The following is a 69,843-nucleotide window of genomic DNA, read 5'->3' as shown; positions in this document are numbered from 1 at the left end:
AGACTTGTTGTTTTATCCTCTGCGTGCATCCTGACTCAGGCGCGCTCTGACGACACTCCTCTGAGCCCGGGAGCCCGGCCAGCATGCTGTCGCTGTCCAAGCCAATGGTGAAAGATGAGAAATACAAGAAAAGGAGCTGATGAGGCAATACTCTCTAATGAGCTGCAACGCAGAATCTTTTCTATGGATTTCTCAGCAATCATCAGCGAGTTGGAGACAGCCTGAGTGTTGATGACGGTGTGAAATGTTTCAGCAAATACTGACTGGGTTGTATAAATTGTCACTATCGGGTAGTTTGTGAGAGGAATAGCCTGCTGTTTAGAGATTCTAAGGACTGTGACTAATCTGTTGTTAATCCTCTTCTCAGAGCAAGAGGATATGTCTATTGCTCCTTAGCAGTTATCAGTGTGTCTGATAAAACTATTCTATTTGTCTGATGTTTAAGAAGATACAACTTCCCTCTCATAACACTTGGGGATTAATGTCTTAACCTCAATATTAACCGGGGGGGTGACGCAGAGCTGAACTGCATCAGGCTGGAGGCATGGTGCTGATAGAAAGCTCTGGGACGGCCACAGGCAGCAGGTTGGTTCTGCTCAGGTCAAATGAGACAGATTGAAAAAAAATCAAGATCAGCACTGTATTTATATATGGATGTGGTGGAGGGTCTGCGTCATATTCTTAGTCTTGAAACTTGAAGCTTTAGTGTGTAACTTTTTGATATTATTGAACGTCCGTTACATTCAAGCCATTGTCAAATGAGTTGCTACAAAGCTAATTAAGACTATCTGCTCCACACAACTCTCTCTTATTGTGGAGGACTACAGATGGAAAGTAGCATAATGCTAAATCTGGTGCAGCCATCTTTTTAATGTAACTGCACATTGTCCTGCTAACTAAACTAAACTAAACTAAACTAAACTAAAACTCTGTATTTCTCAGTATGGCTGTGTTCAGGAAATTGTGGCATCCGGTGACTTTCCCGCGCAGAAGCTCGAGTGACGATAATTACCTTTTCTGAAGAGTCCATCATGTTTTTTTTAATCCTCCGCGTCGTCTTTGGCTACTGGCAACTGCGTGGAGGAGGGGTGGGGGTGGGGGTGGGGGCGCGTGCACGATCACAGAAGGCTGTTCCTTGTGGACGCCCTGCCGACAGTGTTGTTGTCATTACTTTGAATTCCTCTTGGGGGCAACAGAAACTACACACTATAGCTTTAATATGAGGCCAAAAATACACATGGAAGGAAACAGCAATTTGACAGTCTCTTGCTTCAGTTATTATTTCTAGTGGAAACAGGATGCTGGGGGATAAACAAAGGCATATTTTCCTTTTAAGTAGTACATTTTAAGTAGTTTTGGTGCCTTAGCCTAGCCAAACTGTGACCGTTTCACAACGTTATTGACGTTTTAAAAACTACCAATGTTACATTCTCTGGTTAGAGAGTAGGACTAAACGACCAATATTGTCTTATGGTTTGGAGGACTATGCTATGCTAAGCAAACCTCGTGCAGCTCTGTACCTAACCCACAGACGTGTGCGGTGGCGATCTTTGCTTATAACTCTTGCTAAGAAAAAGCATATTTTTTTCAAAATGTTAAACTTTTGCTTTAGGTGCGTGAATATGTTGAGAATTAGTTCACAAGGTGACTGAAAAGATAACGTAATGCTTCCTTTTTTTGTGACTTATCCCATATATCCCATAATGAGGACTAGAGATACAGACATACAAACACACCTTGTAATTCATTAGTGAAGCTGGATGCACATTTTATGCAGAGCAGATAGAGGAACAAATGGTTCATGTAGTCATTATTGTCATTATTATTCCACATGCTGGCCGTCTGTAATTACCCACTCCACTTCCCGGTACACCACATTCTCTCTCTCTGAATTCTTTCCATTGCTGGCCTGAAGATAATGTAATCACAAAATGAACCAAACTGCAGGGCTTTTGAATCTCAGACAGAGAGAAGAAGAAAGGCTTTGAAGTCGTATGGTTTAATATTGATGAGGTGAGATATTTTAGATGATTGGCACCAGAGATTTCACTTCTTTCTTTTATTTTGCATCAGCAAGGTTAAATGCCTCAACCTTCACACATAGCTTACATTTTCAAGTTGCTTTATCAGTGAATACAGTACAGAGAGCAGGGCAGAACTCTCTAAAGACATTACATATATTATCCTTTGACTGAGTAAAAAAATGTCTCCAAATAGCTGTGTGGAACAAAGACGTGTCACTAACAATCTCTTCAGGGATGCTGTTTTCTGTTATGGAAAAAGACAAATCTCAGTGTTTTAATCATGGATGTGTGATTGCTATTCAAACTCAGCCTAAGCACTACACTTTATCAAACATTTCAGTTCTGTTGACATGCAAAAGCTACTACATAAGAGGTTTAAGTAAACTTGCTGACTCAAAGCAACGTGAATATAAACCTGGAGTCCACTGTTCACAACATTGTTATAAAATCCTCGACAAGTTTCTTCACCATGGCGCTGCAGTAAAAAGCTCTATGCATTGTACTTCTTAAGCAAGTCACTTTGCCAGTGCCTCTTGCGATCCGGAAACTCTCTGGGCAAGCGAATCTTCTTAAAGTCGTCAATGCATTTCTTCAGATCCTCCTCCAGCATCTTCTTCTCCTCCTCTTCCTCGTCCAACCCCAGCGGGGGCCCACCGTTCTCCCTAACAGTGGGCCGTGGCAGCGTCTTTAGGTTGAGGGCGGGCGGACGCTGGGGGCTCTTAACCCGAGGCGGTGTTGAGGGAGGAGGAGAAGGACTGAAGGTAGAAAAAGGTTTGGATGGTGGCAGAGGTGGTGGCAGGACTGGAGGTGACAGATTTGGGAGGTCAGGGCTGTCTGCAGCAAGGGGAGGTGGAGGAGGAAGAGGAGGTGTTAAAGGAAAAAGACAGTCAAGGGTCAGCGGGTTTTGTATGCCCAGTGTTGTGCTGCTGCTAGTTTCTGGAAGGCTTTCAGTTGGGCCAGTGCTGCTGGGCTCAGGGTAAGAGGTCACCACTTCAGTGAGTGCTGGGGGGTCAGAGGTCATTGCCTTGGAACCACCTGCAGCAAGGAGAAAGAATTACAGATTTAAGTTTTTTTTAAATTTGCAGTTTTTGCAAAGTTACAATTACTTAGGAATAGTTTGTCATTTTGAGACACCTATTCTTTTTCTTGATGCAATTTGAACAAGGGGGGTAAGCTTCGCTTCAGAACTCGAACCTCCTATGGCGCCATTTTGATGCTACAAAGCGATCACCTCCCGTTAGCATTCCACTGACTGCCATTCATTTTGACGTCACTTTGACAGCGAATAACTTTACATCTGAAGCGTTTAAAGACTCTATTTGTCCATTGTTTATTTCTAAAGAAACACGACAATGTATAAAAGGCTCCATTACCTTGTACCTCACGTTATTGCTCCGTAACAGACGTTTTTGTAAAAATAGGCTAACGATTGTGTCATAACCAAGCGACTTACTGTCGCATAGTAGAGGAATTACCGTATAATACAGGAGAAGCTCGCAGGCAGTTTCGACTTAAATTAGCTGTTTAGGTTTAATTACTAATGTTAACTAGCATTTTAGTTAGCAATAATTACCCTGTGCCCATGTTATCTCCTTACATATAACTACGCTCTCCGTCTCTGCAAGATTCGGAATGATTGAGATTTCTCTTGGCACAGCTACCAGAAGACTTTCAACTTTCAGACAGGTTGCTCACGTCACATTTACGTTGTCTTTCTCAGCTGGAGGCTGCGCAGTAACGTTCAGCGCTCACCGGAAAAGTGCTTCTAAATCCTTCACTGGTCTCCGTCCAGAGCAACGGGATCTGTTGGTCCAGTTTATATACTGTCTATGGATTTGAATGGGAAGATCAATACCACTTTACACTTCAAATATTAAGCTAGAGCCAGCGTGCGATTAGCTTAGCTTAGCATAAAGATTGAAAGGAGAGAGAAACAGCAAGCATTGGCTCCGTCGAAAGAATGGAACAGAATGGAACAGCCAGTCACTTCCTGCAGAGTTGACATCACTGTGAGTTTGCCATGCAGCCAGTGGAGACACTGCACAGAGGTGCTGGGCACACGGTTAAACTGTTCCCAGCTAAGCTAACTGGATGCTAGTTATGCCTTCGTATTTACAGGGGTATCAATCTTCTCATCTAACCCTCGGCATGATAGCCAATAAGGATTTCCCCAAATGTTAAATCATTCCTTTAAAAAAAGATAAGTGAGACGATAAATAGAATATTCATACTCAGGTGTTTGGTGTGTTTGATGTAAGGTCTTAAAGCTATAGTGCGTAGTTTCTGCTGCCCCCCCTAACAGTGGTGCTTCACACAGAAATTTGGTTACATTTCACTTTTTTTGTTTGCCTTATCAAAGTGTGTCAGTAGTGTGTGGCTGGCACAGAAACAAGCACCTCAGCTTTGAGCTTTACAGTTTTTGTCTCCAAGAGTACAAAAGTAAACACATGCTGGCACAAGAGCGTGTAGGAGCATTATGTAAATAGAAATTAGCAGCGAAAGGAGCTCAGCAGGACCGGGAAGGCAATGAGAGATAAGGAGAGTGGAGGACAGTTTCATTTAATTTCAGAATTCCCTTTTACCTTTGCTTGTATGTACATTATTCTAGAAGGAATACTGTAACTGAACGGATGGCGTGAAACCTCCTAACTGAAGCGTGACTAGCCATTTTTCACGGTTTGTTGATTTTTTATCTCATCTCTGTGTGAGGATTGGTTGCTGTGGTGCGACTTCTTAGAATAGTTAAAGTGATACAAGCACATTCTGCACCTCTTAGTATTTGAAAACCCAACCATTTTCAATTGTCCCCTCTCTCTTTACAAACAGCCAATCTTTTCTCGTTCCTTTGATTTTTACCGTCTACATGATGGTACACAGCCTCAGATTGGCTGAGAAGAATCTTTTGTCTATTTTTGGCTGTCAGTTTCACACTAATCCTGGGTTTTTGAACACAGAGAACACACCACAATTCGAAATTGCTTCTTTTGTGTTGTAGGGTGGATTGGGAAAACAAAGTGTCAATCCAAAATGTCACTGTAACATATGATACATTTGAGTATTCTCAGGCTCTCTCATGTGATTTGTTATTTTGAAGAATTTTCACTTCCTCTGGTCTTCATTCCTGCTCTGTATACAATAAACAGCATTTTCCTCTGGAGGAAATAGCGCAAAGCTTTATGGCTGCAAATGCCGAACAGACGAAATCTGAAACCGTTTCTTGTTGTTGTGGTATTTGAATGTGGGCGCTAAACTTTCAGAAAACAATTGGAAAATGCTCTGTGGACGGAAAAAAACTTCAATACTTAAACATTTTTGAATCTATCCACATGAGTTTGGACATGGTCTCACACCAAGTTACTGTAATGACAGTCCTGCGTGCATACTGCTCATGCAGTGTCACATATGCTCACTCTCATTGTGAAGCAGCCACATGCTGCTATGAAGAGATAATCTCTCTCACAGCCTCTTACATGCATGCTTATGTAGAGATATACAGGTACAATATGTCACACACAACAGACACACACACACACACACACACACACACACACACACACACACATAAACACACACACACATGTACAGACATATGAAGACGCACAAGGCCCTGCACTCTTTCCTTCCACAGGGCTCATCGTCACAGTAACCCGCCTTATATAACAGGAAAAGCTGCTTGTGTCAAACGGAGGCGGCACAGAATATTCTCCCACTGCCTTGGCTTTCTGAATACCTGAATACAAGTGTGTGTGTGTGTGTGTGTGTGTGTGTGTGTGTGTGTGTGTGTGTGTGTGTGTGTGTGTGTGAGAGAACGTTTGACAGAAAGTGCACAAGCCTGTGTGTGAGAGGACGTGAGTGCTGTCTTGTGTGTTTGTGCATGCATGTGTAAACATGTGTGTGAGTACTGTATGTGTAGGTGTGGTTGTTTTGCATACATGTGTGTATGCAGGCAGATGTGTGTGTGTGTGTGTGTGTGTGTGTTATATTCTAGGCATGTAATGGCATTTGAAAGGACAGATAAAGATGGAGAGAAAGAAAGAAAGAAAGATGTAGAGGAAGGAGGGGTTGGTAGACACATATTCACCACTGTGTGTGTTTGTGTGTTCGGTGCATTCAATGTCTCTCATAATGAATACATGTGTTTGAAGGCCGCCTGGATGTGGGAGTATGGGGGCTTAGCAGTGTTGAAGGAATAATCCAATGGGGGATGGGCTCCATGCTTTCCTCCGCCACTAAGCCTTATGGAGGAGAACAGCGAAAGAGAGCACTCAACCCTTTTCCCCTGGCCACTTCTCCAGGGATATATGCAAAAGCCAAAGCACTTTCTCACACATCCTCTCCTCTATCTCACTGCCTCTCTCTCTCAGTCTATCCCATCTGTTCAGTGTGACACATCCCTTCGCAGCCATCATTACCGCTATTAGCAACTCTAATGTGTCACTGTTGCCAGGGTTTGGCACCTCTCTGTCACAAAATGTCTCCCCTACAGTGTGTAATGTTATTTTTTTCACCCCAACTGAATATTTATTTAATTGAATCTTAGCACATTATGTATTCTTACAACCTGACTAAATGATAGCATGAGAAGGTGCTGAATTAAACATTCCCTAAGAGTTATATCTTACTCACCATGCTATCACCACAACTAGACCCATGAAAGAGAGACAGCTAATGCCGAGCTAGGGTCGAACATAACACTGAGCGTTCAGGAGTTGTCAGTGACTCAGCAGTTGAAATAATGTGAAAAAAGTATTGTCTAGAGGAGACCAGTACTAACGTTAGCAAGTTAAGCAATAGCTGTCACTTTCCAAATGGAAGCTAGTTAGCGTGGCGACGGTGGCGTGTTAGCTACAATACAAACTTTAAGGAATAGTTTGACCTTTTTAGGAAATATGATTGATACCATGCTCAAGTCTGTACAGTGAATTAGAAGCTACCACCATCAGCCAGTTAGTTTAGCTTAGTATAAAAACTAAAAATAGAGGGAAACAGCTAGCCTGGCTCTGTTCAAAGGTAACATCTAAAACTCACAAATCATTTATTGTTTTTTTAATCCGTAGCTACAAAATACAAGGTCAAAAAAAGGTCAACCCTTTAAAGGGAGATATGTACTAAACTATTTCTTCAAGACCAATAAGTCTCTGCTGGTCGTCTGGCACCATCGTCCATAAGGCCAGAAACAACTAGCTAACTGTTTCTCCGTTTCCAGTCGTTGGGCTAATCTAAGTTAGTCAGCTGTTGGCTTCAGCTTCATATTTACCATACAGACATGAGAGAGGTATCAATCTTCTCATTTAACTCTCAGAAAGAAAGCAAATATGTTTATTTCCCAAAATATTGAAGTATTTCTTTTACAGCATGATGGGTCTTCTCAAATGGACCTCAGTGACAGATGTCTTAAATTGCTAAAGGTAATAACCAAAGCTATATGGGATTGCTATGCTTAAATGTCCCATAACATGGTGCTCTTTGGATGCTTTTATATAGACCTTAGTGGTCCCCTAATACTGTATCTGAAGTCTCTTCCCGAATTCAGCTTTGGTGCAGAATTACAGCCACTAGAGCCAGTCCCACAATGAGTTTTCCTTAGTATGTGCCATTTCTGTGTCTGTAGCTATTGAGGAGGAGAGTGGGAGGGGCAAGGTGGAGGGTGGGGGTGTGGCCTTGACCAACTGCCACTTTGCTCGTTTGAAAGCCATGATGTCTCTCTCTCATGGGTGGGCCAAATTCTCTGGGCGGGCAAAGCAGAGAAAGGGGAGGTAATCTTACTCTTTATGACCTCATAAGGAGCAAGATTCCAGATCGGCCCATCTGAGCTTTCATTTTCTCAAAGGCAGAGCCTTTATCAACCTCATAAAGTGAAATTTTCATGCCATGGGACCTTTAAACGCTGTTTCCACAAATATGTCCAAAAACAGTTTAATCCTCTTTTGGAAAACAGCTGCAGTATCATTGTAGTTTATGTGTTATTTTTGTTTGACTCAAATACCTAGCAATGTATGATTGACGTCTGCTGCTTCTGTTACCTTGAATATGATCAGGTCATTTAGACTGTTGGTAGGCTACTTTTTAAAATTCACTGTGGCCACTGACAGGAGGACAGCATCATCTCCATGGTAACGCCACAATGAAATGCAGGAGCCAGAGCTACACAAATGCATAGTAATGTCTCTCAGACTGAGAGAAGCCTTCTATCCAGAGTGTGAAGTTGTACATATGGCTCTCTCCTGCTGTTCTAAAGGGAGCTCACGCTACATAGTTTTGGCAATTATGGCATGTTTTAAATCTAATGATCTAGTATTCAGCTCAGATATCCAACATCTGCTTTGTGAAGTGATCATCAGTATGGCGCCTAATGACGGAGTGGGCCTCACCACCTACTGTTTTCTCATTCATTGTCTTTTCTCTCTGATTGCCATCAGAGCAAATACATACAGACGCGTAATCAGACATGATAACAATATATTCTGCATACTAACTTTACATGTGTTATGTGTTGCATAGTCGTCCATATCAAAATCACTGGAGTGTACTCACAAGTCTCTGAGTAATTACAAATCTGTCAATCTACATAATGTAGAGGAAATGCGTGATGTATATACAGCTGGAGAGCTGCTGCCAAGTAAGAAAAGCAGTGGAGTGGAGGGTAGAGGACAGAAAGGGGGGAAGAGAAGGAAGAAACCAAGTCATCAATAACTAACCAGCTGATAAGGTTTTTCAATTCTTTTGGGTGTAGAAAAGTCTATTATATGATTTTTATTTTTGCAGACTTGCAATCCAGTTTGATCCAAGTGTCCTGCTGATTTGCCTGCTCTTTAATTTCCCCTGCTTTAAAACACCCTGAGCTGCGGCCTGGCTACCAGAGCCCAAAACCAGCCTGCCTAAGCACCCTAAAGCCCATCCTGGCACCCCTCAGCCCCTGCAGCCCCCCCTGCCACCTGCTTCAGTCTCAGCCAGGGTCCATCCCTGTCTAGGACTGCAGCACCAAGGACAAACCTGCCTGTCCAGATTACTGATAATTAGAGGGGCAGATTAGAGCCCAAATCTCCAGATGGCCGAGGTGAACCCCGTCCTAACAACAACAGCGCTGACACACACATTTACAACTCACTGCTTAAAGCGAAATACATTCGATCAGCAGATACATAGTAACTGCTCACGACACGTACACATTGTTTTCACCACACTGATGTACTGTGTACCTGTTACAACATTATTATATGTTTAAATAAATACATGAAGTGGAATGCTTTGTTGTGTTGTTGACGCTAACCTTTTCAATCAATTATTTTGTATAACTCTTCATCATAAAAACATTACCCCCTCCCTGTCAGTGATTGATGGCATGCAATTAAAACATCAGATTAAAGTCATTTACCATCTTGAGACATTCATTAAAGAAACTTTAGCATCAGTTATAAACAGATTAGGAGACAATGGGTCCCTGGGCACAAATACCTAAAAGCACCAAGTTCTAGGGCTCAATTTAGTTATCCATAAAAACATACCGTGCACCCATCCTAGTGAACCAAAACAAAAACATAGGAAATATTTAAAACCATAAAAACAACATATTCCCTGATAAAAATTGTTTAAAAAGGGAGGGGGGGTTAAATAACAACCCTTCAAACAACAGCATAAAAACAAACCAGGATTAATAGTAAAAATCCTGAATTATAAGTAATTAATCATTTACAATCCCCCAGACAAATAACCCAAATTCATGATCACTATGTGAATTTATTGGTGAAGAAATTGTATGTTAGCTTGCTGCATTATTTAGGAATAAAGTAACATAACATAAAAAAAATAATATATTGCATCAGATTTATTGCCTTCCACCTCACTTTGCCCAATGGCATTTCTCTTTTTTTCTCTACCTCCTTTCCTTTCAGTCTGCTCCTGCCCCACTCCTCGTGCTCTTCTTCACATATTTACAATCTCTAGGTACTGTCTATGAGGAACTTTGCCACTTGACTTCGACTTTTTGTTGCTTTTCTTTTAAATCCTCCAACTTGCTTCTACACTCTGACTCACTCTCTTTAACTCATGCTCCCTCGTTCCCATCCTACTGTTACTTTGTATTTCCATCCCTCATGCTTTCCTCTGTCATGTCTGTCTGTTATTATTTGTGTCTTTGAGCTTTAAAAAGAAAAGAAAAGTTTGTGAAGTCAAAGAGAATAATAAAGAGACAACATATAGAGAGAGACAGAGTTACAGTTATAGAGATACAATAGGCCTACTGTACGTCACTAGTGACCTAAACCGCTAGATCGAGTCCCTTGTTAACTCCCCTCTCTGTCTCCCCCCTTGGGTATAGCTACCCCCTGACCTTGCACAATGGAGTTTGTGGGCCAATATGTTTTGTGATAGCTTCTCTCTGCAGAAGACGTGTGAAGAGGAGGAGGAGGAGGGACAGCAACGGAGCATGTGTACCCATGCTGGAGGATAGAGGAGTGCAGTGACGGTACACATCTGACTCCATGCCTGGTTCACTATAAATAACCCAACACAAAATGAGATAAAAAATGCCCCGAGCCAGCGCTACTGTACGCTGCGCATGTGGGCTTACATGGCAGCATGGGCAAACCGCGTTGTCGTTAAAGATAAACACAGCAGGTTTCGGGCTCATGTAATTTACATGTGCAATGAGCAAATTAATAAATAAAAAAAGCTCTTTGCTAACCTTTATATACACATACACAAGTCACATTTTGATGGAGAAAGCAGTGGAAGGCCTCAGGCTGCTCTCTCCAGGTCCCTATTACATGCTCCTATTGTACTCCCAGGTAATTAGCAGCAACGAGGCTTTGCTATACTAGCATGGACTTCTACTGTTTATTGCTGTCAAGAGAGTACGAGGGAGGCAAATGGCTTGTTTGCCTGCTAATGCCTTCTTAACTGATCACAAAGAAGAGTGAAAAGAAGGCAGCCAATTAGATCTAAAACTGTAGAGCTCCGAGTCATTAGCCTCACGCAGGAGGGTTGTTGCACATCTCACCTAGCAACTTCCCTCCCTCTGTGCATGTGTGTGTCTGTGTTTACAGAGGCCAACTGCCTGCTCAGCATTTTGTGAGCCAGGGAGTGCACCTAGTTCATTGCCTAGGCATGGCCCCCATACCAACCCAGCGCCAACCCACCCAACACAGATTCCCAAACACTCATCCAGCCTGTCCGCCAAACATCCACGTAAGCACAAACAACCGGACAAAAAGGAGCCAAAACATACTGGCATATACTGTAGATCTGAAAATAGACAAGGCATCGAGGCCGAGCCACAGATAGTTGCAGCTGAACACTCTGAATGAACGGAAACAGCAGCATGCAGACAACATCTGATAGTATACTCAGTCTGAGATTTTGAGAAAAGGCGGTACTGGTGCTCTGTGTTGTCACTCTAACTCATGCAGTATGTCTATTCATAAAAGAGGACGCAGTCTGGAAATCGGGGCTGGTTATAGTCAATTAAAGGCATAGCTCATGACTGACATAAATAGAAGGAAGAAAAATCATTGTTTTTCAGTTTGAAAATATCAATTTCCCCCCTTTCTTTTGATCAAATCATACTATGAATCAATATTAATCCCAACCATACTTTAATCCTGTGGATCTATACTGTATCTGTCAGTGTAACTGAATCTCTCTGTGAGTGTTGACGGAGCAGACAGGACACAGGGGAACACATTACAGTACGGCCCACTGAGGGCTTTGTTTGTCGGGATGGTCCAGCACCTCTCTGAATAACAGGACATTTCATGCTGCTCAGGAAGAGAGATAAGATGGGAACACCTAATCCAAGTTAAATACTCTCCCACTCTCATAGCTTCCACCAGGTTATCTGTCTCCCTGTCTCTGCTTCATTGCCCCATTTTCCGATCCTTTTATTCCTTTGACGTACATCCGTTCCTGTTCCTCTCTGCTCTCTTCCTTTCTTTTTCCAAATAGGGGAAGCGATGACCCAGCTGGCTACGAGACAAGGGGATCATTCTTAGGAAAGCAGATCGAGCCAAGGCATGTTGCCACGTAGAGCCGCCTACAGCGACAATAGCACCACGGGAACACGACATGGGTCAAATCATTGCCTCGAGGTAGAGAGAGCAGTCTTGTACTCTCAGGGAGCTCTGTTTTGTGCCTTGTACATTTATGACAAGAGTTTAATAATGAATTGCACAAGCTCACTGAGAAATTGTATTCAATTCAAACCTTGTGGTATGGGTAAACACAAATGTAAATAAATAGATTGTGTGCTGTGTGGTGAGCAAATGATGCAACCTGCTATTTGGATTTTTTCCAAAAGGCAGAGAAGCAGATTTTCATGGTAAAATATTTCTATTGGTGGCCGGGTTGGTTCAGTGGGTAGAGCAGGCGCACATATACCTAGAGGTTTATGCCTCAACGCAGAGGTCCAGGGCTCGGATCCGACCTGTGACGATTTCCTGCATGTCTTCCCCCTCTTTCTCACTTAGCTGTAAAAAAAACCTTTATTGTAACACCCTGGATAGAATAGGTATACCACTATGGTGACACAAATAAAACCTGCTCGTTTGGCACACGAGACAGGCGTGCTACACTTTCCAGCCACAAGTTACACAACAGAAAAAAAGAAGTAAAAGAAAAACCCAAGCAGCATTTCATCACAGCCTGTGGACCTCACTGTTGCTGCTGTTCAATGTCGGAGTGTCAACACATCTACTGTTGAATGTTGAGTCTCAAGGCGACTCGTGGAGGAATTTCACACATAAGGCGCATCTCTCCATGCTTGTGCTAATGACTGACCTTGGCGCTCCCGAGTTGCATGGGAGTGCTGGAGGACAGTGACTGAGGAATGCATGTGTAACTGTGTTTGTTATGGGCTAAAGAGACACTGCAGGCGCGGTATTGTTTCTGAGGATTCGTCATGCATTCCAGACAGCAAAAAAAATAAATAAATCATCTGTTCTACAAGATGGCAGCCACATAGATTTTTCAACAGTTTTTGTGAAGCTCATCAGGCATGCTTTTATCTAGAATGCAGAATGAGATCAGGTATGGAGGTCTCATACTACGGTAATTGTTATTATATTGTGATCATCTCTTGGTAAAAAAAAACAACATAAAACTGCCTCACCTACATAAACATAACCCTGGTTGTTGTTCAAGTGTAAATTATGACCACTTTTCTGTGTGTGGGTTTGCTCGATAAAAATGCAGTTTTTTTTGACAGCAGACAAAAACCATCTCTCATCTTGTGAAGCCTATACAGCTACAGTATTTCACAGCCTGGTATATTAGGCCTGATCTGCTTCCAGGTTTTTACTCTAAGTATTAATTAGGTAAGTTATTGTTAACAAAATAAGGGTTTTGTAAGCTGCTTTAAAAGAGGCTGTTATGCATGTCCTCATTTTTATCCTGGCTCCGTTTTCTGGTCAACTCAAAAACGGAGCTGAAAAGAAGAGAAAAAAATGTGGAAAAAAAGTGGAAAAGCAGATGGGAGGATGGGGGAGATAGTGCCTGAGGCTAGAGTTCTCAACATTTAATTTCATGTCCAAGGACATTCCCTTTTATGGGAAATGGTGAGATGAAAATTTGAAATGGTTTACTTGTGACTGAGTGGTATTGTCACTGAAAATGTAACTGCAGTAATATAAGGACATGCACCACTTTCCTCATGGTTTGTTCTGAATGTCATTCAATACGGAAAAAACATTTTGTCACGAATGGAAAATACAACCCGAATAGAAAGAAAACATCTTTTATTTGACAAATAAATTTCGCTTTTTGCTGAACACTTTAATTTCAGTGTTGTCTACACCTGCAGCAACACACCGCAGCAGGTCTAATATAATGACTCAGATGTCAACAGCACTTCATCACACTGAAACACAACACTGCAGTTTCTAGACATCTCAGAATACATTTATTGTCACTGTCAGACAGTCTGCCAAAACTACAACCTGACACCATCTAGCTCAGGAGGAATCCTGCACTACACTGCCTCGATGGCTGTTTCTCAACTAAAACATTATATTCAACCTCTTATTCATAATCTTGTCATAGCATCTACATTTGGGACATTTTCCTAACGCTGTCTGCATTTTTATGTCATCAGCTTAGTCTTAAGTGCCTTCCGTTTGTGTTTTAGTCTGAGGTACTGTATATGATGTGCAGATGTGTCCTGAGGCTGTATCTGGGAATGACTGTCTTTCTTAACTCACCTCTTTATAACTGAAGTTATACCCGCTGGCTATATAAACATGCCCTTGCTACAGTAGTGAGAAAACATTGGGCTGTGGCTGTCTTTACACGTAATCCTACCCTTTCTTGTCAGTATTCACTTTCAGTAAGTGAGAGCTATCATCAAATACGCAACAGCTTAAACTAATACCTAACTGAGTATTAAGAATAACATTACTGTTTACAGAACACTCAAAACGTGATCCGCTAAGGTGACTGCCATTTTCTTTTTTTGGGAAACAACATGTAATCATGTAAGCCTGTCCCAAGAAGCGCTTCACTTTAATCATGCTCTTAAATATGTAATTGTGCAAAGAAAGGTCGAAGAAGCACAAAAATAGAGCAGTGAGTAACACTTTCATCTTCTCTTCCCTCCCAGCGTGGGTGATTAAAACACTCAAAGCTCCATTGCACAATCAATACACACACCTCATCTGGCAACCTTTTTTTTTTCCTTTCTGTCTGTGAGATCTCTTGATATTTGGGCTTTCATCGTTGTTTATCAAAACCTGCTGCTTGTTCATTTGCCACACAATAAGCGTCACTTTGAAAAGAAAACTCTACACACCTTCTGCTCCCTTTCAAAATAAAAAGCTCAATGGTTCCCCCCCCAACTGTCCATGTGTCTGTATTATCACAAGTGTCATTCATTCATAACAACAACTGAACAGATAAACTAGTGTATGGCACGTTCCCAACCACATGGTACTCGACACATTGAAGAAAAAAAACTAAAAAGGAAATTAGATTTTTGTGTTGCATTTCTTTCTTGTGCTTGGTCTGCTCACGTCCCTCAAGGCTGATAAGATGTCCAATTATTTGGTAATTTAGTTCAGAGGAGCAGGAGAGAGTCTGATCTGCTTGAGTAAGCAGGCAAAGTCTAGCACTGTACATCACGGCCACTCTTCGAAGCCCTTTCCCCTATGCCCTTGTGACTGCTTTAATAGTCATATAGACACACCAGGGTGCTTATTTAACAAAATGAGCTCTTGGATACAATATTGTGCTTTACCAAGGCAGATGCAATACATAGAGTACAAAAGGGAAATAGCATATAGAAGGTATCAGTCTCTGCAGGACAGGCTGTGGGGTTGCTGTGGTTGAGGACCAAGGACTACAACTAGATGGAGTGGCGGTTTAAGCGAAGGCAAAAGCTGGACCTGAGGATGAGGGGAATGGATCTGGGGTTGAGAGAAGGTATGAAGAGTCGGAGCAGCAGCTGGGTAACTGTTCACAGGATAAAAGCTGGAGGCTGCTGAGAGAGATGGAGGGGCACAACATCTACGGTACATCTACTGGTGCAGGAGCCATCAGAGAGAGAGAAGGACAGGATGGCTGGAAGCTGGAGGGGGGGTCGGGGGGCACTTGGAGACAGGATGGGGGACCAGGGGAACAAAGCCGATAGTCTCACTCACGGTAGAACACATATTCAGTGTAGCTGGTCCAGATCTTGTCGTCCGTCTGCTCATGGGCAAAGGCGCAGGTTCCTGTGGAATTACAGGCCACCATGTGGAAGCCTGCATCGGCCAGCTTGTCAAAAGCCTGCTCCAGAAAGGTGAACTTAAGATAGTAGCGGGACGTGTAGCGCTCAGGGGGGCGGTCGGGGTCACGACTCTCGTTCAGCGTCTCCCCAAACACCTCTTTGGCCAGAGAGGTCTTCCCACACACCATGATCCGTGCCACCCGGCGGAATTTGGCATCGGTGTGGCTGTCACGGCCCAGGGTGTATGAGCCTCGGTAGCCAATGGTGATGAACCCAGACCGTTTGCCATCCATGGTCCCGGGCACCAGGCTGGCACAGGCAGCGGCGACAGCACCCAGGGAGCTGAGGTTAGGGGCCATGTCAATCCCAGGTGAGGAGTCCTCCGGGTCGCTCTGACATCCCTCGTCGCCAAGCGAGTTCTGCTTGCTGATTTTTGGCACCAGCAGTTTGACAAGCTCCGGCAGGTTGAAGAACTCAGCCTCTCTCTGCAGACGCCCGCGCTCAGGGAAGTGGTCTGGTAGAACCAGCTGCTGGTCTCGCATGTAGTCCAGGATGTAACGGAACAGGAAACCATCACGGTCCACAAAGAAGCGACCCTTGGTGTCCCTGGCCAGTCCTTTGGCTGACTTTCGACTGAACATCTCCCATAGCAGGGATTCTGGCACACTCGTGAGGGTAGAATATCGGGTTATGTACACCTGGCCGCCCACATTGAGCTCTACAATCTCTGGGAAGGGTACCTCCTCCCCAGACATGCCACTATCTGGTAAAGCCATGGCTTGCTCCTGCCTCACAGGTGCAACTGGGTGCAGCTTTAAAAACTCTCTCGGTTATAGTGGAAGTTCAAATGAGAGGAGTTGAAAACGGATTTTCAGTGAAACCTTTTGCAGTGGCTGGTGAGGCCTGTTGTCTGTCAAAGATTGCGGTGGATCGCCTGTGGTAACGGAGCGGCTGATCTGCAGCGCACAATTGGTATGCGCGCACTAAAAGCTGGTCGCCACTATCACATTAAAGCCAGCAGAAACAAACCAGTCTCGCAAAACACACCCTCTATTCTAACTACTGCGTTCTCCCATAATAACTAACACATAGCGCAGACTATTTCAGGCAGCGTTGAAAGAAGCCGTTGTGTCCGCGTCCTTTACGCGCAAATAGATGCGATATCGTGAGATTGAAATTCTGCTTTTGACACTAGTTCTCTGAGCTGGGAATGCACCATTTGCACAACTATCCATAACGACTTCTCTTGCTCTAATTCTGGTCGGTTGTCACGGCGCAAACAGGATTAGGTGGCCCAATTTTAATCAGGTAATCCATAGTTGGTGAGTTCTGTGGGTGTCCCGCAGACCAAAAGCCACAAGTAGAAGAGGATGGTGCCGAAGTAGTGAGTGCTGATGAAGCTGCATAAAATGATCTCCGGGGTTTCCATCACTTGCGGTTCAATTGTCCGCGAGGTGCTCAGCTGTTCGGTGCCTCTGCTCCTTTTTCGTGTCAGACGGTAACTCTGCCGCAACGAAACGGAGGATACAGCTTTATTTACCCGGTTAGCCACGCCCACCCGCGGTGACGCGCCTCTGCTGTGATCCAGGTCAAAATGTCCTGTCCTCCGAGAGCAGTGTAAATGGGCAGGTCCGTTACTATATCTGCTTAAAGGGTGTGTGGGTAATAAAGTCTGACAATTATCTTGAAAGTTGAGGCTAATTGAAATGTTGCCCCAAATAAATACGTGAGGCCACAGTATCCATTTAAAGGAGCCTCATTTTTGGATTTTCCCCTATAATGTATTTATTCATACATTCCATAAATAAGCCTATACCATGAATTGGAAGATACATTATAGGTAACCCAACATCCATTCATGCATGTTTTGTCAATGCTCTCACCTGTTTCCTGGACTTTATAAAGAGTGAAATATAAGAACAAAATAATTATACTGCCCAATTCTTATTTTGCTAGAGTCTCATTAAAACCCAGCCACTGACTTGGAAATGGGTATTTCATTTAATTTCGATGCATTTATTTGTGGCAACACACTCAGTAGGCCTAATTAGTGCAGTCAGTGGATGGTATAACAGCGACATCTAGTGAATACTCAAGAGCAAACGTTTTCTCTTTCAGAACATTCATAACTATTGATCTGATCAGATATCTGTGCAGAATGATGTATGTGCAGTTTGGCTAGAAGGCTGTTCGCAGTTTCTCTGCGCCCACGTTTAAATCAGAGTTTAAGACGTGTATTAAGCATGATTTGTGACATCACCATGGGTTTGGAAGCCAACCGTGGTCCAATATTCCACATGGACAAGTGGGATGTGGAAACGTAAAACCTCCAGTGCACAAACACTAAGAATGGATCTTCAGTGACGTAGAACTGTAATTTTTGAAATAAACTATTTGCCTATCAGAATTTTTGGATTTCTCAAGGAGGTAAAAGGAGCTAAGGTGTAACCCTAATTTTTTTCATCTGTTTATCACTACTTTTTATGGCACCATTGAGAACAACTTCAACAAGTACAGAATTGACCTTTAATTGGTGAAGCTGCAGAAATAAAGTTTTTACAAAACAATTCCAACTCAAGGTCCACTTACTAGGATTTTTATTGGATTTCCTCCGTATATCACACAGTCTTCACGAGTGGATCATTTTGACTCAGTTGTTATGGAGATGGACCTGTTGACATGCAAACTCAGTAGCTGGTACGATGCCATTCATGGCACTTTTCAGATTTAAACGTTAAGCATTAAACTTCATTCTTGACCGTTGAAATAGCAGTTGGACAAAACAATACAAACTCAAGGTTTTACTTACTGACTTTTGGAAATCATTTTTCAGATTGAGGTATACATCAGATGACACATCCTGACATCCTATAGTCAAAGTGTAAATGCACCAATCAGGAGCTGAGCACTCTTGTCATGTGTTAGTCCACCACACTGTCCCTTCTTGGACTGATCTGGAGGCCAGTTTTGCCCGTCTCCAAGCATTCTGGCACTGATTTCCCTGAAGGCCCCGCAGTCTCCAGCTGGCTTGCAACATTTACAGCCTTGTTGTCGACAATCTGGCTCGTGAACTACCGAAGGGTCTGGAGATATAATAGGCTACGGCAGTACTGTCTGCCACTGAGATGAGTTAATGACACAGTCCCCAGCTCCATTTGCTCGTCCCTTCACTGAAATATACAAGAGCAATATGTTGTGTAACACCAGAATCCCATGCAGTCCAAAACAAAACATCCCAAATAATAAGCTCTGATGCAAAACCATATCTAAATATTTGGGATTATTGTCAACTATTAACCTATGCCGCTGACTGAAAGTGATTAAGTTACTGAAATATGTGTACTGAATCTTTTCACTTGCTGACTCCCTGCACATCAGCATGTGACCATGGATGTTTTTACTGGCAGTTTCATCATTCTAATCACATCCAGACAATAGCTCATTGATCCTCAGAAAAATGGACAAAATGACTACATCAAATAAATGAGTCTGACCTTCTGCAATGGCTGGATTATCTCTGTATGTCTGTCAATTCTCATCACGGTGATGGCCTTCAGGGGCGGTTAGGTGTGTATGTGTATGTGTTTGATGCTCTGCGGATTCAAAATAGGCGAAGAAAAGCCTTGGGAGAGAGACAGTGGTTCAGCACGCTCAGAAAAGAAATGGGGAAAATGTATTTACTGCCACTGCAGTTGCTTAATCACATGTATTGAGATAAAAAACAACCCAACACACTCGTACCAAATTCTTGGATGATGCAGTGAGAAAGAAGAGTTACTTAGGGAGGGATTTTATGGTTATGTCTGCATGTTGATATCCGAGTTCTCAGCGGTTTCTGCTGACAACTGCACCAGTAAGTGATTTATGAGATATTCTGTGGGATCAACAAAAAAATGAACAGGCTGTTGCATCTATCAGGGGTTCGCAGTGCCCATGTGAACCCATCTGCACAGGCTCATTTCCCTCAGTATGAGGCATCATACATCTTTCAAGACGGGTGACATGGAAGCAAAACAAGACACGACTGCAACACATCTCAGCAACACATGCGGTTTTAGTGCGTTAAGAGTCAAATCCCCCGTGAGTCTCAGTGTAGAGGAAAAAAGATGCAGTAGTTAATTTAATAAGACCGAGTTGACGTGAGCAACACATTAAATTGGTACAAACCTTGTACGGTAATCAAATCACTTTACTACACTTTCTTTCAGACTTAGTCAATGCTCTCTTTCTACGGTTACACCCAAATCATTGAATCAATCGTTTGTTTCCTTTTTCTCTAAAGTCACTCCCAAACCAATCAGATCATCCCTATTAAATATACACAACTTTGACAAATGTGGTTCCACATTCATCACCATTTCTCTTACTGATCTTTCCCTTCTCGGAATACCAATTCTGGAGTTAGCTGTTTGAATGTGAAGTAGCCTTAATACGTTACTGAAACTGATCACATCACAAAACCACACATTCATTTAAATGGACAAACGTTGCGATCGCCATCACATCTTAGTCAGGGCTCAAAATATTGTCTCTGTTAATAAATGTGTGGTTCGGAGTCAGTATGCACGGGTTACTCTTTTCATCAATGCTGTTTTTTCAAAAATACGTATGTCACAGTAGGAAAAGCACAGGTATGAATAATCAAATTAATGATGGCTTAATTTTATTAAGCTGCTTCAGTTTCAGGGTCCTTTAGTGCATGCTGTCTTACTGGCCTGATTTACTGGGACACTTGAATAGATGGGGGCCATTGTTAATGTAACACCTGTGCTTTTCTTACTTTTACCTCCATCTAGCATCTAGGCACTTAACAATTAGTCGATTGCAGACACTTTTAAAACTGTCCTTCAACCAATCACATTTGTTACTAATTTAATTTGTAAAACTTGTATCCTAGACATCAACAATGATAAGTTACGACTGATGAGTTCATATGCAGAGTTAGTATGCTGACTTCCTAAATGCTGGAACTCACTTATGTGCCTGTTACTCAGCTGGAGAAACACTAATTCAGATACAGTGCAGGCTTGAGAAAGGTGCAACTTTGTCAGCTGGCTCTCTGTTCCTGCGGATCTAGAAGATTGTGGACCTTTTTCCTCCCAGACTGTCATTGCAATTGGAAAAAAAATACGAGTTAAAATCAAAGTGTAAAAACTTTGCAAGGCTTTAGTGTTTCAGGTCTGGAGCTTTAAGATGATTGTATCAATTTCAATTTCTATGCTGTCTACTGGATAGTATCAAGATTGGTCAGCACAGCTCACCCCTCATACACTACATTCTACATCTATGCACAGATGTGTCCAAGGATGATGAGCTGGTGATCAAGTGAAACTTGTGATTCCTTTTTACTAACCGAATGGCTTGTTGGCTGCTGTAACTGCAGTTATTGACTGGACTGTCCTTAAAAACAGATGAACTGAAATGCTAAAACTACGCAGACAGTTGAGAGATTTTACAAAATGAAACTGACTTGCTGAAGCAGGTTGTGGATAAAGCACATTTCAAATTCCCAAACAGGATGATTGAACATGATGGGCATTTTTTATATGCCCTAGACAATTTCACTGATCTACAGAGGTGGTAAGGCGCATGGAGCAAACAGTGATAAAACTGCTGACTGGGTCTTTAAGATGTCATGTAAAGAGGATTCCTGTTTGCAGAACAGAAAGGACAAAAAGCGTAAAAAGATAATTGTTTATTTTGGTTCTTCCCCACCAGTAGTTTATCCACAATCAGACTGAAAGAAAATATAGACTAAGGTACACGAAATGCGGGGATTTTTAATATATACCACAATTAATTTCATGGAGACAGCATATGTGCATACTTTAAAGACTAATGCCAATATGATGACCACTGACTTCACGGGAATAATCCATTTGGGATTGGGTTATTGGGATTATTTAGGACTGGAAGATGAGGGTCTGGGAAACTTGTTAGTGAGCACAAACAAAACACAAAACCAAATCACTTAGCCATAGAACAAAACAATAAATGGTTTCACCCACCACTTTCAATGACATTTCAGTTTTGATGCAGTAATGGATCGTGCTCATTTGCTAGAGATAACACTCAAAACTATTTTTACCTTTGCCAACTCACAATGTTCTGCAATTGTTTATCTAGGGTTTGTGTTATATATATATATATATATATATATATATATATATATATATATATATATATATATATATATATATATATACACACACATACATACATATATGTAATTAAAATACAAAAGTTAAGGTGCTTTCTACTGACTCAAACACACAATCTCTGAGAGAATGGTATTGATACAGCATGTTTGAGAGTTAAAAATCACTTATTTTCTGATTAGCTGTGTTCATCAGTGCTTAAAAAGTCCAACAGATGTAAGGCATGATTGCAATAATATGGTTAGCTGAGAGAGCACATCTGTGTCACAAGTAACATCACACATACGCAACTTGCAGTGGCAAGTGGCAGTCAGATCTTACCGATTTAGGGGTTGAACGTGAAGCCAACCATCTGTCAACTTCATATACTAATACACCTGTGAAATATTGTCACCATCATAGCAAATATAAAAGCAGATTTATGTGTCAGAATTGTGTTGCGTACACCAAAGGGATACTCCACTAATATACCAACTGCACCATTTCCCCTCCTTGTTAGAGACTGCTGATCAGAACACAACATTTCTGATTCAACTTTTAAGACATATTTAACAGAATACAGCCTATATTATACATGATTGATTTAACGGAACTCCAAGTGTTCAGGCTTGGGAGGGAAATCCAAAATGATGGAAGTTCAAATGTTATGATTTAATGAAATATCTTTTAAGGTGCGTAGAGTGTGACAACATCACTCAAAACCATTTATGTACTCATGAATGGCCCTGCCCCTTAAAGACAACATGGCATTGGAAACAAATGTCAGTGTAAAAGTTGGTTAATAAGGAAAAGAGATACTAGTTGGTACTCTGGAGGCAAACCTCTCCAGTACTCATTCCACATCATCTGAAGAACTGGCATGACGTTCACAAAGCACCACTTTCTGATTTACAGGACACAGTCATCATCTTGCAGCATTTTAGCTGAGTGGGTATAAAAATATAGACATTTGAGACCCTGAATATATGTTCATATGTGATTTTCTGCAACAAAACAAAACAATTTACAGCTGTCCCACTCAGTGTACACAATGTCTTTTTTTAGACTTCACCCCCATCTAAAATGTGTTCTTGCATTACCCCTGGGGGAAGAGGTTTACACCCATTACAACACAGAACGGCAATTATAATGTTGTCGTCTTCATCAACAGCATACATCCGCCATTTCTTTGTTAATACACTAAAATGACCTCTGGGTGTGTGACATAGATTTACTTGGGAAAGAGGAGTGTGTTTGTGTGTGCGCAATGACATTACATCAACATGTCTTTGTGATGCCTGGCTATGTGCTGGCTCTTCTCCGAAGGCCTCCTAAAGCCCTTGGTGCAGTAGTCGCAGCGGTGGGGGTAGTCCTTGGTGTGAATGGAGATCACATGGCGTTTGAAGCCAGAAGCGTCCGTACTGTTATACTCACAATACTGGCACTGATAAACCTTTCTACCACTGTGTGTCTTCATGTGCTTCTTCAGCTCAGCAGGCTGCCGGAAGCCTCGCTTGCAGCGCTTGCACTTAAAGGGGAGGTCCTTTGTATGCAAGGACAGGATATGGCGACTCAAAGTGAAGGTGTCGGGAGCGTTGAAGTTACAATGCCGGCACTGGTGCACCTTGTTGCCCTTGTGTGTCTCCGCGTGTTTTTTCAACTCTGAGGGCCGGTGAAAGCCTTTCTCACACACGTCACACTGATGGGGGAAGTCCTTGGTGTGAACAGAGATAATGTGTCGTTTCAGGTCACTGGAGTTGGTGCTCTTGTGCTCACAGTGTGGGCACTGGTGGGTCTTGTGGCCCTGCACCATCTCTATATGACGCTGGAGTTCCCGTGCGTCAGCGTAGGCTTGGGGACAGTGGCTGCACTTGAAAGGCAGATCTGCGCCATGCTTGCTCTTGATGTGAGTCTTTAGGTTGGACTGATCTGCACAGCGGAACTCGCAGTGCGGGCAGTGGTAGGGCTTCTCGCCTGTGTGGGTCCGCATATGTTTCTTCAGCTCCGACGGGTGGCGGAAGCCTTTGGCGCACTCGACACACACATGTGCAAAGTTCTTACTGTGCACAGCCAGCAGGTGACGGTTGAGCAGGCCCTGTTCAGCTGTCTCATAATCGCAGTACTTGCAGTGATGCAGTTTGGGCTCCCGGTCCTTGACGATGAGCTTGTCAGAGCCCAAGGGGCTGGACTCATGGTAGCGCCGCGCGTACTCGCTGTATTCTGGAGAGCGCTCATTGTTGTGACTCAGCAGCTTGTGACTCTCCAAGTGGTTGTGGAAACTCACCTTCTTGTTGGTGGTAAAGTCGCAGTCCGTACACTGGTACTTCTTCTTAAGCAGGTGGTCTGGGTGGTTCTTCATGTGGCATTTGAGGAAGCCTCTTGAGCGAAACTTCTTTCCACATATGTGGCAGGGATAAACAGTCAAAGGCATGCCATCTGGTCCAATGATAACAGCTGGAAGAAATGGTTGAAGAGATGGTTGAAAAATAAAGTGCAACTTGAAATACTGTTAACCACCATGTAAAAGTGTTAGATGCTTATTATCAAATCATACAAATCTCATGATCCCAGAATTGTATGCTGTGCATACCAGTCTGACACTGTCGTATCTCTCCTTTCTTCTTTTTCTTAGCTTTGGGTTTGAGGACACGGTTTGCACCCAGCCCCTCTCGGATTTGCAGAAATGGTGTAGCTGCTCCATTCTTCACCTGATCGATGGTATTACCTGCACAGTTTAGATATAATTATTAACAGGATAGAAAACACTTTATAAAAAAAAAAAAAGTGCTCTATGACAGTGTCTGTTATTTGAAGTACAAACTCCCCAGACATAGGCAAAATTGTTGAGTAAGTCATCTAAAAAAAGTGCTGATGAACAGCAGCCTCCTCTTACTGAACTTTCAACAGTAAAAGACTGAAGGTTGACACATTCTACTTACTTACAGCCACAGAACCTGTCTGACAAAATGGACTAAAAGCTGTTTCACAAAGGAACATACTGATGTCATCATCGTCATCCTCATCACTGTCATCCTCATCATCCTCTTCTTCTTTTGGATGGTTCTTGACTGCCATGTAGACCATCTTGTCACGGCCAACTCCCAGTCTGCCCGATGATGCAGCTTCCAGGTCAGGATGGCCATTTTGGTAATCATCCTCTGTTATTACCTCTGTTCCGCCTAGAAAGAGGTACAAATTTACAAATTAAAGCTATAGTGGGTAGGCCTAGCAAACTTGATTCCTATTAAGGATTCGGGTTATTCTGAGTCACTCACTAAACTGATCCGGGTTGTGCGAGTCACTTGAGTCAGTCGAGTCAGTATTGATCTATAGGCGAGCAATGTTTCGGACTATCTGCTCGACCTAAATGCATTTTAACATACTACATTTATACAACAAACCTACAGTAGGCCTAGCTAGGCTATGTACAGAACATTGTATGTTATTTCAGAAGTGAAAGAATGGCTTTTGTTGCTGATTTGCTTTACTCTGAGTTTGACGAGAGACTTAACTCGCTCGTCTGAATCAGATCCACTCATCACAATGCAGCCGGCTGATTTGCGGGATTGACTGACTACTGCGAGAACTCACAAGTCACCGACAACTATGAGTTGTCGGCAACTCATGAATTGTCTGCGAGGCGAGCTGAGGCGAGCTTGCAATGTTTCGGACTGTCTGCTCGACCTAAATGCATTTTAACATACTACATTTATACACCAAACCTACAGTAGGCCTAGCTAGGCTATGTACAGAACATTGTATGTTATTTCAGAAGTGAAAGAATGGCTTTTGTTGTTGATTTGCTTTACCCTGAGCTCGAGGAGAGACTTCACTCGCTCGTCTGAATCAGATCCACTCACGACAATGTATCGGGATTGACAATCCGAGCTTGCAATGTTTCCTGCTCTGAGTCTGCAGGTCGGGAAGTCTCGGACTGTCTCTCTGCTCACTTAGTCGCTTGAGTTGACTTGTGAAGTTGTGGTTGCCTACGAAATTGTAAGTTATAAAGCTTTTGGCAGCTAAGGTGGCTATGACTAGTAGTAGCTAATGTTGCAAGAGGTTTGTGTATAGCGCTGTTATTTTAGATTGAATTGTAGTAGGACTCAACTGATCCGAGTTAATGATACTAGAGACTCGCGACTCATGAGTTAATTTAAAGAGTCGGGTGAAAGATCTGAAAGAGTGACGACTCAAACAGGTTTAATAGTGGCCGACTATTTTATACTATTAATGAACGTCCGTTACATTGAAGTCATTGTCAAATGAGTTGCTAATCAAGCCTATCAGTTCAACAAAACACTCTGTATTTCTCACTGTGGCTGTTTACAAAATGGTGTAGTCCGGCGACTTTCGCATGCAGCAGCTTGAGTGATGTGTTTTACATAACTGCTGAAAAAGGACAACAGCAGCGTTCAGCTTTGGGGATGAAGAGGACTACTGCAACAGGTGAAGGCATGGCTGAAAACCTGAAGAAGCACCCATGAAATGTTTCATTCAGTACTGCTAAGAGAAGATCTACACATTCAGCAGCAGGACTAAAATCCCAAAAAAGAATTTGTAGCGCGCTGAAAAAAGAAAAAAGGGACTGAGGTCAGACACGGATGTCGCCTTACTGCTCTTGAACAGGTTAGTAATGGGTTTTGTAATGTATTAGGATTAGGAATAATTGCTATATAATTTACTCGACCTAAATGATGTGCTACAAGCAACTGCGTGGAGGAGGGGTTGGGCGCAGTGCACGATCACCAAAGGCTCGAGTCATGTGGATGCGCAGAAAGTGTTGTTGTCATAACTTAGAATTCCTTATGGGGGGCGACAGAAACTTAAAGTCACTTGCCTAAATCATCATCTGCTTCAGCTTTGAAAATGTAGACTTTGATGACCTCAGTGCCGTCCTCCTCTTTAGCTTCCTTGTCTTCCATTACCTCAGTGCTGATCTCCAGGGGAGTGTCTCCTATGTCCAGCTTCTCTCCCACCTCATCTACTACAGTAACAAAAACAGCCTTAGTTCTCAAAAAATAACAATAATAAAACATGGCATATACAATGTTTATTAATATAAGTGATATGGAAGCTGTCTTACAGGAGATCATAAGGTAATCCTCAGAGCTGCTTCTTGCATCATCATCCTCGTCTGTCTGCAGGGGAACATCCTCAGATGGCATCTGTTCGTGGATTATTGTCTCGGAGTTGGCCTCTGTCACCATCAAGCCTTCTGACACAAGCTGGTGGTCCAGAGTGTTGTCCTGGTGCTCAGACAGAAGCTCTGCCACAAACACCTGGTCTGGCATGTCATCATGGTGATGGTTTGAGTCCTGAATGAGGTCTGAGGTTAGGACATGATGATGGTGATGATGATGATGATGATGATGAGGATGATGATGATGGTGGTCCAGATCTTCCTCTATAGCAACCTCTGTGCCCAGAATATTCTCAGGCATGATCACACTGTGTTCTGAGGACACCATGTCTTCAGTGGTAATTTCATGGGCTTCTACCCCTTGAGACTGCAGACTTTCGACATCAACCTCCAGGCCTTCAACTACCTCAGCTTCTAAACCCTCCACTTCCACCTCTTCCTCAAGGCCCTCCACTACGTGCGCCTCCAGACCGTCCACTTCCACCTCACCCTCTAGGTCCTCGACAACCTGAGCCTCCAGCTCTACCACATGTGTCTGTAGCCCTTCAACCACTTCGGCCTCCAAGCCCTCAACATCTGCATCTAAGCTCTCCACCACTTCTGTCTCCAGTTCTTCAACCACCTCCGTCTCCAGGCTTTGAACCACCTGAGTTTCTAGGCCTTCCACCTCAAGTTCATGCTCCAGGAGGATGCCCTCGTCCGTCATCACATCAGAAAGAAGCATACCCTCGGGCACTGACACCACAATGTGCTCCCCATCAATGTGAGCCAGACCCCCCATGCCTGCAACTGTAAACACAAGACACAGAGAGGGGTGCATAGCAAAGAGTTTTAAACAACAAAATGACAATTAAAGCTACAACCCAGTTTATTGCACATTTAAGCTACAGTGAATATATCAGAGCAGCTTGTCACACATTTGTAAAGGCATATTGCCTTCTTGTTGTTGGTTTGCTGTGAAAATGTCAGACTGACCATGAAATGTTACTGTGACTTTATTATTTAGGTAGGTGATGAAGCCAAATAGCATTTGCACTTTAAACTAAAATGTGTGACACAATAAACCTGATTAGTAAGTGTATGGATAATACCTTTAATTTGTACTACTTGTGGGGTAATGTGTCTTGGATTACATGTTTCATGTTGAAATTATTGGTTGTCACCTTGTCCTACTTGGTACTTACCAAAGTCTTGCATGATCATAGCGTGGGGCATCTTCAGCTCCTGAGTGTGCAGCTCCAACACCCCTCCTCCTTGATCCATGGCTTTACTCAGAAAAAGACTGAAAATGACAGTGTTCACTGTGTTAGCTGTTTTCTTGCACTTTGTTAGTGTGCATTACTAAAAATGAAAGTGAAAGTACCTAACAATGCCACACTGGCTAGTATTCAATACATACCTTCACATTTGATGGAAAAACCCTTAGAATACAACCAATGGGGTATTCGATAACCCTTCCATCAAAGTAATCAATCCCTGACAAAGACAAAAAAACAAAACATTTGGTACTCCCAAGCATTGTGCTGATAATAGAAAACAACAGAAAAGATGTAATGAGTTAGTTAAGTGTAGTCTAAGTGTTATAAAGGAATTCATCACAAAACATGCCTACATGGGCTCAGGTTAATAATAAGGGCACTGGTACTGCCGCATATAATGGCCTCTGTATAACTTTAAAACTGCTGTCTGCTGCCTGCCACTGAGGAGGAGGGCAGTTGTGTTGTTGACCACTGGCTCCATCCATTGCTTATCAAGAGTACTACAGGCAGCTCAACCTGAGGACATGTAGCTACACCTGGAGCTGGTTGAGCATGATGGCTGCAGCCCAGCTGAAACAAAAGGCTGTCCGCTCAGTGTGCAGGAGGACGAGCTCACAGGCACGGCTCTAATTGCTCTTGAAAGATGAGTCCTGCTTGTTTTTGTGAGAGGAAATGCATTGCCGTCACATGACGGTTTAAATAAGCCAAATATGGAATGGCTGCAATGATTTGTATTGAAGTTATGGGTCCCTGATTGTCATGGATAACGTTGTATCATTTTGGAATAAAACTAACACGGTGCTGCTGCATTTGTCGTTTACAAAATATGATATCTGCACAAAACTACACTCGCTCCCGAGTTTATGGCCGCCAACGAAAGTACCGCAGACGTTATGCAATACTTACTAGGGCGGCTACCGCCCTCCACCCACCAGAGCTAGCTAACTAGCATGCAAGCTAGGGCTGGTTCTCAGAGCGCCATTTTGTTTTAGCATAATGGCTAATTCAAGGAATGCAATAACCGATTTTATTTAACCATTTAAGTCTCAACATCACACAACGTTATTCTATGCATAGAGTCATTAGCATAAGCAACAAACCAATATGCCTTATACGATTCTTTTTTTGCATGTCGCTCTAAATGCGCGGCGACGGCCGTCAGATCGGCTAGCTAGCTTGCTAAGCTAGGTGAAGCAGCTTGTGCCGCACTATCTTCCATGTTGTTTTCGAAAAGGCTGAAAGAGGCCCGCTACGGCCGACAGGGCCCTTGTGTCTTATTCCACATGCCTTTCTAACAGATTCAAAATCATTTTACCTGATAGCGTCGTCTTCTGACTCTATCGGTGTTTCTCCCCCTTCTCAGTTTTGTCTGTTATTGTTTTGGTTTATTTTTGACGGTAAGCTAAGTGCGGCCTGCAGTTTTGGATCCCCGGGCACCCTTTGCTAGGCCTCGGCCAATCAGCTTGCTTCCTGACAAGCAGAGGGAGGGCGGGGGGCAGACAATGCGTGGCCTCGTTTACCGCTGATCCCTTACTATTTGCGTCATGCATAAGAGAGCAGAGTTACATTAACACAGATATCCTTGTAATAGCAACATATCTACACCCTGTTCTGAGACACACAATTTAAACGTTACCCTATCAAGAAATAATTTTAATGTGGTTGCAGAATGCGCTTAGACTTTGTATGCGCAGATGAGGCCTGTGGGCCATTTTGTCACAAGGGGTGGGTAGCGTCGAGCACTCATTTGTGAGGCGTTTGGTCTTGCACACAGGAAATATACGGGAGATGCATGCTTACGGTACTGCTGCTGCTATTGCTTGTGCTGCGGAAGGATTGCACTGTGACTAATTACCCTGCGATGCAAACAGACCTAGACTGGGCATGCATGGCTTATAATAAAAAGAAATAAACACAAATGCTGCAGTTATAGTTTGAGGGTCGACTTATTTTTATTATCATTACAGCTCCTAATTGTCAGAGGCACTCTGCATGAGGGTGCATAGCTGTCTAGGCACAAGGCCTTCGTGCATAAACATGTTCTTCATAACAGTGGTATCCAAAAGCACGCTCCCCGTACATAACCCCAACCACCTATAGATATGCAGTAAAAATGCAGTAACATGACAGTACCTGTAATGACTCAAGATTCTTCTGGAATTAAGAATGTTGCAGCTGAAATGCACCTTGGCTCAAACCATAGATTTCCATTTTTGTATTATTTATAAGGGCAGTGTGGTTTACAGGAGTTGCATTGCTGTGTAAGCAAAGAGCAAAACACAAATACAACACAAATCTAAAGATAATTTCACCATGAACCAATCAAACATTCATAAATTCACACAGATCATTGTGCAACACATGGAAGATTTGTCATACTGCAGTTACACGATAAGGAAAAAAACAAAACCAAGCATGCAACGCTCAGCACCTTCATCTAGTAGGAATTCACACAGAAAATGGACAAACCACCAATATCTTCATTTAAACTGTCTTCATATCAATTACATCAACAGAACAGACGCTTGTACAACTCTTAATATTCCAGCAGTTTCTCACAATTACCATAGAAAATTTTGTAAAATTGACACAAACAATTCTTCTGGAAGCTCAGAGTTAGTCCATATCACAAGTGGAGTGTGCACGTGTGCCTTCTTGTCTGCCTACACAGTCTCTCTGTGTGGGTTGACAATGTTTCATGCGAGGGAAAGAAATGAGTCTTGAGTCTTTTGACTACGAATCCAGTGCAGCACAGCTCGCTAGTCTGAAATGGGGGACCGAAAGGTTGAACGACATTTGTGGACACAGTGGCTGTGGCAGGAAGATTTCAGGTGAGGGTTGCAGCAGTAAACATCCTTCATCACCGGCCAGACTCAGTAACAGCCATCTTTCCAGGATTCATCGGACATTTTAGTCATGCCCAAAGACCTGTCAATAAAATAGAGTTACAGTTAGTCTTCATTCACACAAGAGCCCAAGTATAACATTGTGAGGATCTGAATGGCATTAAAGCAAATTTGCCATTATTAAAAGGATATGTCTCCCCAATTTTTCACAATCCTGAATAGCTTTTCATTCAAGCACTCACCTTCTGGGGGGCTGTGAAAGTTTACTCCTGGTAGATGCCTGTCCTCGGCCCACAACAGCCCTCCCGGCCCCAGTTGAGGATCTCCCGGGTATGTAAGATCCACTATTGGCAGAGCCTGGGGACGGGACCCTCCGGCCCCCTCCTGCAGGAGGTGCTTGAACAATGGGCAGACCTCTGGAAGGCTGACGACCAGCTTCCATGGAGCCCACAGGAGTGACCGCTTTAACAGGAGTCCGCAGGGAGAGAGGTGACTGGCCACTGCTACGCAGCCGACTACTAGCCATACCTTGAGTGGAAGAAAGGCACAGTGGTATAACAGAATCTCAACCAGCTATTTCTTTCTAGACAAATTAGGAAATCAAATACATATTGGTAATACATACAAAGTATAATTATGCTGTTTGCATTTGTGTCATGTAAGAGTTGTAAGAAAGCCTGGGAGGAGCAGTACTGGCTTATCAGGGTTAAGTTCAGAGCAAAGTAGTAGACTAATCATGTAGCAGGTGAGTGAATGGAGAGTTACATGTACATTACATGAAGTATGTCGGGGACGATGAGTGATCGGGGAAGGAATAGGGCTTCTATAAGTGGCTGTGGACCATATGTAGAATGAGTTTGTTCTAGATAATGAATTGACTTGTTAGGGTTAGACTGTTGAGGTTAGATCGATTCATCCGTTTTGATATATCAGACCGATACATGTGTCAGTGTCCTTCAAAGACAAGTTGCATTTATCAACATTACTTAGCGTTTATGAATTTATTTACATGGGAAAAACATGTGTTGAGCAAGTTTGTGATTTTGTGTTCGTATATAAATTTAATAATGTTGCTATCATTAAAAAAAAAAAAAGTATGTAACTGGATAAGATTTGTTTGTGGAAAAGTGGTTAGTGCACATACCGTCTGTTGGTATAATTACAGTTTTGTGTTGACAGCGTTAAGAGCACTTATTTTATTATTATTTTGTTTTTGTTCCTTCTGTACATTTATTATATTTTTGAGTTTTCTTGTAAACAAACAAAATGTTGTTACTCACCGAAACTGGTTGCATGTTAAAATAAAATGTCCTTACTCATAAAACACTTGTAAAGCCAATTTCTTTTGAAACTGACATTGCATCTGTCTGTTTGCTAGCAGACTTCTTCATCACATTCTTTTCTTGGCACATTACTTGCCAACTGAAGATCAGTGAAATAATGTGAAACCATTGCCGTGTCACCCATGTGCGCGTAAGATATACTACTACTACTACTACTACTACTACTACTACTACTACTACTACTACAAACATAGTGGTAGTAGTGGTCAAATATTCCACAGGGTACAGAGAGAAGAATCTTCCTGAATATCGATAAAAACCTCACCAGTGGTCATGCAGAGGTTCAAGGAGGTAAGGTGGTAGGATAAAAGTGACACTTTAAAAGGGCTATATGCAAGGCAAATGTAGGGGCCATTATATTAGAGGAGGAGTGCTGCGGACCAGGTGAAGAGGGTAGGGTTACCTGAGGAGGGGGTGTGAGACAGGTGGGACATGCGGTTGCCTGAGCTCTGGAGGTTAGCCTCCATGCTGCGGCTGTTTCTGACTGCTTCCAGGGAACGTAGGCTGGTGCGGGGGGCCAGATTAGGCATGCTGTGCCTCAACTCTTCTGGAACCACACATACATAAACACATTTAGCAACAGTATGTGTATCATCACAGCTTTGGTACAACAAGAAGTCTCTGTGATGGTCACTCTGATCTTCTGGACCTTTGCTGAATTATTACTAGTTATAGCCTACCCTCGCTCTTGGCAAATTTAAGCAGCTCTGCACTGGGGCCCTGGAGGGATCGTCTGGGTGTTCTTGTGCGTGGGGCCCCGAGCCGACTGATGTATTCCTGACCGTGGTTGGAGGTGGAGGGAGACAGGCACCGGGGCGAGCCTAAGGGCGAGGGCGTGAAGCGATGTCGTCGCTGGGGTATGGAGCAGAACTCATCCTCTTCGTCCTCAAGGCTGTAACTGTCAAATTCCTGATCGCTGTAGGTGCCACCCCGGCGCAGGGACTGCAGAGAGGCTGTGGAGCTGCGGCGTGATGCGGATGCTGAGCTGGAAGCATAATCCTGCCTCAGACCTGACACCAAAAATATAAAACAAAAAAGAAACTGCATTAACAGGGAGCCATGCAAATACACTTGCATGCACACATCCTCATATAAAAGCATCAGAAGAGAGTCAAACTATCTATTTGATCTACAGAGGTGTAAGAAAATGTTTGCAATAAGGTTAACTGTACTAGCCCTTTTCTTCACCAGCTGTCATAAACGGTAGTCTACTGTTCAGAACGTGGAAACACAATGGCGTGATGTCCAGCACATCATGTGCACAACTCCTCTACTCACTCTCTTCCTGTAGACGAGCCATGATCTGTACATCAGTGAGATCCTGCAGCTTATAGCCCATAGAGATGGAGTCATCTGATGTGCTGAGCTCACTGTCTATGGAGGACTGCGAGCTCAGGGCTGAGTGCATGGTTGTGACACCTGTAAAAACACAGTGGGATCCCGGTTACAACAAACTGCATCTTATACATAAAAGGTTACAATATTAATCACACTTATTTCTACTTCTGTTGGGGAGAATTAACTTAAATTCTCAAATAAAAGCCAGTACTGAAATAATGACCAGGGGAACAAATTGAAAAAAAAGAAAAGGAAATGATTAGGAACTGCATTATAATGGCTACAGGTCTCTCCAGATAGGAGGGAACAATGGCACTGCACCTTCATAATCATTCAAAACACTTCAGACAATAGTAGGTATTTCAATTTGCCCTTTTCAAAAATAAACCTTTTGTATGGATATTCACGAAGAATAAACAGTGACCGGTTTTGTCTCCATTGTGCATAACAATGGTGCCAGGTTAAAACGCCCAGCACTGCCACAGAAAAATCATATCACCGGATGATAACTAGCTTTCAAACCAAAATTGCCTAATAGAAACAGGATGTAGATATGAGACCTGTAGAAGTAAGGTATAGTCTTGGTTAATGGGCCCCCTTTCACACCCAAATATGACAAATGTTAGACTATCACCTATGTGGTAACTGACTTGATCACAAAAGATTTGATGCTAACGGGATCGGTCAGACTCTTCAGTAGATGACAGGGATTGATTGATCAGGTTCATACAATTGTATTACTTAAGGTAATCAAGCAGAGTAGCACATCACAGTGTTGATTAAACAAGTTGGTAACGATTTAAATTTTTTAATATTGGAGAAAAGCAGCTCAGTCAGTCACAATCAACTGCAGGAGTGAGGTATAACTCCCCCCACCTCAGCTAACACACACGCAGTGCTGCCTGTATCAGGACAACTTTAGATTTAATTTTCACCAGACTGACCTGGACAACATTCAAGCATTTAAGGTGTGAATGTAGACAAACCTTTGTTCGACAATCACATTTGGTTTGTTTTAAATTAACGCGTCTCTCCACCCTGACTTCACTTGTCCAGCAGCATTAGTCTAGAAAGGACCATCTGCCGATGAAGCTGTATGCAACGTTCCCCTGCCAGGCGTGTCTGTCTGACACAGGCCTAACTCTTAGACTGAGACAAATGGGAAATGACAACATCATCTAGGGTCATTTGGTTATGTAAAAAGTTTGGGATTAGATAGGGCCACCACCCACAAGCCAAGCATTTTCAAGTTCATGCAAAGATTTGTTATTTACAGGGTATTCATAACAACATCGGCATTGTTGGTCTCTGCACAGTGAAGTGCCAGGTACAGTGAGACAATGTGAGGAAAAACAAATGTGCAAAGTAACTGTAATAATTGTGTAATAACTTGTGTTTTCACCCCCTGAATTACAAACCATACATAATCACTGACCATCTTCCAAAATATACCGGTGTCATAGATGTGTTTTTCTGTCTGCCAGGTGCACACTGTTTTCCATTCATTTCAATACAACTCAAAAGAAGCTAACATGCTTGATATAGACAATTAATCACAGAGAATAGCATGGCTGTGGTTGTTGTGCAGTGATGTAATTCAAAGCTTGGCTGACTAACAGCAACCTTTGTCATGCCACCAAATACACATTTGCCCGGACGTCTGTATTCATTTTTTTTTCTTTTCTTTACAAGGCAGTCCTGAATTCACTGCTGTTCAACGGACAACAATTAAGTCTGTGATATCAGGCCTTTCCACACAGATAAAACCTTCCATGATGTTCACTGTGATGGATTGCCTCTCTCAAACATTAAATTCTTTGTTAAATGTAGTGCAATTTTAAAAAGAATGGTAGACAATGGCTGCCTGGTAGAAGAAGAAAATCAATCCAGACAGTGTGTTGTACGTTTTGAAAAACGGTTAATATTGTGCAGTATATGCGACACACAGCATGCAGAAATGCTACAATAGTCTTTAAATATTTCCATTCAGATCCCAGAGGGGACACATTGTTGATGCATTAGTGCACACACATAACTGACCTACATCCTTACAATAACTGACGTCAATCCCACTGTTGTGTTGAGCAGAACATGAGGAGCACAGTGTGTTAATGTCATGCCATACCTGAGCTGCCACAGGTTAGTAGGGATTTGTTAGTTGATTTGTGGTACCCAGGAGAGATCAGGCCTGAGCCTGCTGAGCCTGCCTCTGCTGATGGGCTGCTGTACATGTTCCTCCATCGAGATGCTGCAGGGAACAGGAGAGGACAAATTAGATATTCTCAGAGAAAAATATACCCACTTTAAAGGGATGATATGAAGAAAGAGACATGAAGAGTATCATATATATAACTGTATGGCCGGGATCAATGTAAATTATATTAAGACCCCCCAAGTGGAAAGCGTGTCCCAACCTGCACCTGCTATTTTGGTTCTGATGGGTGCAGCTGAACAAAGTGCAAAAGGAGAGTGCAGAGCGACAATGTGAACACAGCCCCTCAGATCTGCAGCCAGAGGCAGATGGTGGGTGGTACTTTTAACAGTTAATTAGATAGAAACAAATAATATAAAAAAAAAATGTTTGGTGAAGGGGTTTATATGATTGATTCAAGTTGGAAAGGAGGCTATGAGGCACAGACTTAATGAGCTTTAGTAATTCGATGTCTCCTGCATAAAACGGACAGAAGACCAAGTTATAACCGACCGGACTGATGTGTGGTTATTTGTAACAGCCTGGTGTCATTTGCCTGTGATTTAATGAAGCCATTGTGAACGCATGGCTGTGTATAATGCTAGTTTTATGTACAATCTATGGTGTAATGTCACTGCAACATATACTGTAAGAAAACCTTTTATTAATTTATAGATAAATGCAGACTGATTTTCCGGCGTTTCTGCTTTAACCACAGCAATACACAATATGTAGACAGTTTGATGTTTGGTGTAATAGCAGGATTAGGAGTATATAGTTTCATGCAAGAGCTTTGAGAACAAATCGTTGCAATATTTGCATACGTACTGTAGGGTTCAGTTCAGACAAAAAAAAAAAAAAAAAAAAAAAAAAAAAAGCATTTAATCACCTTTACTGCTAACACTATAGTCTCTATGCCAACAGGCACTTTCATGGCCCGGTGCTGCCGTTTAAAAAAAAAGGAGAGCTGACCCAGGGGGGGAAGGTAATCCAACCCAGCCCATGACTTCATGTAGTCATTCAGCCCTGGTGTGAATAGCTCTGTTGTTCAGGTTCTGCAGTGTGCAGAAAGTAGGAGCCACGAGCAGGGTAAATAATATATGGGGCCCGTTGGTTCAGACACAAACTTGTACATGCACAATGGAGGTGAGCAGTAAATAAGAAAGCAGCCCATTCACAGAGGGAGGTACAACTGTCTCCCAGTGCTAAATTAGATGCCTTAATCTTGATTTAGGCCAACCACCACAAAGATGTGAAGCCCTAAAAGACTTAATCTTAAGGTTTACGTAGTGAATGAATCAAAATGCAAATCAATAAATGCTTTTGTTAAGACATTTCAGAGAGTTTAATGCATAAAATGTATCTACGCGTTTTACATACTCTGATCCAAACGGCTGATCAGGGTCCGACAAGCTATTTCTGTCTCTGGGCTGCGGTGGTCAAGAGCCTGCCGACACCACTTCAATGGGGAGTCTGGCCCTTGATCTCCGACTTGCTTTTTTGGAGACACATACAACCTGTAGAGAAGAGGTAGACAAGAAGAAAAACAAGTATTACCAAGGGAAATGGTAGCAATGACAAGAAGTAAAGGGGATTGGGAGAGTAAATACAGAGATGGAGAAACTGAGGTAGGGAAAAGGAAGCTCAGGGCCAAAAAAAGAGTCATCCAAATCTACTTTTTTTATTAAACATGCTTGTCAAAAGGTGCCAGTCACGTTGAGCAAAGGATTTAAATAAAAACAAGCTGGAGATTAGTGTGGACTACTGGCCTGTAAGGTATGCACTTAATAGTATTGAGCATGCAATGCACAGTGAGAATGTTTTTCACAATGTACGACATAGGCGTGATAGCCTGGATGCCAGCCAAACTTAGCCCCGCCCACAACATTTGAGGTCGGGAAGTTCGGTCTGGACTTGATCCGTTGTGGAGCAACTATGCTCGAACCAGAACTGTTCGGACCAATCAAAATGTGAGGGCGGGCTTTATACGATGATAGACAGATGATCAACCACGTTACCAAAGAGCACTTGGGTTGAATTTGACTAGAATCTGAGTATGACGACGTCAGGCTATAGGCGTGACGGACCACAGGCAGAATAAAGTGCCCAACCACTGAATAGGACACCGTGAAGCAGCAACGATCCCACACATCAAACAAACAACCATTTAAAGGGAGTGATGTAATCAGATCAAACAGTGAGCGAGTGAGCAATTAAGTAATGCATCTTTGACCATCCTTATCACAGCCATTCGACCTGGTTCTCAAACATGACTGCTGAGACTGATGCACATTTGCCTCATCTACATCTGCCTAACAAATCAAGCTCATCCTGTAATGACAGTCCACACTCGAGACTACATCCACAACCAGGTGGACAAATGTGAAAACACATAACATGTCAAATGTAGGGTTATATTTGGAAACAGCTGTACATTAACCTCCACTGCCAGAAACAATCACATCTACAAATGACCAGCCATGGGGTTTTTTATGCAGCCACACAATGTCACCATGTGAAATCAACACTTGACTTGGTGTTGGGAGGGGGGGGCCTGCAGGAGCTACTTCTTCCACACACAATCCTTGCGTTTGATGTGGGATATTGACGCACATTCTGATTGCGTTTCATCCAGAGTTTTGGTCAGCGGTTAACACCTAGTTGTTACGCAAGACACAGATCTGCAAATGCAGTTGCATTAGCATAACTGCTAAACCAAAAAATATACCAGAGCAGAACTGGTGCAACCTACCTCTACAATAATATTAAAATATATCAGAGATAAGGAGAGTCGCATTTGTGGATGACGTCAAAATCAATATCTGTATATATCTATACTTTTACAGTAATCCTATAATTTCAAATTACCCCTGTACTGTAGTAATCTTATAGTTGCTATAAAAAACAGGTGTTTTTCTTTTCATGATAAAACCAAGCAGTGTCATATCTATGTTCAACCACAGCCTGGGGCATCACAGGGGCAGGTTGGACAACTTTCGTCGAAACAATAAAATCAATTGCATATTCAGCTTTATTCTGCATGACTGTGTTAGTGTGAGGAGCGTAAATTAGGAGGTTTGAAGTTTAGGCCTATGTGAGGAATGTAATAGGCCAGAGACACAATTTTGCTAAACTTCAAAGTTTACAAAATCATTTCCCATAAGTAAACAAATATATGTGACAATTTTGACCTGGTGAGGTTGAAACATTGCCTGTCTAGTCTAATAAAAGTACTGGGAATTATTATTTAGAGCATGGATAATTTGCCACAGGCAATCTATTTTTTCTCTTGTACATATTTTAGACTATGAATCAAAATAACACAACAAAGAGATAGCTGCAGTTTCTCTTAGCTCCAGTGTTTCTGTCTGTGTTGCATTCTGGTCACACAGGGGGCCCTCAGATCACATGCTGTGCAATCCAACCTAAAGCAGTTTAGCCTTGCGGCAGAATCGAGCCCAAAGCAGATCAGATTATGTCGCTGTTGGGATTACTGGATGTTTTGGCTACGATAACCTCACAAAGCACATATGGTATGGCTAATGATGTGAAACTGAAAATAAGTCATGAATGGTCTGGCTGTTAAGCTGATAAAGTAACCATCAGGAACACAATATGGTACCAATTTCAGGCAACGCAACGTGCACAGCATAAACGAACATGTCAAGACTGAACTCTGGCACAAAATTAACGTGGATTATTAGTAATTAACCTTCGATTACTGGTCCATCTGGGGTAATAATAATTAAACAACATTATAAAAAACATTCCAACAATTTCTGAAATATCTTTTTTTGTTTTGTTTTTAACAGCTTGACAGAACACTTCTGGTGCCTATAGCATTTGTTTAAAAAAAAAGCTTTGTGTGTTCATTAGAACCTGTTAAACAGGACGCAGATAGGTCATGCCTGTTGTTTACCTACGTCAGAGACACCTTTATCATGTCCTCCTAATTACAGTTAATATTCTGAGTTAGTGGTCAACATGTTTGCCACACTTAAGCAAAGATTTGAAAGTACAAGAAAGGGCACTCATTGTTTCTGTGGATGAGGGGGAAAACATTTATAATCCAAATTACCTAATGCTACAGTACAGTGTTTAGTCACTTTCTGTGGGGGAGTAACACACTTTAAAATCAGAGGTTAAAATGAAAAAGCACAAGTGACTCATCTGGCTGAAGGGGCTACTCTACCTATACACAGACGAATGTAACATTCAAACTCTAAATGTGGCATCGCTGTAGCCTGTGTTGCCAGAAATCAACTTCCCCTGAAGATAACTCATATGCACTGCTACATATTATTAATATTAACTTGCTATCTCTCTCACATCTGCAAATGTTTAGATGCAGCACACTGATCTGTCCAGCGATAACCCAAACAAGTGGGATAAAGGGAGGCTATCAAAGCATAACTTGATAACCAGATAATAAAACATACCAACTGTCCTCGTCCTCTACTTCTGCACACTCATCCTCCAAATCTAGGACATCCACTTCATCCAGGGCAGTTTGGTCCACCCCTGAGTCGCTCTCTGCAAGTGTCTCTGAATCATAACTTTCCTGAGAGGGGCTCTCTGGCGTCTGGCACTGTTCCGCTCCATTGTTGCAGGTCAAGGTGAGAAAGCTCCGACATGGACCCTGGTCCTCCTCCTCTTCATCCTCTCCCTCAAGCCTGTTGGCCATGGGCAGAGGGGACATCTCTTCACCACTGCTGCTGTCCTGAACGGGTGACAGCTGCAAGTCTGTGCTGCCCAGTTTGCCACTGTGCTCCAATCTGAGGTGGGAGTTGGTCACCTCTTCGCAAGGCAGCCTCTCATTGATATTGCCAGCGGCTGTGAGGTTGCTGTTGCTGCTGGTTCCTCTGTGGATGATAGTCTTGCTCCCTCTGTTGCGCAGGGTCTCATTCTGGACCTCCAACCTACGAACAAGCTCCTGCAGCTTTCGGACCTCCTCCAGCTCCACCCCTGCCAGGTCCTGACCCCCCTCTTCTTCCTCTTTGCACCCGGGCTTGGAGCTCTCCATGAGGCCAGTGGGACTGCCATTTTCAGCCTGGGGGACCACGCTGGCACTGTCCGGGACCACCATGCTCCTACTCTATTGGGAGGAAGAGCAACAACCTTATTCACATGACAGCAGGTCTACATATTAACGCATTAGTCCAAGCTTTATAGTACTACATATTCTCTTATTAAATTCTTAAAAAATTTAATTAATTATTACAAAAGTACCAGAAATTATTTATGAAAGATTGACTTTTTTCAGTGACATTCATACTCATTCCACGCGCCAATCAAGTGAAGGGCGTTTCTTGTTACCCGTCTGTCGAACAAATCAACTTCAAAGAACATCATGTTATAGAGCAATGGTGGCATGGAACTTGCTCCCGTTGTTTTTGGTTTCAGAGAGGCACAATGTCAGTTTTTCCAAAAGACTGAGACTGTATTTATTTACTTTGGAGTAACTGTAATTATGTATTTAATAATGACTTCATAATGAGCTACGGCAATGGAAATGTGAATTTTATTTTATATTATACCTAGAGAGTGGTAATATTTTGTACATGTAAGAGCTTATATATTGTTATATGGTTATGTTGTTATGTTTAGTGTATATGTGTTATGTTGTGTTTTAGTTATATGATTTAGAAGATGTTATGTGCACTTCTGTATTTGTCTTCATTGTTGTACAGCTTTGATGTTAATATTTTGGTAAAAATTAAGACCCCAGGAAGAATAGCTGCTGCTTAATGGAGTAGCTAATGGGGATCTAAATAATAAACAAAAAAACATGCAAGTTCACGTTATGTTGCTTACTACACCATGAACGCTAGTGAATGGGCACTATCTTGCCAGCAGTAGCCTAACGTTACAACAGCAACCCAACACATGGTAACTAACGTTATAGCAAGAATGATTATGTTAGCAGTAAAAATATTCAGCTACTTCAATCACAAGCAAAGCTTTTGTTTGTAGCCACATGAAGTAGCTCTGGTATCTATGCTAACAATTACTAGTATTTACACGACGCCGATCACTTTTTTTTTTCTCTTCGTAACGTTGCTAACTGGGCAACTGGAATTACCGTTGCAAGAAGTAAGATACAAAAGGCTGATGTACACCAATACATCTAACTTTAAGCTGCGAAACGGTAGCGGTCATATTGCAGTAGAGGACTCTAGTTCATGTTAGCTCGACTAGCATGCTAACAGCAAAACATTCGTAACGTTACCTGTGAGTGAGCCGTGTTGTCCCAGTTGTCCCAGCGAACTGATGACTGAGCTTGCCCGCCACTCAGAGCTCAAACTCCTCGCCACAGCAGCGGCCGCATGGATGAAGCAGCTAATCACAACCACCTGGAATGGCCCTCGGCTAGATAGTGATTGTCAAGACACTGGAATAAATCTCAGTTCACTAGTCCATGTTTTCTTGTTGCTGCTAGAGCATCACCAATAGCGTTCATCATATCGCTCACTGCTAACTAGCTTGTTGATGGACTTTAGTTAGCCCCAGTCAGTGAACAGACCTGCAGCAGCGCTCGCTCCTCCCCCTATGGGGGAATATAATACATCCATGGGTTTCTCTGTTATTTGGCGCCCCTTATGGGGGAGATGTGATACTGCACTAACATCTTCTTGTAATCTATATTGTAGCCATTGGGTGTCGCTGTTTACATAATGGTGCCACACCACTGTACCGTAGTAAACCCATTTACAGTCTATGTAAAAAAAATGTTTTTAAATATTTTTTCTGCAATGACTAATGACAGTCATTATTTAATAGAAAATAAACTACTAAGTTTAATACAGCAAAACTGTTAATAATGTAAAAATTGACCAATGATATGAAGTTATTGCACACTATAGTTTATGTATTGTTTTGCAATGGTAGCTTACTTAAATTTGTCTTCATTGTCTTCATGCTGTACAGTAGGTGGACAGAGACTAACAGTGCTTATTTCTGTCTATTTTTGTTGGACAAGGGGAATTTAGGAAGTAGTGATGACTTAATTACCTGTATAACTTGTTATACAGACAGTATCAGAGACAATAATCATGTATACTTGTCACAATGTTGACAAAGGGATAACTCATGGATTGGACACAGCAGGCAATACAAAACACAGGTGGGACAGTTGCAATGCAATACAATACAATGCTATTATCATAAATCACTTAAAAGTTTGGGTTTTTCAGTATATGGCTTAAGAATGACTTTTTAGGACACTTAATATGATCATAATGATGTGTCTACCTCTTATCATTTAGTTGTTTCCCCATATGTTCTTTTCTTCCTGTGCTGCAATGTCTAGTCTGTTGTCATCATAGTGCACAGACACACCTGATCCTGAAAGATCATTGAAAAGAAAACAACATGCATATCACTTTTTTGCAGATTCATAAAAGCTATAATTGATTTAGCATGATCCCTGACAGGCTTTCTTACAACAGACACTGTCTTTGTAATTTTGCTAACTAAATCCCAACACAAGACAATTAGATGGTATAAGGTATGTCTCAAGTACCTGCATGCTGTTGTATGAGCATGTTACAACAGGCTTCTTGTGGAAAAACCCACTCCTTTTATCTATCTCATACTATGTGAGGATTGCTTAAGATAGTGCAATCTTAAGCAATCCACATATAGTACGAGAGAAAAAAAGTCAGCCTGATCCATGTGATGCATTTCTCCTTCCTCAAAACGGGCTTCCAAAAACATGTTCATACTGCAAAGATACAAGAATCATGTGAACATTTTGTTTATGTTTCATGCTTTTAAAAAACGTATAAATGGGACATCTCTTTATTTGGAAACTAAGTTAGAACTCACTTTTCTGACATAAACCATATCACATGTTGGCAATGTGGAATGTGCAACACCTGCAGCTGATCCACTCCCTTTTCATCAGCAGGCTTAGACCTGCTGTAACTCTAGAGGGAGGAAGCTTTAACTGGGTAAAAAGATTCAGTCAACCGTTTGAAACTGAAGTAAAATATATCATGTGTAGCTAAGGCAAACTGAATATCAGTGTTGGAGAGTAGTGAACTCTATCTACTAAACTAGTAGTAACTACATTTAGCAGTAGCTTGCTGGTAGTTTAACTGCATTTATATTTGCATAGTGATTCAAGTAGTCATTACTTTTTGCCATGTTTGTGTGTGTAGTAACTACTGAAATTACAAACAATTTGGGGCAATAAAAAAGGAAAATACTTCTTGACTGTATTTAAGCCCCCTTTGACCAGCCCTGCACCCTTTTCTCATCCTGACTGCTGTCAAGGCATGTCAATGCAATGCAACACTTTAGTTCAGGACAGGTTTAGGTCTGAGTCTACCTGTGAAAAAATAAATGGCAATACTTTTTATTATGTTTTCAATGTATATTTGTAAAACTAAACTTGAATGCCAATTATTCATCATATATCAACAAATGTTTAGAGAAGTTGCATAGCTGCAGGCTATTTTAGAAGTTACCTGGCTAACTGAGTAATCCTGCTTGGTGCAATACACCCACCACTTCTGGAAGGCCGAAATTAGAGTCTGATTGACAGCATGCAAAACCAAAGCTGATATTCATTGCACTTTCCCATGCATAAGGGGTTATTTTTGGTTGGTGTATGACTTGTGAACAAGTGGGCACTTTTTTAGGAATTACCTTGAGTGACTTTTTTGTTTAATATTTTGTTATAACTTTGTATCACATGTAAATTGTAAATTTTATATGTAAAGTAGTTTGAACTACTTTTTCTACGTAGCTCTACATTTCTCCCTAGGGGAGCTTTGCTGTAATTGAACTTTTTGCTGAGTAATTGGTAGCGTGCAAGGCTTTCCACCTTACTGCTGAGCATGCTCACAAACAAGGATCGCATTTTTATTATTAAAAATGAAACTTGGATAGAAATAGGCTTTGATTTAGGACCCTTTTCTTCTCAGCCAATTATTATCAAGTAACAACAGCATGAGTGTCCAATTCTATAAATATTTTTGTACTATTAGACAATAGGCTGACTTAGCTTGTGACCGTGAAAACGGTCTACATCTGATCTTTGTGAAGAGAATTACAATACATTCTACCTTTAACCATTGTGTTTTCTTCCCGTCAACAATGCACTTGTTGTCCTTCCGGGTCAACATTGACCCGGTCCGTTTTGCCAATTATAAAGCATGAATTATAAATTATCACCCAATTCTGTGTTACACCTTCTTAGCCAACTTCTTTCCAACTCATTACCACTAGTTTTACACTTATTTGTTTAATATATGGTCAAAAAACATTTATATAAAATTATATCTAATTTCTGAGTAAACTTTTTGCCTATTTATAAAGCATAAAGTATAAAATATCACCCTTCTATTTTACACCTTCTAGGCAACTTCATTCCAACTCATTACCACTAGCTTTATACTTATCTTTTCCATTTATGGTCAACTGACCTGATTTACATGAAATTATACCTAATTTCTGAGTAAAATGAGGAGAGATCATTAGTTGTTGGATTAATGGCTGGCATGTGGCAGTTATTAGCCAGGATATGCAGGTCAAAATTAACTGATGAAATTGTATTCACAAACAACGGAGAGCTAACAAAAAGGACAAATTTACGGAAAATTGACTTGTCCCCATTTAGGAAAAGACACATCAAAAGTGTTAAAACAAGTTTACAAAGCTGTAGTTTGAAGTTGTGTCTGTAGGTTTGTATTTGTACCGTGTTCATCTGCTGAAAAGTACAGTAATGTGATCCATTGCCCTATGCACCGGGTGTATGTGGGCAATCACAATAATGTGATCCATTACATGAGTTCGCAACTGCGGTTTGTGTGTCTCTGTATGTGCATTCATGTGTGTGTGTGTGTTCATCTGCTGTAAAGCGCAATAGTGCCTCATTGCACCACAATGCTTTAAAATTAAATAAATCACCCAAAATTCAATGAAAGTAGTGATCATTAATTTTACTTAGAAAGAACATCATTGGGAACCACCCATGTTATTTTTGGTTAATAGAAACCCATATTTCTGATAAATTAAATGACACTTTACAAATCATATATTTAAAAGATACTCTTTTCTCATGTTTGTCAGTTTAACATTGGGATGCAGTTTCATATTTCTGGCATAAGACATGAAATAAATTGTGATTGGAGAGCAGATTGTCCAGCTTACATTAGACACTATTTTTTCCTGATGAAAATCAGTCTAATATGCTTTAAAAAAAAAAAAAAAAAAAGTTTAGCAAGACAAAATATACACAAACAACTCAACGTTTGCGATCCATTTTTATTATAAAAGAAACAAAATCATGCGTTTTTAGAACATTTCCTGCATGGCAACAAGGAACCTTACAAGACTTTGATTCTTTTAAAGGTTCATTGAATGGAAACGCTTATTAACTTGTCACATCGTTTTATTACTCCATTCAGTCCTTTCTAAACAGCATGAAAAAGCACAATAAAGTACACCCATTTCTTTAATTTACATGGGATTACAGACAGAATTTTCACCCATACGATCAGCCCAAACACCATTTAATAAAACATGAAAACACAGAAATAGGCAGATATGCTGGACAGGATTCCTAAATGGAGGAAGAGCAGGTAACAAGGCAGGTCTCAACAAGAAAAATCATGAAAAGGTGTTTCCCCTTTTACTTCTTCCCCTCTTTCATGGCTTTCTTCTCTGCTTCAATTTCTGAGAGAAGGGGAGAGAGAGAGAAAAAAAAAAAATATTTACCATCACACAAACCACAACAACCTCTGATGTACACACCACAAAACAATTATAATCCAAAGCAGCAGTGTCAAATATTCTAGATGGTGGGTAAAACAAGATAGTGCCAATTATTAAATAGGTACGTTAGCAAATTTAGCACTGCACTTCCAAGACAAATCAAAGCTACAGAGGCACTTGTGTCTAGTATGGGGCAAGCTCAAAAACGTATCCTACATTTCCTATAATACAACTCAATATCATCTTTTAAATAAATGCCCAAGTCTTTTAAAGCCCACACTCCCAGTTTGTGACACAGGCTTTCTGTGATAAGTGTAGTCTTCAAGTCTTAAGCGCTAACCCTGATGACATCATCAGGATAGGATTTCAGGAAGTTGGGTGTACCTGCAGTTAATCAGTAATGCAATGTTTGCAGTACACACACACACACACACACACACACACACACACACACACACACACACACACACACACACACACACACACACACACACACACACACACACACACACACACACACACACACACACACACACACACACACACACACACACACACACACACACACACACACACACACACACACACACACACACACACACACACACACACACACACACACACACACACACACACACACACACACACACACACACACACACACACACACACACGTTTAGCAGTTCCTGTTCTTGTTATGTATATATGTATAAATAAAATCAACATGTGTAATGGAAACAGTTGTCTAGAAGATGTTGAAAGAAACATTGCATTAAAGTTTAAAAAAAAAAAAAAAAACCCGGGCTCAAGGATGATATAGTTTTACTGAGAGCCCTCTTTGACACCTACCCGCAGCAGTTGGACGATGGTTACTTTCTTTCGTGATAGACTTCCTTAGCTTGCTCGTCTTAAACTGCACCAACTCCTCATTGAGTGGCTCTTTGGCAGCTTTCTAATGGAGAAACGTGGGAGAGAGAAAGAGCAGGAATGACGATTAAAATCAAAAACAGATTTTAAATGTACGAGAAAGAATGAACACATGACCAATTATCATTTCATCACTCAAGATGTCTGCAGTACAATCCCATACAGGTATCCAAATCCAGCACCACCTCAATTTAAAAAGACAGTAACGTTACTGGGCGGAAATCTGGAGTTATGTATGCCAGTCACAAGTAACAACATGCAACTAGGCCTACCTGCTCACAATGAACAGCTCTAATGTGGGGTCATGTTACACTGTACTGTTTACAGATATTCAGTTCCACAATAGTGCGTACGGGGAAGAACACATGCTGTACTTGAACTTTGATCTGCATTTATGGGAGGTCATTAAAGAGATTAAGAAAATCTAAAATGCACATCAGGGCCAAAGAAGTGAACGCAGTGAAGTAAGAGCATAGCTGGAAAATGAAATGTTTCAGTTTTGTGGGGAAAATGTGTCTGCATTGGACAAAAGGTTAGATGAGGACATAACATTTTTACAGAAGATTCCAGAACAAAGCCAGGCTTTCTACAAAGTTTCTTCTTGAGGCATAGTTTTAAGGAGAAATTTACAGAGAAAACAGAGGCATAGATGATGGACATGAGTCCTAATTGAAGGTAGAGCAGGACTGAAAAAAAGAAACCGTGGCAGGTACCTACCTCTTCCAAAGCTATCTTCTCTTCTTCAATTACTGCGGGATTACAAGAGAGACAGACAGAGGTGATGAATGTATAACTGAGTCGTAGATTAAATCAACATTCAGAGATTTCGTTAAGTTGCAGTTCCCATCCATGTCTATCCAGACTCATAATATATGTAGTGACGACTTGAGCAATAATAAAATAAAAATGCATTCTTCGGCAATATTTTGTTGTAAAGATTTTTTGGACATTTTAGCCTTTGACAGGAGAGCTGAAGACATGAAAGTGGAGAGAGAGGGGGAATGACATGCAGCAAAGGGCCGCAGGTCAGAGTTGAACCCGGGCCCGCTGCATCAAGGAGTAAACCTCTATATATGGGCGCCCGCTCTACCAACTGCGCTATCTGGGCGCCCCTTATTTGGCAAATGTGAATGACACACACATACACTATACAATCACCACAGTTTCAAGGTCGGCCAGAAAAGTGATTTGAGACATTATGATGTCAACAGTGAAGTCAGCCTCTATCAATAAATTACTGGCCTTTGACCTTTTTGGGTATTAAGGTCCTAATTGTATCCTTTAAGACATTTGTGTGAAAGGTCATAATTTGCGTAGGGATTCTTGAGTTATGGCCAAAAAAGCATTTTGTGAGGTGACCTTGACCATCTAAATCTAATCAGTTCATTCTTGAGTCCAAGTGGACATTTATGCTAAATTTCAGATCATTTCCTTCCAGGGGGTCTTGAGATATCGCATTCACAAAATTGGGACGTACATATGCATAAAAATACAGCGCAGTGAGAATACAGACATGTCATTCACAACATGTATAGAACGTGGACCTGCCCGAAGCACATTCAACCCGTGTTGGACCCATTCATAAGAGTACGCATTTTTTCTGCTTTTACATCTGTTTTGGTGAGCCCAGAGGGAAAATGTGGCATTTAAAAAAGTAGCCTACATTTACGTTAGCTAGCCAATGGTAGACTACAGACAAAGTGTGATATTGTTACTTTCGTTTGAGTGACCGAGGGAAAATATTTCAGTCGACACATTAAGTGGAACCGAAATGAGGAACTGAAATTTGCGTTCTAATCCAGTCCGAATACTACCGGTTGCGTAGGAACCGGTTCCATAGTGGAACCGGGTTTCGGTACCCAACCCCATTTATGATCAAAGAAAGGGTTTGGATCTTTGACAAAACTGCAGTCCATAATGCCAAGCTCCCTCTGATAAAGTAAACAAAAAAAAAAAAAAAAAAAAAAAAATCTAGAAGTGCAGTATGGAAATGTTGTGTAGTTTCTATTTTTACTTCTATCTTTATTCTACTTGTATACAACTCATTTTTTCATTGTTTTTACTTCTGTATTTATCTGTACCTAGTTCTGTCTTTGTGCTGCTGCAACACCCGAATTTCCCTTCTGGGGATCAACGCTTATCTTATCTTTCTTAATAGGCAGGGCCGAGTGGAACTATGTAGAAACAAGGAACTGACGACAAGCTTAAACCTAAGTAGATTAAAGCGAATGAACTTTTTGTTGAGAGCACACTTCTTTTCTCTTAAGGCTCTGACACGCCAACCTGACGGCCGACCTTTGGCAGAAAAGGCAGTCAGGAGTGACTGCCTCCCCGAGCTGGTCAAAAAAGTGCCTCGGAGCACACCGAAGCAACGCCAGCTTGGGAGTATGTTCTGCGCAAGACGTAATACGGCTCCATAACAGCAGGTGATGTTAATCTGTATTGTCGTCACCCAAAAAATGAAAACTGGCAGCTGATTAGACGAACGCACCACGTGGGTCTAGCGACCATAATGGCGGCGTTTTCAGAATACGAGCTCATATTTTACAAAAACGTGTTTCTGGGAACATTTTAAGCGCGAAATAGGCCATGCAGTTGCAGAATTTGTTTTCATTACAGATCGACAAAGGTCAGTTTAAAATATTTTTCAGATTTTGAGAGGCGCTCGTCAGGCTCATCCCGCTCGTCATTTCCGGGTTAGCACGCCACCAATCAGATTGGTCATTGAGTCCGACTGCCTGCCTTCCAATTCAACAAGTCAAATCGGCCCAAATGAAGTCCGACGGCTCCGCCGACTGACAACGGCACAGAACACACCGAACAGACTCGAGTCACTGACCTCGCCAGACTGTCTGAGGGACGATAGTCAGGTTGGAGTGTCAGGGCCTTTCAACACCTACCATCAGCAGTTGGAAGAGGGTTTTTTTCTTGCACTTCAGTCTTTTTGAGCACTTGTGGGTCAAATGTCTCCAACTCCTTATTGAGTGGCTCTTTGGCAGCTTTCTAATGGAGAAAAGTGAGAGAAAGAGCAGAAATTATGATTGAGTCAAAGCACAAATTTGGACTATTAACAATGCATGAGAAAAATGTTAAAAAGATGCTGGCGGAAGCATGAACACATGATCCCATAATTATTTTTATCACTCAAGAAGTTTGCATTACAATCCCATTTATGTATACAAATCAAGCCATCCGCAGGGAAGTAAGAGCATAGCTGGAACATGAAATGCTTCAGTTTTGTGAGGAATGCGTGTCTGCGTGGGAAGGTTTGCTGAAGACATAACATTTCTCCAAGATTTAAGAACAAAGCAAGACAACCATGTTTTCTACAAAGTTTCTACTTGTAGCACAGTCTTACAGAAATTCAAGAAAAACAGAGGCACCCCGAAAAAAAAAGAGGCAGAGACGGAGATGATGGACATGATTTCTAATTGGAGGGAGAGAAGGTAAAAGGGCAGGACTGAAAGAAAGAAATCATGGCAGGTATTTTTCAGGTACTTTCCTCTTCCATGGCTATCTTCTCTTCTTCAATTACTGTGTGATTACAAGAGAGACAGACAGAGATGAGGTGATCAATCTAAAACTGGAGTCTGAGATCAAAGATTAGTCCTAAATTGTTGTCAGGACGAGAAAGAAAACTGATATAGCACTGATTAAACAACAACATTATGTAGTAATGAATTTAAAAAAAAACAACAACAAAAAAAAAAAAAAAAAACACACCCCCAACTCTGATGTACACACCACAGAACACATAATCTAAAGCAGCAGTGTCAACTATTCTAGATGGTGGGTAAGAGTTGACTATGCAGCAGCTGGTGAAACATATGGTTCCACTCATGAGTTTGCTTTTGTTAGTAATGAGATGCCAGAATTAGCAGTCAATGGTCAGGTGATCATCTCTGAATTATTAGGTGTGTACTGACTGGTGTGCATATAATTAAGAGGTATTCTAGCAATTTAGCACTGCACTTCTACAAAGTTCAGAAACTCAAAAAAAAAAAAAAAAAAAAAAAAAAGAGGAAACTTTGTCAAAGAAGATTTACATTAAGATAAATATGTCAAAATCAAAAGCTAAAAGAGATATCTTAAATGTTCATGTATTGGGGTTCTTTTGGGGCAAACTTCAAAAACACTGGATTCTTAATTTCCCATAACGCAACTCAAAAGCATCTTGCGCAATGCAACACAGCACAGCTCTCCCGGGAAAGATCACAGTTAAAGACTCAGAAACAGCTGACAAGCACCAGCAGCGCCACCTGCTTCAATGCCAATACGGAGGGTGCCTGTCATCAGTCAGCAGGGAGCCTCTCAACCTCTGGAAGGAAAGGATGAGCATACTGCAACACTTTTACTTTAACTCTCCTCCTGCTGCTTTAAAAAAATAAATAAAAATTAAATAAATCACACCTTAATCTGAAGTGAGGCTTTTCTACTGTACAGTACATCATGTGGGCCTCTGATTCATTGCGCAACCATTTGCTTTTTTCACTCCACAGTGCTGGATAGCATGAAGCTGCATTTGTTTCAATGGGGTAATGTTTTTTTTCCCTCTGAACAGGTTAGCATTAAGCAGAACAAGGACGAGTTCTCAGGGTTGGGCGTGTACTGGCAGTTAATCAGTAGACAATGTTTGCAGTTGCCTTTCATGATGATAGGCAGGGAGGAGTAGAACTATACCGAACAAGGAGATGAGGAAACCTGGATCAAGAGGGGACAATATAGATTTTTATTGATTTAACACCTACCTTGCGTCGTTGGGAGAGGGTTTTTTTCTACCACTTCAGTACTATTTAGCCTTTCCTTTTTAAACTGCTGCACCTCCTTAGTGATTGGACATTTGGTGCTCATTTTGGAAGATTTCTAATGCAGAAAAGTGAGAGAGCAAAAAAAAAATAAAATAAATCAAAACAAAGCATTATTTATTTTTTTACGCAGTATTGGGGAGTAATAAACTCCACGTAATTAAACAAATAACTATATTTTGCTGGTAGTACAACTACACACTTCCTGTCTCCTAGGTGGGAGTAACCTCATTTGAAAATGTAATGAATGCTATTCGGATAATGTATTAACATTTTCTTTTGCTAACATTAGATATTTACACAACTAAAAGATGAAAATTAGATTGGGCATTCACAAACATTAGCTTATCCGTGTTGCCAGATCTCATGAGTTTGTTCTTGAGACTGAAATAGGTCTTGAACAAAGTTAGTTTTCTCCGGATTGGTCTGTCTGAAAAATGCCATTTTAGTGTCAGAATATTCAGGAGGTATAATTTGTGAAAAATGGGTCCTATATTTACTTAGGTGACTATGGGGCGAAAGAATCGGTCATAATCTTGTGTCCACGTTCACTTCTCCCATTGGAAAAAATAAAAAATACACTCAGGATCTGCCACTAGTCTCCTAAATAGGCGTGGCAGTGGAGAAACCCATGTGACACAGATACAGGAAATTACTCTGAGTTGGGGCGTCTCTGGTTCTAGTGAAACTTCAAATAATGTTGGCCCATAAAAGTAAAAGAATTATATATTTTTTTAAACTTTATTATCACCATTGCTTCCCTACTATAATTTAACCCCATTTAACCAGCCCCACACCCTTTTTTTTCCCTCATCCTGACTGCTGTCAAGGCATGCCCAGACAATGCATTCCTCAGGCAGCCACTTTAGTTTAGGACAGGTTTAGGTCTCTGGGGCGGTATGGGAAGCTGGAATGTCAGCTCACCTGTGAACAATAAATGGCTATAGTTTTTTATGTTTTGAAACTGAATTTGTAAAACTAACTTGCATATTATGTCAGTGAAGGTTCTCAGTCATCCAGGTCATAGTTATCCAGGGAAGGGTTAAACTCAATGGCAACTGGACTTTGGAGCACCTTTAACCAAGTCCAGCTGCCTTTGAGTTTAACCCTTCCTTGATATACTTCCATATATTAGGTGTCAAGTAGTCACAAAGCTTCATTATTGCTACGCATTAACAAATGTTCAGAGAAATAGCCGCATGGGTGCAATATGCCCACTTGGGAGTCCGATTGACATTGTATTCAAAACCAAAGCAAAGCTGAAATTCCTTGCATTTTCCCATGAATAGTGGGGTATTTTGCTGGCATGTGACCTTTATTTTATATTTTGTATCACATGTAAAATTTGATCTTTTTTACAAAAGTAGTTTGAACCATTTCTTTTTTCTTATTTTAAATATTTTATTGGATAACAATAATAATAATAATAATAATAATAATAACAATAAATTATACAATTTTGCAAGATTTTCTCTGCACACCCTCAACCTGCGGGTGCAGCGACGCCCAAAAAAAGCAAGAAAAAAAAAAAAACGACCATTATTTTTTTAAGTCTCTTAAAAGTCTCTAGATTTCGCCTATTTTATACAGTCTATGGATTTATCCATAGGGTAGCTTGGATATAGTTCAACTTCTTCCGGTTTGAAGTAATTGGTAGCTTGCGCAGTTATGGTTTCAAAGTAGCTTCCCCAACAATGTAAAAAAAGACAGTACTGGGCGGAACTCTGGAGTTATGTAATCCAGTCAAAAGAAACAACATGTCCTGCTCACAATGAACAAACACATTACACACAGACTACTTTAAAACAGCTTCCGTGCAGAAAAATGCAGTACTATACACAGACATCCCAGTAACAGAATTGACATTACCTTAACAGTAACGTTAGCTAGCTAACTGTAATGGAAAGTCTATGACAAAAATGTTGAAAACACGAGTTTTCGAACTATAAGCCTTTGAAACCTAAAATTATTTCTTAGAATTGATGATGATTTTTGCATTACATTACAGTGGTTACGTGTCTACTTGAATGTACGAGCTAACAAAGAGAGATAATCCAGAATAACGTTACCTGGAGCAGAGGTGCGCAGGTTCTGTTGTATGAAAATGCGTCTGCGTAATCCTTGCAAAATCAACGGTTTAAGTAGAGACAACACGCCCTGCACAACAACATGGACACTGATACTCTGGCTGTCATTGGCTCCCAAAGTTTAGAGGAAGAATTTTGATTGGACACGCTTGATGCATGCCTTTGTTCCTCCCCATATCTGCGTGGAAGAATTTTGGATGTATAATATGGGAAGTCCATCATGTTTTTATTTTTTTTAACACAGTACCATCTAGTGGACTGCTTATGACATGACATGGTTTGACAAAAATCAATTACAATAGCACGAAAACACATCATAGACATCACTTAAATGTATGACAATATATATTATATATATTTTAATGCACTTTGAGGCTATTGTTGGCTAATGTAACCTGCATATATGGACACCCAAGCAAACATGGGGAGAACATGCTAACTCCACACAGAAAGGTTCCAGTTGGCAGACAGATTCTGGACCAGGACATTCTTGTGGTAAGGCACCACTGAGCAACTGTGTCCCATTTTATTTGTTCCGTGTGTGTGTGTGTGTGTATGTGTCCCATTTTATTTGTTCCGTGTGTGTGTGTGTGTGTGTATATATATATATATATATATATATATATATATATATATATATATATATATGCTGTGTGTATTGGTTTGAACCAGGTGATGGATTATGTCCTTGTTTCACAGAAGGCATTTTGACATGTCACAGTAGGAAAAGCCCAGGTGCGAATGAATGGATGGCTGAATTCTATTTAGCTGTATCAGTTTCAGGTTCCTGGTATTGTTCATGTTGGCTAACTGTTTACGGCTTATTGGGACACTTGAATAGATCCCAGCCATTAAAAGGGCCCATGGCATGAAAATTTCACTTTATGATTTCACTTTATTTTTAACATTAATAGGAGTTCCCCCAGCCTGCCTATGGTCCCCCAGTGGCTTGAAATGGCGATAGGTGTAAACCAAGCCCTGGGTATCCTGCTCTGCCTTTGAGAAAATGAAAGCTCAGATGGGCCGATCTGGAATCTTGCTCCTTATGAGGTCATAAGAAGGAGGTAACCTTGCTCCTTATGAGGTCATAAGGAGCAAGGTTACCTCCCCTTTCTCTGCTTTGCCCGCCCAGAGAATTTGGCCCACCCATGAGAGAGAGACATCATGGCTTTCAAACGAGCAAAGTGACAGTTGGTCAAGGCCACACCCCCACTCTCCACCTTGCCCCCTGTGTCTGTCATTCTGCACCAAGGCTGAATTTCGGGAAAGAGACTTCAGATACAGTATTAGGGGACCACTAAGGTCTATATAAAAGCATCCAAAGAGCACCATGTCATGGGAACTTTAATTTTAGGAGTATAATGCCTGTGCTTTTCCTACTATGACAAGTCAAAATGTCGGCTGTGAAAGAGGGGATAATAGGATGTGTTTTCTGATGAATGCAAATTGAAAGAGCAACATGTCTGTTTACGCACCAGTAAAAAAAACACAGTAAAAACATTTTTCAACGATGTCTCTTTTCTTTTTTTAAGATTATTGTTTTGGGCCATTTTCGGCCTTATTTTTACAGTACAGCTGACGACATGAAAGGGGAGAGAGAAGGGGGAATGACATGCAGCAAAGGGCCACAGGTCAAAGCTGAACACTGGCCCGCTGCATCGAGGAGTTAACCTCTATTTTTGGGCACTCGCTCCACCAACTGAGCTATCTGGGCGCCCAATGATATCTCTTCAGCCTGAACGTTTCTGCTGCCTGTCATAGATAGCAGTGGTGATTCCCCACGTAATGCATGATCTCAAAATAACCAGAGAACCTCCTCTGTACAGCAGAGCCACACTCCGCTGCCGAGATTCCCAGAGCATCCTCCAACAAGCCATGACCCCTTTCACCTCCCCTCCCACCTCTGCCTGCATGTTTGCCACAAGCACATTCAGTGGGTAAAGAATCAAGCTGGTTGCCACGGAGGTCAGCGTCCCTGAGATGAAGGAGGAAACCATTGGATAGAGCACCTGTCCCTCCATGGCAGCACACACCGGCCCCTTCAGGCCAAAATAGAAGGAGCTGCCAAGAGCGTTCCGGGCTGTGATGGGAAGCAAGGCTCTGTAGTAGCCCAAGGCTAGCCTCTGTGCCTTCAGCCTGACAAGAACACTCTTTAAGGTGGGTAGTTGGCGGTCATTTTGGCCATTTTGCAACACATTCTGGACACGCTCAAAAGGGGTAAAAACCACAGCTTCTACCATACCTGCACCAAACCCAGCCAGAGCAGGAAGGGCAGAGGTGGAGATGACATTTTGCGATGACAGGGAGAGCTGGCGGAGGAGGGTGTCCTGGAGGCCAAAGAGCAGTGTGCCATTCAGGGTCTTCATCAGCAATGGTGGGGTCACGCCCCTGAAGAGCTTTGCAGGTCCCTCTTTGTAGAGCTGTCCCACTGCCTGATAAACTGGGGTGTTGTGGATTTGTTGACGGAAAACAATTTTGTAGACAGGGAAGACGATGAAGGTGGATAGCAAGCTGGAAGTCCCCCCGTGCAAGAAGCTGTGGAAACGAACCATTGGGTCCTTGAGGCCCTCTTCATCTTGTTTATCGTCCGGACTTCCTGCCATCCTTGAGCTGAGTAAAAATAGAATCACAAATCATTTCAGTGTTGCCCTAATATGGGTGTAGTGAATTTTGGGGAAAGCGGAAGGCCAGAGAAATTTGACTCCAATAATCTCTCTAAATTCTACTTTTACTGAACAGTATTTTGAGTATTACAAAATGCATGCAGGCTCACAGAGAGACTAAGTATCCCTAGCAACCAGACACCAAATACGAAGCTCAGTCCACGAAGCCTCCCAGTTTCTGAGCCCCGTTTTCTGACCTGTCCCTCAACTTTACTCTCATCCTCCTCCTGTCTCCGGGCAGACTGTTGTCTCATACACACACATCAGGTGTTGGGCCTCTTTATTTCTTTTGAGCACATAACTACTATACAGCCACGAGTGTATACAATACAAACAGGTCAAGTACGCCAGGGGAGATACTAAAAATAAAACGATAATAAAAAGAAAGAAAACAATTCAATTTACATAAAGCATTTGAAAAGTACAAATAGTGTGTGTGTTCTAACAGCCTTCTCATGACTACAACAGGATATAGTAGAAATATAGTGTTTAATGTGAATGGACAGCTCTATGGAGTTAGGTGTTTTATTTTGGAATTTGGACTTATGGATGTAAAATTTGGTCAACATTAAAATCAGGTTGATTAAATAAAATTGAGAGGTGAGATTTGTGTCATAGTTAATGAAACCTAAAAGTACATTTTCCCAGCACAAGGAGAAATCAGGGTAAATAAGATCAGCTAAGTATGGAGACAGTTTACTCCAAAGCAATTAAGTATGAGGGTGTAACCAAAATAAATGCACAAGAGTGTCTCTTTGATTCCCACAGAATGTACAGTTTACATTAATGTCTTTTTTGAGCTTCTGTAAATAGTGGTTGGTTGGGTAAAAACTATGAAGAAATAAAGAAATCTCTTTGACTTTATTCGTCAGAAAAAACTCCTGCAGCAGAAGCCAGACCTTGTCCCAACACATAGCTTCAACAAAACTGGACCAGTGTGATAAAGAGGAGGGTGTACTAATGATGTCATGCTGAAAAAGTTGATTCATTATTTTGTTAATATTCTTACAGAGAGAAGCAACTTCTACCAACATCAGTATCAAGTACATTACCTAAAACAGGGAGATTACCATCAGCCCTAAAACCTCTAAAAAGCGCAATTACAGCTGTAGGGATAACATCGAAAACTCCCTAGGAGCAACAGGGATACCATACTGCTGAATAAATTCTGAATAAGTATAAAGTTAACCGTCTTGGTATATAATAATTGACTGACCAACAAAATATTGTTATCAAACCATTGTTTAAAGAAAATTGATCTATTTTTGAATAAAACATATTTATTGTTCCAAATATAAAATCTGTGGGGACTAAAATTATGTTTGAAGATTAAAGACCAGGCCAAGAACATTTGTTTAAAAGAAGCAAGTTTGAGGGGAATTTTGTCAATATTATAGTTACAGATCTAAATAAAGTTGAGACCACTTAACAAAGAAAAGATGTAATTGGGGATAAAGTTCCACAGAGAAGTTGGACACCTGAGTTATCGTCTGATCCAGTTGATTTTAAATGTATGATTTAAAGTAGTAAAGTCCCAACAGTTAAGGCCACCTTTACAGTACTCATTCATCAAGAGAAGTTTGTCTATAGCTTTACAGGTGTGGGTATCAAAACTAAGTGAAAATGCAGTGTATGTTAACCTAGGTATCCCTTCAGCCTTTGAAAGTAAAACCCTGCCTCTTAATGATCAATCTCTTCTCTTTGTGGTTTTAACTGCATCTTCCTCCTTCTTGCTTCTCATAACATTTTCACTTTCTAACGGCTATTTCCTGTTGATCTACTTCTTTATCTTAGCATAAGCTAACTACTACGATACACAACTCATGCAATGAGCCACATAATAAACTTCACACTATAACCTTAATAATATAACACATAACATAACACATCTAGGTAAAGTGACATGTCTATAAAATAGAAAAATCTTTACACAGGATGGTCATACTGCTCATAATATACAGTGCTAAGCATAAGTGAATAGACCAATGCTAAAGTTGACTAAAACGAGGAATAAAAAAAATAATCTTTTGGAAATTGATCTTAATGCCTTAATTAAAAAAAAAATGAGGAAAAATACAACCTTTATTTCAGTTTTATTTCAGTTAGCCTAATAGCTGGTTTGATTTGCATTGAGAGATGATGTTATGGAAAGTACCCCAGGCCAAGGGAACTTTATCATGATGCATAGTATCCTGGATCCATGAAATAACTGGCCTTTAAAAATAAAAATCTGCCTGCCTCTATAGAATTTAACATAGGGCTGTGTATACTTATGCCCCCTGTATTTTAAGGAAGAACATTTATTTATTTACAATCCATTATTCATTCACAGAAGATTTTTTTCCTCCGTTTTTTTAATCAAGGCATTAAGATCAGTTTCCAAAAGATGATTTTTTTATTCCTCTTTTTAGTCAACTTTAGCATGGGTGTGTTCACTTATGCTTAGCACTGTAAATGAATGAATAAAATGAAACTGAAAACCACATCAAAAAGAAATTACATTTAAATAGTATATTAATGCATAACACAATAACATTAATTATAATCTTTGATCAGAAACATTAAAGCCAAAACAGAAATAACATTTACTTACCCAGCCACTTGTCAGTGGACAGCAAAAAAAGCGTAGTGTCTATTTTCATTTTCCTCCGTTCATTGCTGAAATATAAAGACGTATACTTGTTTTACACTGCACGTGGAGAGGGATACTTTCTGGTTATTCGTCCAGTTAGGATAGAAACTACTCCTTCCTACTCACTTCTAACCGAAACCAGACAAATAACGGTAAAACCTCGTCAATGTGTAACAGTGTCAAGATGGGAGATCGCACCCTATGGGTCTTACTGAGCTTTCAGCCGGTGGCCGCCTCTTCTAGAATAACTATTGGTCAAGACGGTCTACGTCACGTGGTCGGCGATTGGTTATTTTGTCTATCAATCAAAGTGTTTTCTTTCTGAGGGAACAAGGGCGTTACCAGCAAGTGAAAAAACATAACAGGAATTGTAAGTATATAACCTGCTACTAACATGATTTATTTTTTCTTACTTTACCTTTTTAGAATAATTGATGCTAAATATTTGGATATATATTTCATATTTTAAATACAAGTGTGCAAGCCTTCTCCACACCACCAGGAAAAATACTTGGAAGGCTATAAAATATAGACCAAGGGATTTTTTAATTGTAGAATGTAAATTAACTAAAAATAAAATTAAGGACATCATGTCATTGATGGGCCATAAATGTCCTCTGCCCAGGGACAACCAAGGGAAATGAGCTTTCATCCACTGCAATAATGTGCATTAACCCTTGTGTTGTTCTCCAGTGGACCATGCACTGGTCGTCCTCCCAGGTCAAAAATCTAAAAAAATTGTTTTGCTTTTTTTTTTTCACTTCTTTTCACTACATGTATAAACACCACTAACACCAACTTATTACCAGTTTTACCCTTTTAAAAAAAAATGTAACTCATGGTCAATACACGTCATTTATAGGAAATTATACCTAATTGTTGAGTTAAAAAGCTAAAATGATCTATAATTTAGGCTAATATTAAAGGAAGGATAATTGCAGACTGGTATATATCAACGTTCAGTCAGGATACTGTTTCGATACATTTTAATTTCTTTTTCAAATGCTAAAAAAAAATTTAAAACACCCAAAATTCAATGAAAGTAGAGATCCGATCTTATATCATACTTGTGAAGCGCGTTGTATGGATGGAATCATCCATCAGTGTTATTTTTGGATAATTAAAATGAGGTAGTTAAAAAGAAACCCATATTTTCAATACAGACATTTAGAAAACGGGTCAAATTTGACCCGAAGACAACACAAAGGTTAAATAATTATATAAACAATATAATTTCCCCTCTACGATCCTGGTTGTATGTAACTTTTTAATATTGAGCTTATAGGCAGATATAAATAGTTATATGCCTGCAGGTTAATGCATTAATACCAGAAAAAATAAGTGCCAGGTTTTAGATTTTAAGGATTATTAATTTTATTAAGAACACATCCTCAGATAACTGGCACATTCACCCTACTGAAAAAGTAAACACAAAAGGTTTGGAATATGCAAATTATTCCTCCAGACATACAATAATTGAAAATAAAATTAGCAGGTGAACATTTCTAAAAGGAAGCTCCAGCCTGCAGAGACACCAAACTAAAAACCTGACAGCTTCTCTATAGAAAGACCTTCAGCTCAGAACCTAAAAAGGGTAAACCCTGGACACTGGGTAGACCCCACTCAATGGAGGGAACCTCAAGAGTTGAAAGCAACCTCCTATAACATCTTTAACAGCCTGATAAGAAATGTAAAAGTTCTTCATCCAGTGAGAAAATAAAAAACAGCTAAACAGGAGGGGGAGGAGATGACCGGAGGAAAAAAAAAAAAAAAACATTCCCTTTCAGACTGTTGAGGCACTCTTGGGTTGAGTGGAGCTTTTCAGTGGCACTGTAAACTAGTTCAATACACATTCACTTCATTAATTATAATCTTTCAAACAGCAGTTGACATGGGAGCAACATGAAAAACTACACTCGTTCATTGTAACAAAAAGCACTATAACAGCTTTACATGGCAGATGCTTCTCCTGACCACTGGGACCTGCCAGGGATATTTATACAAGCTCTTTGACAACAGATTGAAATGACTCCTGGAGAGGTAAAATGGTCAGGAGAAACTTGGTACCCAATGCCATGTTTCCACTGAATGATACAGCTCTGCTCACGTTTTGGTACCAGGACTTCTCTCTTTCAGTTGTCCACTGTGGATAGTACCCCGTCAGTGTTGGCGGATTCTCAGCTGATATTGCCATAGCGCCGCCACATGACACGGCTGTGACTGAAATCTTCAACGCAAGACTTACTGAATCATTTTATCAGCAACCACACAGAGGAACGTTTGCTCCAAGTCAATTGTACGGCATAGTTTTGTGGGCTGCAATTAAAAAAAAAAAAATCTGGGTCAAGTGAATTAAAAACAATTGCGGTCGCTACTGATGGAAGCTTGCCTATTTAAAAAAAACAAAAACAAAAAACAAGGGTATGCGTACGATGTCCCGTGTCGCACTAGTGACGGTTCTCTCTGACCAATCGGTGGTCTGCAGTACTTTAACTCCACCTTCTGGTATCGCCTAAGCTTGCTTGGAATCATGGACCAAGGTAGTACCAAAGAAAGTATGCGGTACTAGCCACACCTTTTGCCAATGGAAAAACAAAAAAAGAGCGAGTAGAGTTGAGCTGTACCACGTGGTGGAAAAATGGCACATATGTTATGAAAGGGAGTACAAAGTTCACAGTGGATAAACACTTATTTATCCAAGTACAATAAATATGCTGGCCTAAATTGGTAGCTTGCGATTGCTTTGGTGCCCAGACAGGAAGGGACTCAAGTGAGGGGGGGTCAGCATTAGTAACAGACATGACAGTTCATTCTTGTTTTGTTTTTTTTTCTTCTTCACAGTTAGCAAATCTTTGCTAATGGTTGTGTTTGGGTTGGGGGTATTCCCTCTTCTCTTATTTGGTGTAACAGCACACAGTAGATGGGAGACACCATTTGTTACAAGGGGACATGGCTGAACAGGTATGACACAGACTCGCCGTTGTGAGTTCTACGGATGGCCTCTGCAAGGATCATGGAGATGTCAATAACCTGAAGGGAGAGAGGATGAGATGTTGTGAATATAACTAGACTAAATGATTTGTTTATTGAAGGAAGACTTTGAAAGTAATTTATCAAGTAAAAATACCAATTCAAAATGATAGCTTCTCAAACTGAGGATTTTCACCTTTGTTTCATATTACTTTAAATGCAGTAACTTTTTATATAATACACTACTCACTTTGGGCTCTGGAAATTGCTTTTTATTTTACATTGGAAAAAAAAAAAAAATTAAATTCTGACCTGTATTTTGGGACAATGCTTCATCTTCTCCTCCTGAGGGATTGTATTGGTGACCACTACAGCTTCAAAGCAGGCATTGTTGATGCGTGAGATAGCTGGGCCAGAGAAGATGCCATGGGTTAGAATGGCATACACCTTGGTGGCACCAGCAGAAATTAGTCTAAGGGAGAGAAACAGTATTATGCATTACAAAGCTCCATATGACTGGCCTGTGGTGGTCAAGTCTTGTTATGCTGTGAAGTTCCAAATTTATTTACCAATTCATTTACCACAGAAGGTACATAAAAGGGGCTTACTTGTCAGCAGCATGACAGACTGTGCCACATGTGTCAGCCATGTCATCCACTAGAATGGCGACCCGATCTGTCACATCTCCGACGAGAACCATGCGGTCCACCTCGTTTGCCTTTTTCCTCTCCTTGTGAATAAGGGCAAAGTCCACATTCAACCGGTCTGCTATTGAGGTGACCCTGCAAAGGGAAAGTAAAATGTCCACGAGTTAGAGCTAGTGTGCATGCCAAAGTGTATCAAGTTGTACATGCACACGTCTAATTAGAGCCCTGTTAAAGATTAGTAAAGCCAACAAAAGTTTAATCTAAAGTAAATTCCAGAGGACACGCTCAAGGGTAGAAGACCTACAGTACGGCAAGTGCCACTGGCATACCTCTTGGCTCCTCCTGCATCGGGTGAGACGATGGTGCAGTTTTTCCATTCAGGGATGTTCTCTTTGATCCACTTCAGAACAGCTGGCTCTGCATACAAGTTATCAACAGGGATATCAAAGAATCCCTGGAAAAAGATAATAGATGAATATGGACTGGGGTCACAGGAGCTGAACAAAGGACCAATAGAAGGCCCATGTCTCCCTTTGGTGACATCTATATAAACGTAAGGCTATGAAAGTTAGGTTTATAATGCAGGTAAAAATATTACCCAAAAGGAATTTTTTATTAATGGCAGGATACTGAATAAGATGGACTTCTGTTTAGGACTGCTTTTGTGCTGCTTACCTGTATCTGTGAGGCGTGCAAGTCCATAGTGATGATATGGTCAGCACCTGACACTGACAACATGTTGGCCACCAACTTGGCAGAGATAGGAGCACGGCTCTGCAATGAAAATAGATCTCATCAGTCACATGGAATAAGTGAACTGGCAAGCATGGCTTGTTTCTAAAAATAACACTTAACTAAGAGCTTAGCCATTCAGTGAAATTTTAACAGTCAGTTTTTACAACCTTTTAGACGCTACACCTTAAAATTGGTCATATAAAAATATTTACAGTATGACATCCACTCTTTCAATATACTACAATACAGTGGGTGATGCAATCACCAGTATGTACATAGAATGGCTAAACAGAGGCATTACGTTTTAATTTTGCTCAGCTACAACAGTCCAAAAGGTTCAAATTATAGGTGTTTGGCATAACTACAATATGGATTTAATATGGGAATAGTAGGACACTTATTGCTACACATTCAAAAGAAAATCCTGGATGATATCTAGTCCTGCATCACAAAAACTAATTAAAATTTAGATTTGGTAGTTGATAGTGTAAACACTCAACACAATTCATGCAATATCATTCAAATGGTGGAATGAGTATGGGAGTAAATAACAGGCAAATAGCTGAAGGTAAGAACAGAGATGGGAACTGCTGTTGATTCAGCAAAGCATACAGAATAAGGGAAAGGAAAACAAACAAAAAAAATAAAGCCATGAGGGACATGACTGCAGGCTTCTTGTCATGATGCAGGATGGCAAATGGCTAGGGCTGGACCCGAATATTCGAATATTCGTTCGGTGGGTTGGTATCGATTTAAAAATTTGACATTCGAATATTTGTTTTTTTTAATTTTGGTTTATTTATTTTCTGCATTTATCTCTCGTTCACACTCCAGTCCAGTTGGTGGCGGTAATGCACATTTAAGTTGGTTTGCCAAACGCCAATAAACTAGAAAGAAGAAGAAGATACTGTCGGTACACGATGACGCCGCGCCCACTTTGAGCATTTAGCAAGCTGGGCAGAGAAGCTAGCGGCGATAACAAGTGCGGAAATGGAAAACTGTTTCGCGTTTTTCCGTTGTGATTCGGCCAGAAACTTCAACATTGTGAGGCGAAGAGATCGTTTTGGAATATAAAGCTTGGATATTACATTTCCTTGGACTCTTGGGGATTTATGAAAATCCAGTTTTGGTCCACTTTGTACCACTTTGTTGCTGAAAGGACAACGACAACAGGTATGCATGCACTCTCGGCTGCGCAGATTACGGCTAAATTGTTTTATTTTCTTTTACTTTGTAACAGTTGTGCACATGGCTTTATATTTTAAAGATTTAATGCTTTAAAGTTATAAAAACGCTCATGAGTGGAAGTTTTATCGAGGTTACAGCGACGCCCCCAGTCACAAAGTGTCCCGTTGACGAGACGGTGATCCTTGAGAGGTTAAAAGTTTATTAATTCTGAACGTGTCTGGCCTGTCTATTTATATTGCACCAAATACGACACTGCTGCACTCCCTTGTGAAGTCGTTTGTTTGAAAGGTTCTCAAAATAATCAAAATGCAAACAAACAGACAGACACAGAAATTCCTGCCTTTATTAGAGATAATAATATGTTCCGAAGCTTCGAATATTCGATGCTCATTACTACCGAAGCTTCAAAGCTCAAAAAATGGTATTCGGACCAGCCCTACGATGGCATGACAGAAGTAATTAGATAGATATCCCTCACCCCCACCTTGTCCTTCTTGTCTTGCCGGGCATACGGAAAGCAGGGGATGACAGCCGTGACCCTGGAGGCAGAGGCAATCTTGCAGGCGTTGATCATGATCAGCAGCTCCATTAAATTGTCATTAATCTCGCCACAGCCACTCTGCACAATGTAGACATCTTCCCCACGTACGCTCTCCCCGATCTCCACGCTGCCAGAGGAGAGAGGTGACAAGATAAACAGCACTTCTAGCAGGATATAGATGAGGCAGAGTAAACAATGGCGTGTGATAGGAACCTGGGTTAAAAAGCACTATGCTGAGTCAGAAGGTCTCGAGTGTCATATAATATCTGATGATATGACATCATAGTTTTAGTTTATTGAGGCAACTAAGGTGGTTTTGTTGCTCACAATACCCAGATAGGTTGTTAGTTAGCATGAGTCGTCAGCCATGTGTGAACTACAAGTTCCTAAAAACACTGCGCGGCAATATCACCATGACACCACATTTATATTCAAATAACATTATGGTTACATGTCGCTAGTCTACAACATATGCGTACCAGGTATAGCCTATCTCTCATTATAAGCTTCTTTAAAGTAAGTTAGCCAGAACAGCAAAAAACGTACCATGTTTCTTGGTTGCTAAATTTCTTCGTAACAACCTTCCCCAGCTCGAGACCCAGGCGGTCTGCTATTTTTTGAGACAGGTCCGGATGTGAGCTACCGCTGAATATTTTGATATTCGGCATTTTGTTGCGGTCAAAGGCGTCGTTCAGTCCGAGCAGGCAGTGAGCAGCTGTCGAGTCAGTCGAATCGAAGGGTCCAAGACAACAACTGGAAATTGGTCAACAGTTGATGTGCAACTCTTATCGAGCTGTAGTGCGTTCCCTACCTATCCACCATTATGTCCCACACATCACGCGTGCGGCGGCTCTTCCTCCCAGGCGGCGCGCACGTTTTCACTTACGTTCTGCCGCGATGACGTCATTCTGGGCAGAGGAGCCATAGAGCCAGAGCCTTTCTCTATCACTCTGCATAGAGCCTTTCTCTATCACTCTGCATAGAGTCATATAGACTGTACCGACTGTACCAAGAACAGGGGCACGTGAGCGAGCAAGGTACATTCATTGGTAGTCTCTTCTTTCTAGTGCTTACCACCGTACACATATGCTAATACAATGAAAAGCGCAAAGTGATTTAACGCTAATACGTACTTGTACAGATAAACCGAGTTTGAACTGCCCCTTGTCCTTGAGTTGTACATATTGCCTAAAATAAATAGTTTATTTTCTAAATTTTTTCATATAAACACGGATGTTGGCGTTAAGGTAACGTTACCGTGGGTCCTTTGGAAATGGGGGGCTCCTAGAACATTCACCACCTTTCCTGGCATGTGGAGGGCACTGTAGTACATGTAGGCCAAGACACTGACTGTAATTAGCCCTATCTGAGATCTTTGGTGTTGGATATGATTTAGGCCTATACAAAGTAGTATTTAACAACGTTATTTTGGACAGAGACCCCTGGCAAGTACCTGGCACTCCCTTCAGGACCTCAGAAACAACATGGCGAACTTTAGGACTAACAAATGTGCTTCACCCAAATGCAGAAGTGGTAAGTAGGCTATAAAGAATTTTCACAGGCACAGCAAACATTTTGTGTAGTAGTAGTAGTATGAGAAGAACAGGTCTTACGAATAATATTAAAGCTGTGATTTATTCATGTATCCCAAGCCATGACTGTGTAACAGTGATGAGCATGCACAAAAGCCTACCGGACTCTCAAACTAAAGCAGCAAAATGGAATTCAGTCATCATTAATTTGATTATTTACCCCTGTGCTTTTCCTACTGTGACATATCATATTGTCTACACTACTGTCAATAAAGCACCTACTAACTATTACAGTGGCATCTTACTGAATGTTTATGTTTGGAGTGGAGTGGAGTGGGGTGGAGTGTAAAAGCAGACAGTTGTATTTAGTGGATTATCTTTCTTGTTTCCAATTTTGTAAATTATCATAACTTTATTGCAATGTCTTTAGCAAAGAGGCTTCCCTGTCTGGTTGGCCCAGCTTAAATCTGCTTTTCAAATGCAGTAATACAAATGACACAAAAAAACAAACATTACAGTAAACCTATCTAAAATGGTAACAACACAAAACCATTTTACTGTCAATAGTTGGTGTTTTGTCAAGGTTTGCACTGTTGAGTCAACATCAGTTTTTGCCAGAGGCAAATGAATGACACAACCACAGCAGTAAAAACCTGCTGGCAGCAGCAAGAGAGATGTTTCCGGACAATTTATCTTTTACATGATGTCATTTGTTTAAAGTCATTCTAATGGACAGCCTGTCACTACGGCAAGTTTACCGCATGCAATGTCATTTCCAAATTCTCTGAAAGAGTTTATATAATATACTTTATTGCTCATAAAACATGAGTTAACTTTGTACACAGACAGAAGACCACAGTGACGACAAGATCATTGACAGCAAATAAAGACAGGAATGAATACGTGCACATGAAGAAACAATGGATTAAGCTATGAGGCTCATCGTGTGAATGAAACACAGACAAATCCACAGAGTTTAGCAAAGCAACTGAACAATGACAACCACAGAAAATGTTTATCAGGATGTTAAAATGTTCAAGTGCTGATGAGAGAACATTGTCTAATATTTGTTTATAAAAATAAACATGTCCCATGCTTTATACTTATAATATACTCATTAAAATATATGTTTTGCAATTAGTCTTTATGTTACATTGCTACTATAAATAATTACCTTACAGACATGTTTTATCTTTTCATTTTTACAAAAGAGTGAAGAGTTTGGATGAATCTCAATGTTACAGGTACTGTTTTGAAAGGGTTTCTTATTCTCTCAAATATGTTTTTTTACTATTTAAATTTACAGCGAATACATTTCCATTCTGAATATCATTCGCAAAACATTAACATATTGCCACAACGGCCTCTAGAACTGGAAAATTATCTGTACAAACATTTCCTTCAATGGTCAAAGTATCTGACCCTGAAAGTCTAATACGTAAAGGCAATCATGCACTGCAGTCAAAGAGAAAACACTGCATATGCCACATCAACAGTGAAGGACAAACCGTTAAAAAAAAGTGCTTGTAAACACTACAAATGTGTTCTGAAACCAAGAAAAGAAGTACAACAAAGTTGATATCCTGATTTCTTTAACATTGAAGGTCAAACTCTCTGTGTGAAAAGAAAAGTATTATGTTGTGGGGGTCTTTATTGCTTAATTGATGAATATTAAAGCTGTAAATATGAATAAAATGAACATAAGGATGTAAGTGGCCCAAATTAACAGCAGTAATAAGCCATCATTTGGCTAGAAAACATTTGTTGCATTTAAATGACCACCCATTGATTTATGGCGTTTATTTATTAACATTTGCATGTATGGCACTAAGCATCCTAAAACTGTTTACATCATATACAGTATTAACCTTTTTGTGCAAGAAATGGCAATATAACGTTTCTTGTCTTGAGTATTGTGGCAGGCCAGTTGTCACTATTAATTTGGTTACGCAGCACTTTCTTTCAACAGAATGTCCAGTATACATGTTAGGCCAGTACACCTATAAAGCCTCTCTGATTAATTTCCAGGAATAACAAGAGGATGAGACACAAAGAAGATTTCAGACAGGAAACAGATGTTTTAGTTTTATTAAAATACATAGAAAACTACTTTGTGTGTTTCTTATATATTTGCTAGATTGCACAATGTATAACAGCACATAGAAAGCAAATTTGTTTATACTGTATCTGAAAATCTGAATAAAAACAAAGGATCCTTCGAAACAGGTAAGCTTTAGCTTTGAGGTGATGACATGTAAAACTGGTGGTGTGGACTCAAGTGAGGTTTTCAGCAGCAGAGTGAATAAAAAACACTTAATTAAAAGTGAAACATTAAAAGATACATTTTAACTTCAGAGCTAATTTCAGAGGTTGTGCAAAATTCTAGTGATAAGCTTACTCACTTGCAAGTGGATGGCAATATT

General features: G+C 41.0%; 7 protein-coding genes and 1 long non-coding RNA gene across 12 annotated transcripts; 1 reads left to right on the top strand and 7 right to left on the bottom strand.

Moving 5' to 3' along the window:
• Positions 1–2,128: 2,128 nt before the first annotated feature.
• Positions 2,129–12,852, bottom strand: LOC114562435 (formin-like protein 20). The gene is made up of 3 exons (XM_028588811.1): positions 12,798–12,852; positions 11,920–12,054; positions 2,129–3,059 (listed from the first exon to the last, which is right to left on the bottom strand). Exons 1-3 carry the CDS (start codon positions 12,850–12,852, stop codon positions 2,515–2,517), a joined length of 735 nt encoding a protein of 244 aa, XP_028444612.1. The 3' UTR covers positions 2,129–2,514.
• Positions 12,853–13,736: 884 nt separating this feature from the next.
• kctd12b (potassium channel tetramerisation domain containing 12b) lies at positions 13,737–17,219 on the bottom strand. Its single transcript, XM_028590079.1, has one exon. It carries the CDS (start codon positions 16,491–16,493, stop codon positions 15,642–15,644), a length of 852 nt encoding a protein of 283 aa, XP_028445880.1. The 5' UTR covers positions 16,494–17,219; the 3' UTR covers positions 13,737–15,641.
• Positions 17,220–21,918: 4,699 nt separating this feature from the next.
• On the bottom strand, positions 21,919–29,837 carry znf711 (zinc finger protein 711). 4 transcript variants are annotated; one of them, XM_028589735.1, is made up of 8 exons: positions 29,569–29,837; positions 28,394–28,470; positions 28,179–28,276; positions 26,938–27,783; positions 26,692–26,835; positions 24,794–25,033; positions 24,409–24,579; positions 21,919–24,308 (listed from the first exon to the last, which is right to left on the bottom strand). In XM_028589735.1, exons 3-8 carry the CDS (start codon positions 28,255–28,257, stop codon positions 23,128–23,130), a joined length of 2,661 nt encoding a protein of 886 aa, XP_028445536.1. In that variant the 5' UTR covers positions 28,258–28,276; positions 28,394–28,470; positions 29,569–29,837; the 3' UTR covers positions 21,919–23,127. The 4 variants fall into 4 exon arrangements, with proteins under 4 accessions (XP_028445536.1, XP_028445535.1, XP_028445538.1 ...); XM_028589734.1 differs by having other exon boundaries at positions 21,920–24,308; positions 26,692–26,838; positions 29,569–29,831; XM_028589737.1 differs by having other exon boundaries at positions 21,920–24,308; positions 24,854–25,033; positions 26,692–26,838; positions 29,569–29,828.
• Positions 29,838–30,180: 343 nt separating this feature from the next.
• zgc:66447 (SLAIN motif-containing protein-like) lies at positions 30,181–42,529 on the bottom strand. The gene is made up of 9 exons (XM_028589789.1): positions 42,201–42,529; positions 40,411–41,066; positions 37,352–37,488; positions 35,906–36,028; positions 33,721–33,861; positions 33,123–33,452; positions 32,846–32,989; positions 31,342–31,627; positions 30,181–31,181 (listed from the first exon to the last, which is right to left on the bottom strand). Exons 2-9 carry the CDS (start codon positions 41,055–41,057, stop codon positions 31,127–31,129), a joined length of 1,863 nt encoding a protein of 620 aa, XP_028445590.1. The 5' UTR covers positions 41,058–41,066; positions 42,201–42,529; the 3' UTR covers positions 30,181–31,126.
• Positions 42,530–46,223: 3,694 nt separating this feature from the next.
• On the bottom strand, positions 46,224–54,602 carry tmsb1 (thymosin beta 1). Its single transcript, XM_028589239.1, has 7 exons — positions 54,495–54,602; positions 52,369–52,483; positions 51,123–51,154; positions 50,521–50,623; positions 48,338–48,369; positions 47,543–47,645; positions 46,224–46,654 (listed from the first exon to the last, which is right to left on the bottom strand). The coding sequence occupies exons 2-7, from the start codon at positions 52,469–52,471 to the stop codon at positions 46,611–46,613; spliced, it is 417 nt and encodes a 138-aa protein (XP_028445040.1). The 5' UTR covers positions 52,472–52,483; positions 54,495–54,602; the 3' UTR covers positions 46,224–46,610.
• A 1,410-nt stretch (positions 54,603–56,012) lies between these two features.
• Positions 56,013–60,005, bottom strand: LOC114562672 (solute carrier family 25 member 53). Its single transcript, XM_028589238.1, has 2 exons — positions 59,769–60,005; positions 56,013–57,122 (listed from the first exon to the last, which is right to left on the bottom strand). Exon 2 carries the CDS (start codon positions 57,113–57,115, stop codon positions 56,243–56,245), a length of 873 nt encoding a protein of 290 aa, XP_028445039.1. The 5' UTR covers positions 57,116–57,122; positions 59,769–60,005; the 3' UTR covers positions 56,013–56,242.
• A 2,623-nt stretch (positions 60,006–62,628) lies between these two features.
• prps1b (phosphoribosyl pyrophosphate synthetase 1B) lies at positions 62,629–66,769 on the bottom strand. Of its 2 annotated transcripts, none has more exons than XM_028589646.1 (7): positions 66,435–66,769; positions 65,826–66,015; positions 64,100–64,198; positions 63,754–63,878; positions 63,386–63,559; positions 63,090–63,249; positions 62,629–62,837 (listed from the first exon to the last, which is right to left on the bottom strand). In XM_028589646.1, the coding sequence occupies exons 1-7, from the start codon at positions 66,554–66,556 to the stop codon at positions 62,745–62,747; spliced, it is 963 nt and encodes a 320-aa protein (XP_028445447.1). In that variant the 5' UTR covers positions 66,557–66,769; the 3' UTR covers positions 62,629–62,744. The 2 variants fall into 2 exon arrangements, with proteins under 2 accessions (XP_028445447.1, XP_028445448.1); XM_028589647.1 differs by having other exon boundaries at positions 65,832–66,015.
• Positions 66,728–68,499, top strand: LOC114562938 (uncharacterized). Its single transcript, XR_003693556.1, has 3 exons — positions 66,728–66,925; positions 67,325–67,421; positions 68,266–68,499. It is a non-coding gene; the product is annotated as an uncharacterized LOC114562938 (long non-coding RNA).
• Positions 68,500–69,843: the final 1,344 nt, after the last annotated feature.

Source organism: Perca flavescens, chromosome 10 (genome assembly GCF_004354835.1).
Source record: "Perca flavescens isolate YP-PL-M2 chromosome 10, PFLA_1.0, whole genome shotgun sequence".
NCBI lineage: Eukaryota > Metazoa > Chordata > Actinopteri > Perciformes > Percidae > Perca > Perca flavescens.
This window is presented reverse-complemented; position numbering and strand designations above follow the sequence as displayed.

What these genes read in the sequence shown, in the direction of transcription:
- LOC114562435 (XM_028588811.1), bottom strand. Translation starts at nt 12,852, where the DNA reads ATGCATTCCTCAGTCACTGTCCTCCAGCACTCCCATGCAACTCGGGAG. An exon ending in TGCAACTCGGGAGCGCCAAG is followed by an intron (nt 12,055 to 12,797) that starts GTCAGTCATTAG and finishes TTGTCGCTGTAG; the next exon opens with GCGGCTCTACGTGGCAACAT. An exon ending in AGAGAGGAACAGGAACGGAT is followed by an intron (nt 3,060 to 11,919) that starts GTACGTCAAAGG and finishes TCCTTGCTGCAG; the next exon opens with GTGGTTCCAAGGCAATGACC.
- kctd12b (XM_028590079.1), bottom strand. Translation starts at nt 16,493, where the DNA reads ATGGCTTTACCAGATAGTGGCATGTCTGGGGAGGAGGTACCCTTCCCA.
- znf711 (XM_028589734.1), bottom strand. Translation starts at nt 28,257, where the DNA reads ATGGATCAAGGAGGAGGGGTGTTGGAGCTGCACACTCAGGAGCTGAAG. An exon ending in TATGATCATGCAAGACTTTG is followed by an intron (nt 27,784 to 28,178) that starts GTAAGTACCAAG and finishes TTGTGTTTACAG; the next exon opens with TTGCAGGCATGGGGGGTCTG. An exon ending in GACAGGTTCTGTGGCTGTAA is followed by an intron (nt 24,580 to 24,793) that starts GTAAGTAGAATG and finishes TAAACTGTGCAG; the next exon opens with GTAATACCATCGATCAGGTG.
- zgc:66447 (XM_028589789.1), bottom strand. Translation starts at nt 41,057, where the DNA reads ATGGTGGTCCCGGACAGTGCCAGCGTGGTCCCCCAGGCTGAAAATGGC. An exon ending in GGCTCGTCTACAGGAAGAGA is followed by an intron (nt 33,453 to 33,720) that starts GTGAGTAGAGGA and finishes TTTTGGTGTCAG; the next exon opens with GTCTGAGGCAGGATTATGCT. An exon ending in CTTTCACAGCCCCCCAGAAG is followed by an intron (nt 31,182 to 31,341) that starts GTGAGTGCTTGA and finishes TTTTATTGACAG; the next exon opens with GTCTTTGGGCATGACTAAAA.
- tmsb1 (XM_028589239.1), bottom strand. Translation starts at nt 52,471, where the DNA reads ATGAGCACCAAATGTCCAATCACTAAGGAGGTGCAGCAGTTTAAAAAG. An exon ending in AGAAGATAGCCATGGAAGAG is followed by an intron (nt 50,624 to 51,122) that starts GAAAGTACCTGA and finishes TTTCTCCATTAG; the next exon opens with AAAGCTGCCAAAGAGCCACT. An exon ending in CCCTCTTCCAACTGCTGATG is followed by an intron (nt 48,370 to 50,520) that starts GTAGGTGTTGAA and finishes GTAATCCCGCAG; the next exon opens with TAATTGAAGAAGAGAAGATA.
- LOC114562672 (XM_028589238.1), bottom strand. Translation starts at nt 57,115, where the DNA reads ATGGCAGGAAGTCCGGACGATAAACAAGATGAAGAGGGCCTCAAGGAC.
- prps1b (XM_028589646.1), bottom strand. Translation starts at nt 66,556, where the DNA reads ATGCCGAATATCAAAATATTCAGCGGTAGCTCACATCCGGACCTGTCT. An exon ending in GTCTGTCATGCTGCTGACAA is followed by an intron (nt 63,250 to 63,385) that starts GTAAGCCCCTTT and finishes TCTCTCCCTTAG; the next exon opens with ACTAATTTCTGCTGGTGCCA. An exon ending in AGCATTGTCCCAAAATACAG is followed by an intron (nt 62,838 to 63,089) that starts GTCAGAATTTAA and finishes CTCTCCCTTCAG; the next exon opens with GTTATTGACATCTCCATGAT.